Source organism: Mytilus californianus, unplaced genomic scaffold (assembly GCF_021869535.1).
Source record: "Mytilus californianus isolate M0D057914Y unplaced genomic scaffold, xbMytCali1.0.p SCAF_9, whole genome shotgun sequence".
NCBI classification, from domain to species: Eukaryota; Metazoa; Mollusca; class Bivalvia; order Mytilida; family Mytilidae; genus Mytilus; species Mytilus californianus.
The window spans coordinates 91,015,048-91,087,136 of NW_026262745.1; the positions used below are offsets into that span (position 1 = coordinate 91,015,048).

Sequence of the window (72,089 nt, forward strand, 5' to 3'; positions counted from 1 at the left end):
AATAGGATCATCACTATCAACTGGCGTAGCAAGATACAAAATTTCATCAGTAAGAATAGGATCATCACTATCAACTGGCGTAGCAAGATACAAAATTTCATCAGTAAGAATAGGATCTTCTTTATCATTATCCACTGGCTTAGCAAGATTATCTTTATTTTCATCAGTAAGAATATGATCTTCTTTATCATTATCCACTGGTTTAGCAAGATTATTTCTATTTTCATCAGTAAGAATAGGATCTTCTGTTTCATTATCAACTGGCTTAGCAAGATTATCTCTATTTTCATCAGTAAGAATAGGATCTTCTTTTTCATTATCAACTGGCTTAGCAAGATTATCTCCATTTTCATCAGTAAGAATAGGATCTTCTTTATCATTATCCACTGGCTTAGCAAGATTATCTCTATTTTCATCAGTAAGAATAGGATCAGCTTTTTCATTATCCACTGGCTTAGCAAGATTATCTCCATTTTCATCAGTAAGAATAGGATCTTCTTTATCATTATCCACTGGCTTAGCAAGATTATCTCTATTTTCATCAGTAAGAATAGGATCTTCTTTTTCATTATCCACTGGCTTAGCAAGATTATCTCCATTTTCATCAGTAAGAATAGGATCTTCTTTAGCATTATCAACTGGCTTAGCAAGATTATCTCTATTTTCATCAGTAAGAATAGGATCTTCTGTTTCATTATCAACTGGCTTAGCAAGATTATCTCTATTTTCATCAGTAAGAATAGGATCATCTATATCATTATCAACTGGCTTAGCAAGATTATCTCTATTTTCATCAGTAAGAATAGGATCTTCTATATCATTATCAACTGGCTTAGCAAGATTATCTCTATTTTCATCAGTAAGAATAGGATCATCTATATCATTATCAACTGGCTTAGCAAGATTATCTCTATTTTCATCAGTAAGAATAGGATCATCTATATCATTATCAACTGGCTTAGCAAGATTATCTCTATTTTCATCAGTAAGAATAGGATCATCTATATCATTATCAACTGGCTTAGCAAGATTATCTCTATTTTCATCAGTAAGAATAGGATCTTCTTTAGCATTATCAACTGGCTTAGCAAGATTATCTCTATTTTCATCAGTAAGAATAGGATCTTCTGTTTCATTATCAACTGGCTTAGCAAGATTATCTCTATTTTCATCAGTAAGAATAGGATCTTCTGTTTCATTATCAACTGGCTTAGCAAGATTATCTCTATTTTCATCAGTAAGAATAGGATCATCTATATCATTATCAACTGGCTTAGCAAGATTATCTCTATTTTCATCAGTAAGAATAGGATCTTCTGTTTCATTATCAACTGGCTTAGCAAGATTATTTCTATTTTCATCAGTAAGAATAGGATCTTCTGTTTCATTATCAACTGGCTCAGCAAGATTATCTCTATTTTCATCAGTAAGAATAGGATCTTCTTTAGCATTATCAACTGGCTTAGCAAGATTATCTCTATTTTCATCAGTAAGAATAGGATCTTCTGTTTCATTATCAACTGGCTTAGCAATATTATCTCTATTTGCATCAGTAAGAATAGGATCTTCTGTTTCATTATCAACTGGCTTAGCAAGATTATCTCTATTTTCATCAGTAAGAATAGGATCTTCTTTATCATTATCCACTGGCTTAGCAAGATTATCTCTATTTTCATCAGTAAGAATAGGATCTTCTTTTTCATTATCCACTGGCTTAGCAAGATAATCTCTATTTTCATCAGTAAGAATAGGATCTTCTATATCATTATCCACTGGCTTAGCAAGATTATCTCCATTTTCATCAGTTAGAAAATCTTTCTGTATTTTCTTTTTCTTGGCAATACTCTTCAAAATAAAAAGCAAGGGTTAAATTAATATATGTATGTCATCACCTATGATAAGCTAGATAAGACTTAAACTTAAGAAAAGGAATGAGTTTGCCAGGGGCAAAATAGTAGGTCCAATAGGAAATTGTGGCTTCTTTTTCCAAATTGATATATATATATATATATTAATTATATTTCAAGTAAATAGCCATTTCTGTTCAATGTTTCATATAAAACTGGCCATTGGTTTGTTTTGTCTAAGTTGTTATACACTAGTCATTTGGGGCCATTGAAACCTTACTTTTGTGTGTGAATTCATTGACCTATAATTGCTTACATCTACTTATTTATGTCTTGAATGGAAAGTTGTCTCATTGGCATTCATACCACATCTTATGTCTATATTGTACTTTTAAATACAGAATTGTAGGTTAAAAATTCAAAATGGTTTTGTAAAACATAGTATCTTTCCTACTTTCGTTGTTGTCTCTGTTTTAGTGTAATAGCAAAATGCACCTAAATTGCATATATATCATAATATCTGATAAATTTGTAAATCTTTTAAAAAAATAATTTCAGCTTATTGACAGGGGGTGGGGGTGACCCCAGGGTACTCCCCCTATATTGCATTTGATTTGTTTTATTGTCCCATACAAGAATATATATGGTTTAGGGGTGGAGATCTGGACCATTTTCAAATTATCAAACAGGAGGGGATGGGGGTGACCCCCAGGGACTCCCCCTATATTGCATTTGATTTGTTTTATTGTCCCATACAAGAATATATATGATTTCGGGGTGGGGATCTGGACCGTTTACAAGTTATCAAACAGGAGGGGGTGGGGGTGACACCCCGGGGGCTCCCCTATATTTCATTTGATTTGTTTTATTGTCCCATACAAGAATATATATGGTTTAGGGCTGGGAATCTCGACTGTTTCAAGTTATCATGCAGGAGGGGGTGGGGATGACCCCCCAGGACTCGCCCTATATTTCATTTGATTTGTTTTATTGACCCATACAAGAATATATATGGTTTAGGGGTGGGGATCTGGACCGTTTACAAATTATCAAACAGGAGGGGATGGGAGTGACCCCCGGGGACTCCGAAGAAGAAGAAGAAGAAGAAGAAGAAGAAGAAGAAGAAGAAGAAGAAGAAGAAGAAGAAATCGTTGTGTTTGCAAGCAAGACACATGTCGCCCAAAATGGAGTTTTGAAGACATATTGTTTTTCTTCTCATTGATATGCAGAGGACTATAATGGTTTTTTTACTTTTTGAAGACATATTGTTTTCTTCTCATTGATATACAGAGGACTATAATGATTTTTTCTGTTTATATGATCAAAAATCTAATAAAGTAAAAAAGTAAAAACTTCCTCCTATGGGCCTCCCAACTGTGGGCCTCTTGTTGGAAAATATCTGGCTCAATGCATCAATAGTTGAGTTACAAAATACAAACATTAAGCTACTATCATTTATGTATAAAACATTCATCTTTAATTTTTTGAAAATTTGAGAAAATTTTCCCTTTGGTGCCTTTTTACCCATTCAAGTGGGCCTCTGGTTGGAATAAATCAGGTTGGATACTTAACTGATCATGGCCCTCTTGTAAATTATAAAATAAAAAGCTTCTATTCCTATCATAGATAAAGCAGCATTGTAACAAATGTTTGAAAAATTTTGACCACACCCAACTTTGAGCCCCCTAATTATTCCAAGTTGAACCCACGGAACCTAAAAAGTGGACACTGCACCTCGGGGGTGGTTGACCCCTACCCATATGAAATATAAAGTTTCCATTCCTTACTGTATTCTCTAAACGTTGCGGAAAGTTTAAGGGTTAATAATAATAATAATAAGAAACGGGACAAAAACAATATGTCTCCAAAAAATAAAAAGCTTCTATTCCTATCATAGATAAAGCAGCATTGTAACAAATGTTTGAAAAATTTTGACCACACCCAACTTTGAGCCCCCTAATTATTCCAAGTTGAACCCACGGAACCTAAAAAGTGGACACTGCACCTCAGGGGTGGTTGACCCCTACCCATATGAAATATAAAGTTTCCATTCCTTACTGTATTCTTTAAACGTTGCGGAAAGTTTAAGGGTTAATAATAATAATAATAAGAAACGGGACAAAAACAATATGTCTCCAAAACTCCGTTTTGGACAACATAATAAGAACTGAGCAAAAACAATAAGTCTCCAAACTTTGTTTGGGAGACTTAATAAAAACATAGATTCAACATTTTGCTATGTTACAACTGATTCAGCACAGCATGCAATTTCTATATTAATTAAAATCTTATGTCAACCAATTAAGATTCTAACATACAGTAAATTTAGAATTTATTGCAATGTTTTTATTATTGCCAAAATGTGACATGGTTGTAATCACAATAATTCAAATGTGCATTTTGGATTATTCATATGAAAGAAGCGAAATTTTTCTCAGTATCACAAAAAAATGATTGCATTTTGGCCTAAAATGAAAAAAATCACTATAATAAATGCATGCAATAATTTCTGAATTTACAGTAGTCCTTCTTAACCTTCGACACTTTAGTTGTTTGTTGATTGACTCATAATGAATGTCCATGTACATACATTTTACTGTGAAAGTACATTAATTCAAGAGGTACCAATTTTAATGGTTTTCATGGGTGGCTCTATCATCAAATTAAAGGGTCCAGCAAAATAAAATAGCTGCTGTATAAAATTAAAGACATACAATGTACTATAACCTATACAAATGCCAAAGATGATTTTACGCATTTAATCTTCAAAAAACATTAACTGAACTGTATTTGTTTTTACAAATTCTACTTCTGGATACTATCTTATGATCATAAACAAGCTTCTTTCCAAATTCTGTAAAAATACAGGATGGTTTAAGAAGTTATTAAAATTTCAAAAACTTTGAACCACAGATCTAGAGTGAATGTAATTGAAAACGATGCCAACAGAATGGAGGATCACTATCTCCAGCTTTTGTAACAAAAGTTGCAGGCTCGACAAAAATATACAAATGATTTATATTGAGATTCATCCAATATCTTAACTACATATTCATTGCTTACACCAATGGAAGGCTCAGTTGTATCCTTACTTATTAATTTATAGTTATTTGAAGCCTCAATATAATTATTTTTCAAAATAAGCTTGTGTTTAGAAATATTTACAATCTGTCTTTTTCAGACTTGAATACTATCATAAACAAGCTTCTGTCCAAATTTGGTAAAAAAAAATATAGTTTAAGAAAGTTATTAAAATTTTAAAAACTTTAACCACAGAGTAAATGTAATGTTTCCTTGCAGAAAAACTAAGTCCATTTATAAGTAAAATACGGGAAAAAAACCTTTTTTTTTACTAAGTTTACTTCTGGATACTATCTTATAATCATAAACAAGCTTCGGTCCAAGTCTGGTACACATACCAAGATAGTTAAAGAAAGCTATTAACATTTGAAAAAACTTTAACAGAGTGAATGTAATGTTTCCTGGCAGAAAAACTAAGTTCATTTATAAGTAAAATATGGAAAAAATGGAATACTATCTAATAATCTGTCCAAGTTTGGTAGAAATCCAGGATACTTTAAGAAAGTTATTAAAATTTCAAAAATTTTAACCACAGAGTGAATATTTGTGGACCCTGCCCCCGCCGACGGAATGTAGGATCGCTACGACTTGTTTTTTCGACAAAAGTTGAAAGCTCGACAAAAAAGGACCAATGCAGAATCACTTGCCATGCATGAGTATTGATTCAAGAAAATTATTCTATAATGGTTTTATTCTCCCACTGATAGATTATTTAGGTGATAACTGTATTGTATTTTAAACTCCAACTGCATCCTTTGGGGGATTGAATGTCGCAAATTGAGTTTACAAGTTCCAAAAGCCATAACAGAGCTGTATAAAAAATCTTTTATATATTCAGGATCTATTTTATTTAATAACTTCTAACTATTCCTAATAAAAAAATCAACCTCAAGTACAAGCTCATTCAGAAAAGATTTAAAAAAAATACTTGTTGAAACATTAAGAAGCTGTGTAATTTTATATGACACACTAACTTATTTTAAAATATTGCTGAGATGATTTGAATGATGCCAATAATATATGAATTCATAATTTTACCTGTTTTGAAAATTGTATTTTTCACAGCAATTTCTCATTTGTTTTTCTTGTATGTATGTGTGTGTTTGTTTGATTATTTTGTAATTTGTTTGTTTGTTATATTTCATTGCATTTCATGAAGGCCTCAGGGACGATAAGTGTTATAGCTAACTGTGTAACCCCCTTTATATAAAAAAAATATTATTATTATTAGTAGTAGCTATATATCAGTAATTTTATAAGAATATTGTATTTAAACTTCAAATAATGATACAAATAGTTTGTAGACTTGCCGTTTCTTTTAAATACCAGACATTTCTTAGTCTGCTAAAATGTGTCTCTGAGTTTGCTACTGTAAACGCAAGGATAATTCTTTTATTCTATGGTAGTGACATTTAATAGCCACTTTTAAATCTAACTTTTTCGTAGCTTCAGTTTTTAAAATTATGATATTTGTCCTATAAAAATCAAAATAATTCATGAAAGCCATAAGTTTTGCTGGAGATTTACACATAACCAGGGCCATGATATTCAAATTTTATCCTGAGCATTCCATGAATTATTGCTTAAATAGTACTATTTTGTGAAAATACAGGGATGATCAACTATTGTTCCACAATAAACTTGGGAGGCTTGCAAACACTAGTTTTGGTCTTGAAGGTCAGATTATTCTTGATACTTTATGATATTAACATGATATAATTTATATGCAATGACACATCAAACAATTTCACAATTGCCACTAATAATTATATCCATTTGCCTTGTTTTAAATATTAATGTTACAATACTTTTTCCAGGTATATATTGACCCCTCTTTGAATCATTTCTTAACTATTAAAAAACTCACCAATTCTTTTCCTTAAATTCACAAACAGGGTTCTTGTTTCTTTTCATTTTGTCTACAAAATAAATATGACTTTTAAGTTTTAAGTGGTAGAAGGATGATGTCCAAGGTGATCTGTTCACATTTTCAATTTCATTATTGAATCCAAAATGGCAAAAACAATTCTACAGTTGACTATGACTTGACAACAGAGATTTAGGAAATAACTGTAATGTATTTTAAGTTTGACTTCCATAACATATACAAGTTGATTTAATATTTAATAAAACAAATCAATATATTCTGGTATATTTACTGTGGATTCATTATAATTAGTTTGATACTAATTTTCGTTGATTTCTTGGGTAATGGCAATCCCCAAATTCAAAGTCATATGAAACGAGTTGATGGAAAAAATTATGTTCCCTAAATTATTCATCCAATACATGCACACATACTAAACTAAGACCCTTGTAATATATTTTCACTTTTTATATGAGTCTGTAATGTGTAATTTACAAATAAAATATTGCGTTTGTTGATTTAATATGGAAACCATCTTTCCTAATTAATCTCCGTGACGAACTTGCGATGTATTCTGACACGTTTATATTGATAAACAATCGTCAAAAGCGTGCACTGAAAGCATGTGGTATATAAGTGTGACAATTGAGTTGTGTTGATTAATCCATTTTTAAATATTTTCTGTGCATTTTTGTTTGATAATAAACCTTATAAAACAGTTTTAAAACAAATCTATGTATAAATAGATTTCTTTCATCATCGATCAAAACATATTTCTTTCCAATGAGTTATTGTTTGTTTATTTTTTATTTAAATTCAATATTGTACTTGCGCAGAAACGGCTTCCATATTGTTTACGAGGAATATCATGCATAAGGAAAAGCATTCGGTAAATATCAGATTAATTACTCGCTGGAAGTAAATAATTCAGAAGCCGTACATTTCATGAAGTTTTACTATAAAACATAACAGTTTTCACTAAAACAAGTATATGGATACAAGTTTTATACTATAAACTAACTATTAAGTTTAAAAAACACGTTCAACTTTTTTTTTCAACAACTCGTTTCATATGACTTTCAAATGTCCAAAGGAGTATGAATTTTCAAGTCTTATATTGAAACTTTTGCAAAACATGGAAAATAAGTATCCATGAAAATTGGTACAAATGAAAATAAATGAATACACAGTACATCGTTTACAATTTTAGGATTTTGTCACTTTCAATACACATTTTCACTATTTGTTGGCCATTATTGGACATCATATTGGTGTTTTGCTTGAAAAATTGAACATTTTGTACGTTATGGTCGGGTTGTTATCTCGTTGACATATTCCCATTCCATTCTTATTTAATCATAAAATACCTGGTAGTAAGCTTACAGTTCACTCAATGTAGCATTTTTATTTGTATATATCAGTTATTTTCATCAGGCTTAATTTCTTTCTAGGTTTTCACATAATATTTTATCATTGAGGGTATTATGAGGTAAAAAACAAACCACATGTTCTTAACCCTTTCACAGCTGCCAATCCCCCCTGTAGTCGTGACGGCAAAGGGTACTTATAAAGTGAGAAACGGAATCGAATCGAAATGAAACGAAACAAAATATTACAGAACGCAACGAAATACAACGAAATGCAATGAAACGAAACAAAATATAGCGAAACGAAACGAAAAATGATGACACAAAATATAACGAAATGAAACGTAATAATACATGATTGTGTAAGGAAAAGGGTTCCAAGGACCGTTTGACCTTTCCCCCTTGCTAAAGAAAAAACACATTCAAAGCCAGGTCACAAAAAATACATACGATTTACAATGGGAACACTTTGGGATTTGTTTTCTATTCAAAGACACAGGCAAGTATCAGACCCATTTGTAAAATATGTAAAACAATATACAGGGATGGAAATTTACTATAATTGTGTAATCGTCTACATGGCAATTTGGGCTTTGCTCTTGGCTTAGACTAATAGTTAAGCATTTGGTAATAATCATTCTTCGAATAGAATATTTAAGATGAAAAGACATAATGCTCTTAATTGATGATAGTCTTGTTTTATTCAAGGCATTTTTTTGCGATAATTGATCTTAAATTTTGTAACGATTTTTTGGGGGTAAATTCCAGTGTTCATCTCTTAAGTTTGACATTTGAAATTGTTCGAAATGTACCCTACCACACTTCGTATTAGTGGTGGATCCAGATTTTTTCATAAAGGGGTGGGGGGTGCACTGACTGCATAAAAGGGGTCTGCTTCAGTGATTCTCTTTATAATCAACCAAATTTTTTCAACAAAAGGGGGAGGCCCGGCAACCCTAAATCTGCTTCTGTATTTAGTACCTCGAGTTTTTAAATTTTCCGACCTCTGTTGTAACTTTCAAAGTCAAATAAGCCCCAAAAATCGATATGCATTGCGTTTTATTTTTAAAAATGGCCAAATTATGGATGCTTTATTATAGACAGTCAATGTCGAGAATAAGTCCAGTCAATATTGCGGATGCATGAATTCAGATATTTTTCATGGACAAAGTCGTTATATAGAAGTAAGAGGGTAAATATACTTCAACAAGCGATATTCGATTTATTTCTTGACAATTTCTTAGTTGTTGCTATATCATCAGTGTCTTCTTTTTATAATTTATATTAAATAACTTGCAAAATGTATTGATTTCATTGATTGATTGATTGTTGGTTGTTTAACGTCCAGTGGCAAATATTTCATGCATATTCAGGACGAGAACAAATTAACAATAAATACAATAGGTAGGTTCTGTAATGTAGGTCATCGGGAAGAAGTTCGGGGAAATTTAGACTGCCACTGGGAAATGAGGGTAAATTGGATAGGGACAGCAATTTTGCCTTGCAACAGGTCACCTACGGACCCCTCAAAGAGTTGTTGCAAGGGTTCTTAACGTGCAGAGAGCGTGGCACTCTCTCTACACGAGGCATCGGATTTAACGTCCCCATTCTGACCGGACGTGGCTGCGTACTTGTACATCCCGCACAGCCAAACGGACGCCCCACTTTGGCAAGGGTTCTACTGCCGGTCGGAAGAAGACCTGTAGTGACCATATTTCTATTCCCCAGTCACCCTTGGGGATTATATAGATATAAGAAGATGTGGTATGTGTGTCAATGAGACAACTCTCAATGCAAGTCACAATTTATAAAAGTAAACCATTATAGGGCAAAAAACAGTCTTCAACACGGAGCCTTGGCTCACATGGAACAGCAAGCTATAAATGGCCCCAACAATCACTAGTATAAACCCATTCAAACGGGAAAACCAACGGTCTAATCTATATTAAAAACGAGAGACGAGAACCACATCAACAACCGACAACTTCATTGATTTCATTTCATTACGTTATATTTTGTTTCTTTATTTTTCATTTCGTTTCGTTATATTTCGTTGCGTTTCGTTGTATTTTGTTGCGTTCCCTTGTATTTTGTTGCGTTCCCTTGTATTTCGTTGCGTTTCATTTTATTCTGTTTGTTTCGTTTCGATTCTGTTTTTCACTTTATAAGTACCCGATGGCAAAAGCCATCCAAATATTATTTCAATTTTTTTTTTTAATTGTTTTCTTCATGAATTTACAGGTATCAACATATATTTATCTTGTGGCACAATAATCAAGCAAGTTTTAGCCAGGGGTTCAAGAACAAGTTCCACACTTAAATATTTTGAGGAAATATGTTTCTCTAAAATCAAGTTTTCTTTTATGTGATTTTGAAGTCCTTTTATATGAGGTTTTATATCTTGCATCTTAGATCTGTAAATGAAGTACTTTGTCAGTAAAATAACTTTATTTTTGATAAAATTCAATTAATAATTTCCATAGAGGCCAAAAATTACAGTATTCAAATTTGATGGAATTTTCGATATGAATCCAAGAATTTAGATTATTCCAAATGTAGGCTACAATATGACAACCCCAAGGTAAATGTTCTATAGTTTCTGGCTCTTCCTTGCAAAATGTACACATATTTCAATTAACATTCAATTATGGGCAATATGACCCTCAATACTTTTTCAGAACTGCCCCTGCTGAACTGTATTAATGAAGGGTTGTTAATATAATTGATTGATTGATTGATTGTTGTTTGCTTTACGCCGCATTAGCACAGAAAGGCTATATCGCGGCGAGAGCTAATTCGAATATTATAACAATTTAAGGTATATTTTTAAAATCAGACAAAAGGTCTTTCAATAAACTAAAATTCTAGACTAAAGCAAATTGATTATTTACAAATAAAAATCAACACTAAGATAACGTGATAAAAATTAAAATCGTTTTAAATATAACAACATTTTTATATTTTATAATATATTCCAATTTCTTTTAAGAATGAAACAATATTTGTAAATGGAATATTATTAAATAAATCATACATATTATTGACATTGAAATGCTTCTTCCGAATATCAGCAAAGTCAATACAATTGATTAAAACATGTTTAATAGTATACTTGCAGTTACAAGGTATACATTGTGGTTCTACTTCATTTTTTAAAAGATATTCGTGTGTTATTCTAGTATGACCAATACGACATCTAGAAATAACACACTGATCTTTTCTGCACATAAAATTATTGAAAGGTTTACATAAATTAGGTTTAATTTCATGTAATTTATTACCATCTTTTTTACTCCATTCATTTTTCAATATATTAAAAACATATTCTCTAATATTAGATTTAAAATCGGTATATGGTATATCACAGTTAGATAAAGGGTCACCCAGGGCATTCTTTGCCTCAAGGTCTACAGCTGTGTTTCCAAGGATTCCAACATGACTCGGCACCCATAGAAATAATATTTCTTTAAGAAGAATTTTTAAATTCCTCATTACATATAAAATTTTGAGAATTGTTGGGTTTTTAATTTTAGTATTTTGTATAGCTTGTAAGCATGAAAGTGAATCAGAACATATAATAAATTTGGATTTATCTGAAGAAGCAATAAATTTCAAAGCCAAAATTATTGCTTCTGCTTCAGCAGTAAAGATCGATGCTTCAGATGGCAAACGGAGAGTTGCAGCTCTGTCCCTGAAGACAGCAGCAGATGCAACTCTGTCACAATCTTTTGATCCATCAGTATAGACAGTTGAAAAATCTGAATAATTGGCTTTGATTTCAGCATAGTGTTGCTGAATTAAAAGAGGATTTGTTTTATTTTTATTGTGTTCACGGAGATCAAATATCATTTTTGGTTTGGGAAGTTCCCATGGAGGACATTTGCAAGTTTCAACTTGAGCAACAGATTTTAAATCAAAAGAAGCTAAATGTGATTTTAAACGTATACCTAACGGAGGAATTTTATTTTCATGTTTTGCAAAAATATCTTCATAAATTGGATTAAAAACACAGCTGTAGGCAGGATTATCTGAGTAGGCTTTTAGTTTGACAGCATATTGAAGTCCAAGCTTCAAACGTCTGTTAGAGAGTGAGTGCTCATCAGCTTCTACATACAGACTCTCAACTGGTGAGGTTTTAAATGCGCCAAGACAGAGACGCAAACCCTGATGATGCACAGCATCGAGAATCTGTATGTAGGACTTCCTTGCAGAGCCATACACTATAGAGCCATAATCTAGTTTAGATCTAACTAGAGATCTATATAAATTAAGTAAAATGTTGCGATCAGCACCCCAGTCGGTGCTGCCGACAACTTTTAAAATATCTAATGCTTTTAAACATTTCGATTTTAACATTTTGATATGGGGTAGAAAGGTTAACTTTTTATCGAAAATTAACCCAAGAAATTTGGTTTCATCAACCATTTTAATTGGGTTGCCGTACAAAGTGAGTTCTGGATCAAGATGCAATTGCCTTTTGTTACAAAAATGCATCCCGACCGTTTTTGAAGTGGAAAATTTAAACCCATTTTCCGAGGCCCATTTTTCAATTCTTCCAAGACATAACTGTAATTGTCTTTCTATGTTATTCATATTTTTGCCTCTATAACATATTAAAAAGTCATCAACATACAATGAACCTTCAATATTACTTTTTAAAACTTCAACAAGGCTGTTGATTTTAAGACTAAATAATGTAACAGATAAAATACTGCCCTGAGGGACACCCATCTCTTGATCATACAGATCAGACATGGTTGAATTTACTCTAACATTAAATTGTCTGTTAGATAGAAAATTCGAAATAAAATTTGGCATATTGCCTTTCAACCCCATATCAAAGAGATCTTTTAAAATACCATACTTCCATGCAGTATCATAGGCTTTTTCTAGATCGAAAAAGCCCGACACTACATGTTCATTTTTCGCAAAACCATTACGGACAAATGATTCGAATCGAACAAGATGGTCAAGAGTACTGCGACCTTGGCGGAATCCACACTGGATATTGGCTAAAAGCCCATTGGATTCCAGGAACCAAACAAGGCGATCATTGACCATCCGTTCTAGTGTTTTACAGACACAACTGGTAAGAGCAATTGGCCGATAATTAATAGGATCCGTGTGATCTTTACTTGGTTTTGGAATAGGCACGACGGTTGCAAGCTTCCAGATTGATGGTAAATCACCAGATTCCCAGATGTTATTCATAAGCTGCAAAAGAGCTTCCAGCGAGGAATCTGGCAAGTGTTTTAACAGTTGGTAGTGAATATTATCAGGCCCACAAGCTGTATCATGGGCTTTTGACAGAGATGTTTTAAGTTCTTCAAGAGAAAAGAGTTTATTATAATTTTCACCATTTTTTGATTTAAAGTTTAATTTAATTTTTTCTTTTTGTTTTTTAACTTTTTTAAAATCTTCCCTGTAGTTGTTAGAAGAAGAAGATTTCGCAAAAGTTTCACCAAGCTTGTTGGCAATATCCTTTTCAGATGTTAATAAATCATTGCCATTTTTTAAATGTTTAACTGTGGCTTTAGAATTTTTACCTTTTATCTTTTGTATCATGTTCCATACTTTTGTCATCGGAGTGCGAGATGTTATCTCCGAGACAAATTTCTTCCAAGACGTTCGTCGTGCTTGCCTGCAAGTCCGCCGTGCCTTAGCGCGAAAAACACGGAAATTACTCAAGTTTTCCGTCGTTGGTTGTTGATTGAACCGTCTTTCAGATTTTTTACGATCACCTATTGCTTGATCACAAGCATCATCAAACCATGGTTTGCTGGGATGTTTCGGATTTGCCGAGGTCTTAGGAATAGTTCTGTCAGCAATTGACGTTAAAACTGTATTAAAAGTTAAAATTGGATCTTGTACAGTCTCAAACATCTTTGACTGAAGTTCCGCTTGACAGAGATTCTCAAACAAGGACCAGTCCGCCTTGTCAAGTTTCCAACGTGGTACTCTCTGTTGGGCAGAAGTAAAAAGATGTTCAAGTACTATTGGAAAGTGATCACTTCCACATAGATCATCATGAACACGCCATGAATAATCCAGAAGAAGAGAGGGATCGCAAATAGTGATATCAATAGCAGAATAAGACCCGTTTCCAGGATGAAGATAAGTATTAGATCCATCATTAAAAATGCATAATCCTTCTTGAGAGACAAAGTCCTCAATGATCTTACCTTTAATATTATGAGACTTGCTTCCCCACAAGGGGTTGTGTGCATTGAAGTCGCCCATAAGTATAAATGGTGAGGGTAATTGATCAGTGAGGTTTTTGAGTTTATCTTTATCGATAATTGAATTGGGTGGAATATATATAGAACATAATGTAATTGTTTTATCTAATGATAAACGAATTGCAACTGCCTGCAGATCCGTGGTGAGTTGGACTGTGCTATGAATGACGTTGTCCTTCACAAAAATGGATGATCCGCCTGCAGCACGTTCATCTACCTTAGAAAATGTGCTATACATGTTGTATCCTTTTAAAGATACATTGTCACTTTCTTTTAAATGAGTTTCTTGAAGACAAAATGCAGTAGGTAAAAAAGACTGAACTAGAAGCGTTAACTCGAGAAGATTTATTTTAAGACCTCGGCAATTCCATTGGATGATATTAGTCATGTTTTGTTAATAGACGGGCGAATGCTATCGAGTTTGCCAGCATTCTTATTTCGCTCACCCTGAGATTGTAATCTTTCTGGTGGCGGAACACGTTCGATTTCCATTTCTGATTCGTCGTTAAGTGTTGAAAATCTGTTGTGTGAGGAGAGTCGTCGATCTCCAGGACCATGCGCAGCTGGTTTTACTCCGCCTCGACCCCTACCCCGCGACCTCGAATCAGAAGACTTCTGAGAGGATGTATTTGCTGGCTTCTTTGGGACATCCTTCTGTTCTGGAGAACGAAGAGGAGACGGGGCTTTAGAAGACTTTGTACTAGATGCAGAAGATAAACTAGTTTTATTAGATGCAGATGAAGGAGGACTATTGGAGATGGAAGAATCATCAATGTCACTGGGAAGATCCCAGACAGATTCACCGCCCCAACTGTCTGATTTAACTGTATCTTTTTTATTTGATTTCTTTTTTTCATTTTTTTTAGATGATGACATTGAGCTCTGTAAGGAAGATTGAGTTGACTGAGTACTGGTTTTAGAAGGTGTTGGTTTTCTTGGAATTAATATTTTATCGTTAGGTTCTGTTTCAACAGGCAGCATTGTAAATGTCTCAGCATCAATTGGCCAGGTCATGCGAGTTTGTGAATGCTCGTGACTGAATGAGCGGACAACTTTGCTGGCGTACGATGGTCTGTTCGAAACAAGGAGATCATTCGAAACAGAAGCTATCTGTTTAGCTTCTGGGTAACTGATGTTTCTTTCTGTTTTAATTTTGATAATATTTTTTTCTTTAAGGTAAACAGGGCAGTCCCTAGATGATGAAAAATGGGATTCACCACAGTTTACGCATTTAGAAGATTCAGAGCTACAGGTTGTTCCCTCGTGTCCTTCGTCAGAACACTTGAAGCATCTCTGCGTACCACGACATTGTTTGCTTCCATGACCAAACTTTTGACAAGTGAAGCATCGAATTGGGTTAGGGATAAACCTGTCAACTCTGATTCCGAAGCAACCTAAAGTAATAGATGGAGGAGGAGTTGGAGTTCTAAATGTCAAAAGATATGTATTTAATTTGATTATATTTCCATTCTTTTTTATTTGAAATCTAACAACATCAGTTACACCTTGGCTTAAAAGTTCCTCACAGATTTCTTCCACGGTAAGGTCACCAAGGTATTGACTTCTGTCTCGAATGATCCCCTTACAGCTGTTCAAACTGTTGTGAGGAGAGGCAGAAACAGGAAAGTTTGTAATTGTTGTCAGTGTAAGCAAATTTGTTGATTGACTTTTGTTGGAACATTCAACCAACAAATTGCCTGATCTCATTTTTGAAACTTTTTTTACAGTACCAGCAACGCTTTGAATTTGTTTGTGAATCACAAAGGGAGATATTTTGGAAATTGGTTTTTCATCTGTTCCTTTTATTACAATAAATCTGGGCCAACTGTCATCTTCCTGACAGGGCACTGAATCATCACATTTTCTTTTTTTATGTATTAAAGCTGATTTAGAGGGTTGGTTTTGTTGTGCCATAGGAAATGAGAAAGATTCACCATTCTTGTCATCCACCCACCTCGGAGTGCCTACAAGGGCGATGCTGTGTTTCCGTGGCGAGCCGGGGTCAAGTGCTAATGCTGAAAACGAGCTCCAAGTATAACATGTATATCGTAGCTGGTCCCCAAAATTAGCACCCAAGATCCACTGCGGAAAGCACCAGATGTTCCAAGAATGGTATACTCAAGCAGAGCGTATCCATCAAGCGAAATAGAAAGCGTACCACTTGATTGACCCATGAGCCATCGCCTTCTTCAGTTATCCGAAATATAAATAGCTTTATTTAAAACACATGTGTATATCATGAAAATTGTTACAAGAAAGCTTATTGTTGAGGATTAACTGAAGGGCTCGACATGACCAGCCGATTGATCGAACCGGGTCCATCCGACCTCCCGTTTAGATGATATTGGAGCCAAAGCAGCTTATTGAACTATAGTCTTGTCCGTCCGGGTATTTTCTGACCGTAAGGAGTCTGGCTACAGCCCTCATCCGCAAGGATCTCGTCAACCACCGACACGGGTAGCAACCCACGGCCAACGGGTTGGAGAGCCTATTTTATTCAAAACATCGGGCAACTCGTACGATGTTCGGATCACTTTAGTCTGGTCTCTACCCTTCGACCTGTCCAGCATGGGTAACCCTACCAGGAGACGAAGCTCCAACTGGCATAGCTCTTGGGGTCACTGAGACACGCAAGCCCCCCGACCACGGCAAGGATAGCGATCCACCGGGGGGGGATAACTTATTTTACTGGAAAAGTGCTGCACCTAGTTTTTAACAGCGGTTTTGTAAATAAAAAAACAATAAAACATGGAGAATTTTTTCGATTTATTGACTTTTTGGCACTTCGGGTTGTGAAATTTCTTTTACACGAACGCTATATAACTAGGCACAGCACTTTTTGGAAAATTTGAAGTGAGGCCTTTCTACCAATATCAGAATCAAGTGGGTTGGTATAGCTCTTGCTTTAATTAATTTAACATGTAGTAGCATTATCGCCTTGAAATGCGAGAGAAAAACGTTTGAATGACGCTGCAGAAGTTGGATCGGTTGACGGAAAAACTATGTGTATTTTTTGTTCTCGCCGTCAAGCGTTTCATATAAGTACGTCATGTTGGAGCGAATAAACACATATTCTGTTATTGCTTGCTTAATTTATTGTAATATTAAAGGTTCCAATTCATAATTTTTTTCTTTTCCATAGAATTTTAATTGTGATTAATTGATTGATTATTGTTTGCTTAACGCCGCATTTCCATAGCTTATGCGTCATGTGTGGACTGCGCTTTAAAGCAAACAGCGAAGCATGATCAACATGTAGGAGGGATATACAGGAAGTAAAATCAATATATTTCAATTAAAATACGTTGTGTTTTTAAATGATTTTTACAAAAAAAAGTTTAATACTGTCTTGCACACATTATGGTGTAATTGTTGGTGGTTGGTTTTATATGAGGTACATGAACAAACACGTTTCATGTATGATTTCGCTATTTGAGGAAGTGTGATTTGACATTTTGTGGCATGTTTGAATTCAATTGGATACCAGTATATTTGTATGTTTGTAATTAGATACTGAGTCAATATGTTAACAATTTAGTTGCTGTATTTGCATTTTGAGAACTGCGACTTAAGTCGAGACAAGTCTTAAAACTGATTAAACAGTTATGTCTTTACGTATGAAATTGATTGTTGCGAGAATTATGTAATTTTTTCACATAACACACGATCATCAAGTTATTTTCTGTCCTTAAATTGTGAAGTATACTTTCTGTAACTTGGTGACTTAAGTTGCTGTTATTTTCACAGATGGAATCTCTAGATAAGTAGGAATTACATGTGATACATACCAATTGGGTCCGTCTTTTCTTTCATGAAGATTATATTTGTCCTGTAATAACATGTGATGGCCGAATATTCTCCCCGTTCCCTAAGTACATGCGACATGGGAGGAAGTTTCATTTGCCTTGTCCGGCATGTATTCGCTCTGCTATTCCAGAATGGAAATACGGGATTACATAGGGTTCAACATATCAGCTTTTGAAAGCTTTGTTGCAAACATAGACATTCTAAAGGGGATTTTACAAAACAGGGACATACTTGAGAGAATTGTGAAATTATTTCTTCAGAAAAACTGTATCCCTAGGCCTGATCCTCATGATTGATTGATTGTTGGTTGCTTAACGTCCAGTGGCAAATATTTCATGCATATTCAGGACGAGAACAAGTTAACAATAAATACAATAGGTAGGTTCTGTAATAGGGGCTTCCGGGATTAAGGTCGGAGAAATTTAGACTGCCACGGGAAATAAGGGTATATTGGATAAGGACAGAAATTTAGCCTTGCAACAGGTCACCTACGGACCCCTCAAAGAGTTGTTGCAAGGGTTCTTAACGTGCAAAGAGCGTGGCACTCTCTTTACACGAGGCATCGGATTTAACGTCCCCATTCTGACCGGACGTGGCTGCAAATTTGTACATCCCGCACAGCCAAACGGACGCCCCACTTTAGCAAGGGTTTTACTGCCGGTCGGAGGAAGACCAATGGTGACCATACTTCTATTCCCCAGTCACCCTTTGGGGGGCCTGATCCTCAAACTTCAGCTCCAATAAAGAATCCTCCGACTGAAAAGATGCCTCAACAATGTTTAACACCGGAGCACTTTCCGATCTCAAAAGATATAATTGAACAAGAATCAAACTCACCAAGCATTACCTCACCACCACCATCTCCACTCTACTTAGCTACCCCATTGCCAGACCTGACCCCAACAAGACAGATATTATAAAATACAGATCTTGATAAGTCAAAGGATTAACCTGAAGGGATGGAAAAATGGGGAGTCTGCTGGATATATACCCTAAGATGAAAGAACTGTACCTTTTATGAAGCTGTATAAGGAGATTGTTACAAATAAACCTGGTACCAACACTGGATCACCCAATGTAGCAGTAGCAATACAAGACTGTCCAGTGGGGAGTACTTAACTCCAGGAGCTACTTGCCAGAATGAACTGTCCTCCTCCATTAAGAACCAGCATGTACAGAATGACCCACAATGTTGGAAAAGAACTGGTACAACTAAATAATAGAGATGTGACAGAAAACTGGAGATTTTAAAGGATAGATACTTGCAGAGAATGAAATCAATATCACAGTCGACGGAAGTTACAACAGTCAGACGATAAAAAATCACACTTTCGGGCATCACTGAGAGCTAAGTTCAGAGAATCCATGTTCTGTGGGCGAAAGAGATAAGGAAGGAAATAAAAAGCGTTCAGCCCAGATGTGAAGTGCAGGAGCTCAGTGATCATTGACCAGCTAATTGAGAAGCACAACAAAGTAACAGAAGATGTGTGAAAAGACTTACCCAAAGTCCTGGAGGCTACACCCAGATATTATGATGGTGACTGTTCCATGTGTAAACAGTACTCTGTGGTTTGTACCGGTGATGAGGATTATAACTGGTGGACTCGGTTTAAGTATCTAGAATGCTACAATATCACTGTCCTGCAAATGGACAAAAAAGACAAAGTATTACTACAAGAAATAAAGAAGATGAAGCTTAGTGAGCAAGCATTGAACAGCATGAAGTTATTTGACACCACACATAAGAATGACATTATCTTTAAATTTCAATTTGAGGCAAATTGTGCAAATCAGGGGGCCACAAAGTCGATTTTTATATAAAGTGGGTTCTGCCTCTTAGGACCGAGTATATAGTTATGTTTCCTTATCTGTCTATTATAACATAATGATAAATAAAAAAAAGTCCCACTTTACATAAAGTTTAACCTCAAAACATTGGAAAAATTCATCGGCTCATGTTCTCGTGGTAACACAAAACACAAAGACACCAGTATGGGTTAAGCCAGAGAGCTTCCGAAAAGAGGAAATTACACACTTACGTTTACCTAACCAAATCACTCTTTTTTGCTCAAACTATCCAGCAGACATTTTGACTTCATTTGTCTTTTAAATTGCTATTTTCTTCACATCGATTAACATTACACGAAAGATATTTGGCACACATATGAACCATGTCTTATTGCTTTAATAAGAGTAAAAATCTCGTGAAAGTTACACGTAATAAATTTTCTTACTTTAAAATGTGGTAAATTTCAGCTAAAAAAAAGTCTAACTAATCATGAAATACTTATACTTAAATTTTACAAATATTTTCAGCTTCGTGTTGAAGATGACCTGTATGGTGCAGTATTTTTGGGGTACCCTAAGAAAGCACAACATTTTGAAAAACGTGATCACGGGAGCTAACGACGACATTCTTGATTGAAATTTTGCATATAAATATAGCCGTGCGTTCTCCGTTAACTTAAACTCGTTAACTAAACGTCTTTTTCGATACTGGGCCCCCTTACTTTAAGGGATATTGGAAGAATAATCGTGTCATAATGCACTCTTCTGAATTACACGAATAAAGAACTGATGAATTGTTTACAGCTAGCAAGAAATTATGTCAAACATCAGATGGGTGAAACATCACTTGTTCGGTACGACATTCCATGCAGATCATCTTTTGTCTTAGATTATATATCCTGTGGTTTTTAGACAAGGTCCAACTGTGTGAAAACTTTCACATACTAGTATACAACTTGGCGAACTTTCCAATAAGTTAGTATTTAACTCTGGTAAATTGCCTTCAGAATTTGCTCGACAACCACGTTCCTTAGCAAAGTTGGAAAGATGGAAAGCAACATAGTATGGACAATTTCTATTGTACACAGGACCTATTGTGTTGCGAAAAATATTGTCAAAGGAGCGTTATATCCATATATCTCCAAACCGACAGTTTACATAGGACAAGAATCAGATACAATTTTGTTATCTCTATTTTAAAGCAAAATAAACAAATCAGTCCATTTCAATTTATTTTTTGTGGTAAAATTTCATAAAAGGAAAATTCCGCGAAATGTTATCATCTTTGCATGGCAACGAAACAAGGTGACGTCATTTGTGTGTTTCCGTAAACAAACAAAAATCAAATGTAAATACCGGGCGTTTTAATGCTTCTTGTTCGACTCAGAATGCAATGAAATTATATGAAAAGAACATATATATACGTGAAAAAAGCGATTTGAAAAAATAATGATTATTGAATTAAATAATATTACTAATATTATCATATGGGGATAAAACGGATCCCCCAAAACAGTAACGTGTGTATAGAGCTTTCACGGTTAACAAAATTACCGAATTTGTCCTATTAGAATCGAAATAATTCATGACAGCCGTAGATTTGTTTTCATTTAACCATGGGTTGGGCATTTATATTCGTATTTTACTCCTCGCTGACGATCAGGGTAAAATAATCGAATATAAATGCCCAACCCATGGTTAAATGAAAACAAATCTACGGCTGCCATGAATTATTTCTTAATTAATTACCAGGTAATATATATATATATATATATATATATATTGGTCATATGTATATGAAACTTGTGCATGATATAATGTCTGAAATCAATAGACGATCTTAATTAATTTAATGTTTTTTATGAGACGTTATTTTATGCTGGAATACATTTTTACATGTTTTATTATAAATCAAACTTGTGAGTTGGAGTGAATTTGTTGAACAACATTAATACATTAGAATCTGTACAAAAGATCGCAGCAAGATTATATCAAAAGCTAGATATCAAATTATTGATATAAACAGCACTAGCGAAATATAGTAGGGGTGTATGGTTTAGCAAGAGATTATAATAAATGAATAATAAATAAAATCATGCATGATTATGAATTTAAAAAAAAGAGCACTGAATAAATGTTATATTTTAACTGAAATGGAACTTCCGAAGATTTATTTTATTTCATGCCTTTTTAAATTGATTGTTGAGTTAAAGATGTTAATATTGTAAGCAACATATGACAAAATATTTAGTTCAGTCAGCAAAATACAGGACTTGGGAATAATGTGAAAAGCACAAATAAGTACCGGTACATGTGTTGGCTTGAGTTATTTATTTTGTATATAAATATCATTTAGACAAATTGATACGCATACATACATACATACATACATACATGTAATTCAATATAAACGTTTCCGGAACTACTCACGTAACATAAAATATTGGAAAGTTGTACATTTAGAAAATATTCCTATGTATAAATGCACTATATTCCTATGTATAAATGCACTATGTGCAACAGAAAATTTAAACACAGGTGTGAACTAGGCCGACATTTCAGAACGCACCACCTTTTAGAAAAAAGATATTGCGGTAGAACGCACTGCATCAGTAAATCCATTATATTATGTGCTAATAAACGATTTATAAACCCTAGGGGAAAATTACCTAGCAAACAGTTATAATGTTTAATATTGTAATAATTAATTATATTTTAACCTTTTCAGTATGTCTGAAATTTCGGTAGCTAAATTTGTAAAACCTTCTGAAGAAGAAATTCCAGATCATTGGCCTGATGAAGGGATGCCTTGTGAGGTAAAGGGGTGTGAAACTTTGTTATCAAGAGTATAGGGATGTACAGTAAACATTGGCTCCGTTTTCATACGAAGAAAACATCTATTATAAATTGTCGTTTGTGCCAAAGAAAATTAGGGTTCCTGCTTCAACATTTAAGGGATTTCCACAAACTTAACCTTAAAGCACGTACAGAAGAAGTTTTCAATACAACCCCACAGATAGTAAATAAAATGAACTATATTGACCGGAAAACATAGTAAAACGCATATTGAAACCAAAAGTCAATGTGCAAGCAAGAGAGGAAGAAGACAAGGAAAGGCTCATCTTAAAAGAAAGGATCAATAGCAAAGAGCTCTTTCCGAACCTCCAAGGAGCAATCGTCGTTCTACGTGACCATGAGGCTAACATATTCAAGATGTTTTACAGCTGAAAAAGAAACCCGGATGGTAGGAGACATTTTGGACGGTTATGATTTGGACTATTATTATTTGACATTATGTGATTTATTTGGACTTTATATTGAAATTTTCATTTATAAGGGAAGCTGTTAATTACATGCATTTCTCTGATTCTATGGAAATTTATCCCTTTCCGAACCCATTGTATAAAAAAATTTAATCAACGTGTGGTTGCCGGTGATCTCAAAAGATGATTGGCTGATTTCAAGGGTCATAACCTTTTTAGCTAACTGAATGAATCAAAATATGCTAACAGGTGTTAATGAATTGACAACTTCGTGGAATGCGAAGGGCACTCGAAGGGGGTTTTCGTTTAACAAAGAAAGAAAATTTATTATTTAATCATTAGAGAAACAGATTCTAACATAGTTACTCGTGGATTATCGGATGTATCCAATCAAGACAGTTAAATTATCAATTTTAAAGTCCGAGTGGATACATCCGATAATCCACTGGTATCAATGTAAGAATCTATATTTATATAATTTCATATATTTAAATATTAGCTTAATTGTTTAAAAAAATATATCAAGAATAATATATATGTTTCATATAAATTGATTCTTAGGGGAGATGAATGTAACAATTTCGCTATAAGATAAATGATAATTATCTCCCTTGCGCTTTGATTCAATTTTGTTATTTGTTTAATATTGTTTTAGTAAATTTAAGTTATAATTGATGATCTTTATAGATTATCACTATTTATAATTAACTATAAGTTATCTTGGAAAAATTGAGTATATTTAAATATTTTTGAAGAAGGAAAAGTTATATGTAACCTTTGTACCGTAAATAATTAATTTATTTATATCATCTAAGTTCAAGTAATAATTTGTCTTCAGACTAGTAGCTAAAGTAAGGCTCACAAATATATTATCAGTTATTACTGATACTGGGTTTGCCTAGGTTATAGACTAAATATGTAGAAAAGTAACTTCTATAATTTTGAAAGTCCTTTTCCTATTTACTACCACAACGTGTTCTTTTACAGTCTTTAACATTTAAATTAAATAATTATCTAATACAGTTCTAAATATAAACCAAAAGTAATAAATAATAAGTCAATACAAAAACAGGTTATAAACTTTGGGTCCACTCCAATACTCAATTTATCTTAAAATGTAATAGGTATACTAAAAAAACTATTTATGCCAAAAGATGCAATCAAAACATAAACCAATATGGTAAACTGAGCTTAATAATGATTTCAGAGGCAATAAACTATATGGGAACAAGTTTAGAACTTAAAGACTTTTAAAAGCAGTTTTTGCTTAGAAAAATTGCCTTTTGCAGGGAAATTTAAAAAAAAATAAATAAAAATAATAAAAATTTATTATTTAATCATTAGAGAAACAGATTCTAACATAGTTACTCGTGGATTATCGGATGTATCCAATCAAGACATATTTGTTAATATAAAAGTATGACCTCAAAGCCCTTCTTTGAGTCAAAAATCAGAGCTGTACAAAGCAGAAAATTCACATGGGGGTGGGAGTTTTTTGATGGTTTAGGCAAAAAACACGAACTATTACCCTTATGCATGCATAGGTAGTTAAGGACAACAAGGAGGTATTATATGGCCCCCAGAAAATCTAGTCTGTAAAAATAAGGTTACTGTTTAGTCAGAAATGTGCAAAAACAGACATTTTGGCAGACCTTAGTTTGCTATTAATAATTCCACAGCAAGACAATCATGTAAAATTTACTTCCAATCAGCATGGATGGGAAGCAATATAATTACAAGATAAAAGATGAATGGACAAAACGTGTTCAACTCTCAAGGTTGTATCAAAATTTTAAAAATAGGCTGAAAAAGACATTTATAAGCTGGGATGGGTTCAATACAACCAGAAAAATAATTTTCCAGTAATCTCTTGGGGTCGAATGATTTTTTTCTAAATTAATACTAATTTATTGTCTGTAAACCAAATGTCTACAGACAATGTGTACAACAATGCAAAAGCATTTTACAAACACATTTTTTCTTTGTGGTGATATAAGAAAAGATGATATCAACTTGTTACCTGTGTATAATTTCTTCACTGCATCACAATCTATATGAAAGTTTTTCAATGTTTCATCCAGCCTTTTCCTTTTCAGAACATCTGAAATAATAAGTTAAATATCTACAGGTCCAGGAAAACCTTCATAAAAAAATTCTTTCAGCAACAGTTATCATATTTTGATATATTTTCTACAGTCCAAGCAAATGTGTAAGGTCCAAGTCAAACAAGACACAATTATGCTTGATAATAATATTGTGACTCAATATATTGCACTTTTAAAGTAATGTCTTCTGACTTAAAGATTAATCTATTAGACAAAAGGAAGCATCCCAATGAACCCTGAATACAGGGCATATCCTTAAAATCTCAATCGAAATTGAACGCACATATACTGATGTATCTGTCAGAATACAAAATACCATTGACCTACCATTATGAGTTCAGCTGAATTGCCGAACAATTTTGCAATTTTCACTATCTCTTTATTTATAATATATTATTAAAGATAATAACCCATGTTTGTTGATGGATTAAATCCCCCCTTACAATTTAAAGTATGCTAGTGACCTAATAGGATATATATGATGGATCAAATCCATGCTTACAATCTAAAGTATGCTTTTATGGATCAAATCCCTGCTTACAATCTAAAGAATGCTAGTGACTTAATACGATATATATGATGGATCAAATCCCTACTTACAATCTAAAGTATGCTAGTGACTTAATAGGATATATATGATGGATCAAATCCCTGCTTTCAATCTAAAGTATGCTAGAGACTTAATAGGATATATATGATGGATCAAATCCCTGCTTACAATCTAAAGTATGCTAGTGACCTAATAGGATATATATGATGGATCAAATCCCTGCTTACAATCTAAAGTATGCTAGTGACCTAATACGATATATATGATGGATCAAATCCCTGCTTACAATTTAAAGTATGCTAGTGACCTAATAGGATATATATGATGGATCAAATCCCTGCTTACAATCTAAAGTATGCTAGTGACCTAATAGGATATATATGATGGATCAAATCCCTGCTTACAATCTAAAGTATGCTAGTGACCTAATAGGATATATATGATGGATCAAATCCCTGCTTACAATCTAAAATCAAACATGAATTTATATGCTGATGATTCAACATTACATTATCATAATAAAAATATTGAAAATATTAATAGCATTTTGCAAGATGATTTAAAATCTATACAATACTGGTGTGAAAATAATAGTATGAAAATTAATGCACAAAAAAACAAAGTGCATGAAACTATGTTCAAAACAAAAGCTTACTCAACTATCAGAATTGTGTATTACTATTAATGAAACCTATATTGAAAATGTGCATTCTTTTATATTACTTGGAATTGACATTGCTGAAAATTTAAGCTGGGAGAAGCATGTTGTATATGTAAAATTATTTCATCAAAAATATCACTTTTATATAAACTTAAAGAATATTTACCTATACATATTTAATACTTGAGTACTGGTTCGTTTCACCAAGCAATAATCAAGTACTCGCTCGGGAAATATAGATCTATAACATTTTACATTTACATGGTCGGCCATCCTCTAATTAGTTTTAAGGGACCAGTAATTCAAAGTTCTTTTAAATAACAATATGTTGTTATTAATTAATCACAGATGATTCAAGGATTGCAAATATATATAAGTTTTGCCAAAATTGTAAAGCTTAGAAAGCTGTTTTGATTTGTAGCCTACCACTTGAAAGGGTTTGTCTCGGGAGTGATTTTTTTTAGAAAGATAAGAATTAAGTTTGTCAATTTGGATTTCTTATTTCTCTGGAGACTCGTTATATCTAAGAAAATCAATTGTTTGAAAATAGTCGGGGATAATATACTCTAGGACATTGATAAGTCAAGTATCATTTTGGTATTCGATACTCAGTGCTACCGAGCAATAATCGAGTACTCAGTGCTACCGTGCAATAATCGAGTACTCATGTACTCGTTGACAAAGCCAAAACAAAATTCTTTACAGTTTTTGAGATATAAGCAAAAAAAAACATCATTTGACCCCTATGTTAAATTTTTAGCCATAATGGTCATGTTTGTTGATAAACAAATCTTCAAATATAATTTATAAACTATATACCCGTAGGAACATTCAGTTAACATTTTGGAGTATTTGACCTAATAGAATCAGAGGAGAAGATCTTTGGTGGACGACAACAGATGCCAAGTGATGGCATAAGCTCACATTTCCTTTAGGAAAAGTGTGCTAGAAATATATATGGAAAGAACAAACATGACGATGGAGCAAACATCCATTAGTTTTTCTTTTGACTGGATTTAGAAATCAAATTTAAATAAGAAATAACAACAAATTCAAATAAAAATGAACAAGTATTAACATGCATGCAGAAACTAAATAATGCAAGTACCAATGCCTTCTTTTCTATATTTTTCATACGTTTCATCATCAAATGGTACTGAGGACATACATTTTAATCTAAAAATATGCAAACAAGACAAAAAATTGAAAAAAAAATAAAAAATTACGAACAGTTTCATTACCAGCAAGTTTTGCTTGGATTTACAATAAGACAAAGATATGGCCTACCATTGTTCTAATTAACATAAAAATGGTAGAATAATAATAATAAAGTTTCGCCAGCTCAAGAAACCAAAAATTTTGCCTTTCTCTAAAAAGAAAAATGTGCTCCACCAGAAGCAGCTTCATAGGACAGCAAAAGTCAAACCCTGAACAGTTGATGCAAGTATGGTCTATTGACACAATATTCAAGCTTTACACAGCCCTGAATTTGAATAGTGATTGAAAATTTACACATTATAGATTTCTGACATAGAATAAATGTGGTCATGGAACTTCAAAATTTGAAATGGGACATTTTTTTTTTTTACTTAATGGTCCAATATCCAAAATCCAATTCCATTCCATGGTTTTATTCAACATATAAAAAATACCCATGAATTCAATTTCTGATGCAATCAAACAAAGTTTAATTTTAAACCCTAAAATTAGACTGACTTATTGGGCCAAAAATAAAAAATCTGAATGAGGGCACAGTTAGATTCAGCATATCTTAGAACGACAAGAAATAAGTTTTTGATGAAAACAAACAAAATCTAAATTTGGATCCTTTGGACCTCAAAGTAGACCTTTTTAGAAAGACTTTAAATTACTCCTCATTGAAATTGGTTAGAAGATTTGTATTAATTTTCAATTAAAGATTTCTTGCTGTTCAGTGCAATACTTAATTTGCTGTTGCTCAATACTTAGTAAATCTGTTTTCAGACACTATACTGTTTGGTGTGTATCTTCTGCCATATCAGTATTTGTTGTTTCTTTATATAGATTAGAAATAACTTATGTTAAAACCAGTTTAGCTAGTATTAAAAAAAGTCTTTGTTTTGGGGCTAATTTGGCCACTAATATCTGAACGGTTAAAGCCATAACCCTCAAAATTGATCCCAACCTTCTGTGTGTGGTATGAAATAGTCATGTCTTCATTTAATTCAATTTAAGCATATTTTATTACTGTAAATTCAGAAATTATTGCAATTTTTTTTTAATAAATATAATTGTAAAAAATGCGACAGGGTTATAATCGAAATAATTTAAACTCACATTTTAATTTTTTTTTATATGAATTAAACAATTTTTTTTCAAAATCGCAAAAATTAAAATGTCATTTTAGTCTAAAATGACAAAATCGCAAAAATGAATGCACACAATAATTTCTGAATTTACAGTACATGTCTGAACAGGATTGGAAAGCAATATATATCCTATGTATATCCTCTCTTCATCAAGCTAATATTTGTTATTGCACAACTATAATCCCTATTGGAATGAGCATTTCTCTATAAATGTTAAAAGAAAAAATCTCCTTCAGGTTTTTTGAAGAAAAACTAGCATGAAAAAAAATTACTTCAGGTTCACATAGGCATTGTTTCTGATGGATTCAGAGCTTAATATAGTTACAAATTAATGAAGACTGATGTATAGACTTACTCAGCATTGTCACAAAGTATTACGACTTGACCATTTCCTTTGGCCTTTGAAGGCCACATAATTGGCGTGGCCTTCAGCTTTGCCCAAACATACATCTGCAAAAGAACAAAATTAAGGAGTAATTTGTTGTAGGTTATATATATAGATTAAATATATTAAGGAAATATCAATGTTGTACAGTTATATGATTGATAGCAATATTTGTTTTGTTTCTATCAAATATAATCTCTACATAACCTGCTATAAGCTGTTAGAACTAATACCTCCCTTTTGCTCAAAATTTGGGTTCCATGTGTCCAGTTTGAGAATTACTTTTAATGAGTTTTGAGTATGTGTGGTTCTCCTGCATAACCCCCTCTACTACAAGCAGTAATTGTGTATAATAATATAATACTTTGAATTCCATGAGAATCATAAATGTTTTTTTTCTTCTCTTGTTCCATATAACCATGGAGTGTGAAAATAAACTTGTCTATTTTTCATTACAGTATATTTAAAAAAATGTTAATCAGGGTCAAGTAGTTTCATGTAAACTGACTTTCAGACAAATGCAAACTTTGCAGAGGATAGAAATGCAATTAAGTTGATTTCCATGAATCAATTTTAAAGAAGTACCATGATGAAATTAAAATTTCTAGTATGTACACGTTAACACGTCGCCTGTTAACATGAGATGACTTACAAGTTGTACACCCAATTCTCTTTTTCAATGTACTGCCAAATCTACCTTATTCCCTAAAACAGATTCACTAAAAAATTTAAATTTCCAGTATGTACTAACCTGAGAATCCTCAGCTTGATCACTTTTTCTTTTTCTTTTTGGCATATTGTAAATGAAAAAATCTGAAAGTATCAAAAAGTGAACATATTTCATTTTTACATCCATTTCTGTTGGACAAAATTTTAAAGACAAACAATTTCTAGAAAATTTCTAAAAATGGGACATAAAACCACATTATAATATATGTGTATTTTTATAAGACTAGAACACGCCTGCAACATCGCGGAGTTGTGAACTAAAGTACGCCTTATTATTGTCTGGATTTTTATTCACTTGCACTAATAGATGTAAATAGTATTCAATAACACAGTGGCGGATCCAGAACTTTTCATAAGGGGGGGGACCCGCTGACTGACATAAGGGGGGGGGGGGCCACTCCAGTCATGCTTCAGTGATTCCCTATATAATCAACTAAATTTTTCCCACGAAAGGGGGGCCCCAGGCCCCCCAGGCCCCCCCCCCCCTGGATCCGCTTATGTAACAGTTTTTGCATTTTTGTTTATTTTTAGGACAATCATATTTCATGAAGAAATGCATATACTCTTTTTGTTTTAGTATTCAAGTTCTTAATGTTTTGTTTTTAAATAAGTATGTATTAAAATTTGTAAGGGTTCGCTTCTGTTCAAGTTTGGTAAAAATTCATGATGGTTTAGGAATCTAATAAATGTTTTAAAAACTGCAGACTGTATGTAATGTTTACTGGAAGAAAAACTAAGTCCATAATCTATAAGTAATATTCATAAAAACAGAAAATAAATTTCCTTCTAGATACATATTACGGCTTCCAAAACGGTCATTTATTCCGGACATTTGAAAATTTACCGGACATTGTCTGTTTGGAAAAAGCGTCATCCAGACATATACTTAATGTTTCTGGACATTTTCAAGATACAGACATTTGAAAAAATAAAAAATCAAAAAAATCTGACCATTTTGACCTCATGGTCACCTTGTTTCTGTAATTCAACAGCCACACTTTTCCGATCATTAAAGTTAATAATATTAACATTTTTGAAACTTTAACCACAGAGTGAATGTAATGTTAATTGGCAGAAAAACTAAGTCCATATAAATAAACAGGATTTGTTTACAAAATTTACTCCTGGATACTATGTTATGATCATAAACAAGCTTTTGTCCAAGTTTGTAGAAATCCAGTATAGTTTAAAAATTGTTATTAAAATTTCATAAACTTTAACCACAGAGTGAATAATTGTGAACACTTCTGCTGCTGCAGACGACGCGAACAAAGGTATGTAGGATCGCCATGTCTCATTTTTACGACTTGCAGGCTTCACAATAATTAAGGTAGTATAAAGCGTATATGACACAGATTGATAACCAGATTTTGTTATTTTCACAAAAATTGGTGTTTTCTGTGGAAAGAGATTGTTTCAAAGACAAATTTAGGAAGTACAAAACACTACAATCATACGTCATATCACAAATATTTCCAACTTTGTATGGTTTCAGAGGAATTGCGGCTCAATGAAATCAGTCTCTTCCTTTAGTAGTATAGAAGTCCCATAAGGTTGGACTCCCTCACAAAGATAGACAATTTAAAGAAAGACTCCAATTATAACGAAAACAAAAACTCAGGAGGAATAATACAGAATTATAATAAGTATTATGGTTGAGGAGAATATTTGAAATTTTTCTAATGATGATGGCAAAGGCACAGTTGAGCTAAAAAGGACTTATTCTGAACTTAAAATCTTTCATAATCACTGTGATGAGCACAATTTTTCGTCAGTGTTTTAAAATTTGTCTTTTAAATATATTGGTTTTATATACATGAGTTACAAAATCCATGACAACAAATTAAATAGAATTTTATCAATGAAAATATGTACACTGATATATCCATTACCTACAAAAGTTCTAATTCATATCCAAATCCACCATTACAATAAAATCTTGTCATGTGGTAAGCATCCAGGGAAAAAAATGTAACAACATGAAAGAAATCTGTACAACAGTAAGTATACTCCAAGCAATGGTTGCTACAAAAAATAGCTACTCTAAAAAGGTCTGAGTCAGTTATGAAAACAATAAAAGCCACAGGTATTTCATGAAGGTTCAGTGCCATTTCAAATATCTGTATATTGATGAAGAAGAATAATGCACAACACCACCTAAATTAAAAATAATATTATGGAGGCATCCATTTTTGATTCTGAAAGTGAGACTGATCACATGCTAATTAGTCACTTAAAAATGGACTAAAAGTCACATAATATGGACAGCAAAGATGTGAAACCCAACAACAGCAAACACAATTTAAGTAAATAGATGGAAAGTCCCAGAGTGTTGGGTGCAAAGTCCACTTAGTTGGACAAAAGTAAAATACACACTTTTTTAAAAGTCCCTTAAAGCTGGACACAAACAAAGTTTAAAAATTTGGACTCAAAAGCAAACAAAAAAGTTAAATGTAATGATTAATATTAGAATATTGTGCTTAAGATTTTGGTATTTATGTATCTAAAGATGTTAATACGATTTTATATAATAAATGATTTTACTTTTATTATTGGCTTTTCATTCCAAGATGTATAATGCATGACATTTTTTCTAGTGATTTAATGTATAATTCTTGAAAATTGTAAAAGCTTTTAACACTGCTATAAATTTAGTAAAGACAGCAAAATCACTTTAATCAAAGATTGAATTGGAATTTTGAAAATAATGCTATACATGACCTATTGACAAAATGTTAAAATTACAAGTAAATATACCTGAAGTATTAAATCCGTCTGAATTGCATATATTCCACTATATCTAAGTTCAGTGAATTGCAGAAATCCACACAATCATCAAATTCTTCAAGAAAAAAAAAAGCTAAACTTGCAAAATTGTTTATGAATAATACCACAACATCTAATCCAAAGTCTTCACAATAAACACAAGCTTGGGAAAAATCAAAATTTGAATGAAACAAAATCAAACAACATGGCAGTTCTCCCATTATGAAATAAAATCTACAGTGGGCGGTTCCTTTCAAAGAAATCTCTGTCCCATTTTGTTAATAATTTCATCATTCTTCTCGTGAAGACTATATAAGAAATGGCAATCAACAAAAGGTGAAGAAGAATAATGCACACCACCACCAAAATTAACAATAATATTATGGAGGCATCCATTTTTGATTCTGAAAGTGAGACTGATCACATGCTAATTAGTCACTTAAAATGGACTAAAAGTCACATAACATGGACAGCAAAGATGTGAAACCCAACAACAGCAAACACAATTTAAGTAAATAGATGGAAAGTCCCAGAGTGTTGGGTGCAAAGTCCACTTAGTTGGACAAAAGTAAAAGACACACTTTTTTAAAAGTCCCTTAAAGCTGGACACAAACAAAGTTTAAAAATTGGACTCAAAAGCAAACAAAAAAGTTAAAAGTAATGATTAATATTAGAATATTGTGCTTAAGATTTTGGTATTTATGTTACTAAAGATGTTAATACGATTTTATCTAATAAATGATTTTACTTTTATATATTGGCTTTTCATTCCAAGATGTATAATGCGTGACATTTTTTCTAGTGATTTAATGTATAATTCCTGAAAATTGTAAAAGCTTTTAACACTGCTATAAATTTAGTAAAGACAGCAAAATCACTTTAATCAAAGATTGAATTGGAATTTTGAAAATAATGCTATACATGACCTATTGACAAAATGTTAAAATTACAAGTAAATATACCTGAAGTATTAAATCCGTCTGAATTGCATATATTCCACTATATCTAAGTTCAGTGAATTGCAGAAATCCACACAATCATCAAATTCTTCAAGAAAAAAAAAGCTAAACTTGCAAAATTGTTTATGAATAATACCACAACATCTAATCCAAAGTCTTCACAATCAACACAAGCTTGGGAAAAATCAAAATTTGAATGAAACAAAATCAAACAACATGGCAGTTCTCCCATTATGAAATAAAATCTACAGTGGGCGGTTCCTTTCAAAGAAATCTCTGTCCCATTTTGTTAATAATTTCATCATTCTTCTCGTGAAGACTATATAAGAAATGGCAATCAACAAAAGGTGAAGAAGAATAATGCACACCACCACCAAAATTAACAATAATATTATGGAGGCATCCATTTTTGATTCTGAAAGTGAGACTGATCACATGCTAATTAGTCACTTAAAAATGGACTAAAAGTCACATAACATGGACAGCAAAGATGTGAAACCCAACAACAGCAAACACAATTTAAGTAAATAGATGGAAAGTCCCAGAGTGTTGGGTGCAAAGTCCACTTAGTTGGACAAAAGTAAAAGACACACTTTTTTAAAAGTCCCTTAAAGCTGGACACAAACAAAGTTTAAAAATTGGACTCAAAAGCAAACAAAAAAGTTAAAAGTAATGATTAATATTAGAATATTGTGCTTAAGATTTTGGTATTTATGTTACTAAAGATGTTAATACGATTTTATCTAATAAATGATTTTACTTTTATATATTGGCTTTTCATTCCAAGATGTATAATGCGTGACATTTTTTCTAGTGATTTAATGTATAATTCCTGAAAATTGTAAAAGCTTTTAACACTGCTATAAATTTAGTAAAGACAGCAAAATCACTTTAATCAAAGATTGAATTGGAATTTTGAAAATAATGCTATACATGACCTATTGACAAAATGTTAAAATTACAAGTAAATATACCTGAAGTATTAAATCCGTCTGAATTGCATATATTCCACTATATCTAAGTTCAGTGAATTGCAGAAATCCACACAATCATCAAATTCTTCAAGAAAAAAAAAGCTAAACTTGCAAAATTGTTTATGAATAATACCACAACATCTAATCCAAAGTCTTCACAATAAACACAAGCTTGGGAAAAATCAAAATTTGAATGAAACAAAATCAAACAACATGGCAGTTCTCCCATTATGAAATAAAATCTACAGTGGGCGGTTCCTTTCAAAGAAATCTCTGTCCCATTTTGTTAATAATTTCATCATTCTTCTCGTGAAGACTATATAAGAAATGGCAATCAACAAAAGGTGAAGAAGAATAATGCACACCACCACCAAAATTAACAATAATATTATGGAGGCATCCATTTTTGATTCTGAAAGTGAGACTGATCACATGCTAATTAGTCACTTAAAAATGGACTAAAAGTCACATAACATGGACAGCAAAGATGTGAAACCCAACAACAGCAAACACAATTTAAGTAAATAGATGGAAAGTCCCAGAGTGTTGGGTGCAAAGTCCACTTAGTTGGACAAAAGTAAAAGACACACTTTTTTTAAAGTCCCTTAAAGCTGGACACAAACACACAAAGTTTAAAAATTGGACACTACATAAAACAAAAAAAAAATCTGATAATTAATAAAATGTCAAAAAAACAAAACACACACAATATATAATTGGGCTCAGAAGGAAGGCCAACAAAAACAAGATTCATCTGACAAAAAGTCAGAAACTCAGGCTGTTAAAAGTTATAACTTAAGCAGAATGGTTTTTTAGTCTTAATTATCAAAGATTTATTTTTGTTAATTATTGCTGCTTTATGCATTATCTGTGTTAAAATGGGTATTGAAGGACAATATAACTCATGAAAACAGACTTCTGATTATTTTTGCTATATATATTGACCATGTAGAACTTGACATAGACAATTATAGAAAATATTTTTTTAGCACAAATGCAATTTTAAGAATTGGTGAAGGCTCTATGTAGTCCATTGTATAGAAAAATATCACAAACAAAAACATTTATTACAACAGCTTTATTATCAATACATAATGTGTAAGGCAATTGACAAACTTTAAAGGTTCTCTGTATGACTGATCTGAATGGGTAATGATGCTGTTTCAGCATGGGGCCCTGGTTCGCTGGAATGTGCTAGGGTACCAGGCTAATCTTGTTTGATTGAATGATTTTGTTTACATACACAAAGAGAATGTTTTAAAACATTATAAAGATCATAGGTTATTTAAGTTCCGGTGAGTCTCTTTTTCACTTTTAAATCAATGCATGATGGCGTTTTTTTACTCAATATTAATGCCTGATGTGAAATATTTACAAATTTGGACTAAAATTGTTTCTTTCGCAAGACGATTTTTATTAAAACACAAAAAACGGTTTTAACACTGTTATTTGTCACTTTGAAAATAATAAATTTTGAATGATTATCCTTTGCAAACCAGACTTAGCATCGTAATAGAGTACTCAGACCCTCCTTTGGCCTGAGTAAAAAAGTTCTGATAATTAATACAAATATATGTAAAAATAGTCCCATAAGATTGGACAAAAAGACAAACAATCTTTTAGATTGACAAAGAACAAGCAATTTTGAAAGTTTATAAAAAGACCCTTGATTTTAGACATAAAGACACAAAATTTATTTGATATGATAAAAATTCATTAGGATTGACCCAAAATTTGTGGATCTTACTTTGCTGAACAGTTTTTCTGTTTACAGGTTATCTTTATCTATAATAGTATTGAAGATAATGACCAAAAACTGCAAAATTTCCTTAAAATTACAAATAAAGTGGCAGCAAACAAACAATGGAAACACATTATTCTAGATAACCTAGGGATCATTCATCTGAAGATTAGTTGGAATTTGTTCTGTAGTTTCAGGAGAAATCTTTGAAATAGTTTACGACAGACGACAACTACAGAACCAAGTGATATCAAAAGCTCACTTTTCCTTTTATGTTTGTGAAATTTTAGAAAGGCCAATATAAAGCTTGACACAAAGAAACACAATTTTTAGAAAGTATCATTGAGTTGGACACAAAGACACACAATTTAAAAATTGGACTAAGATGGCAAGCCAAAAAATAAAAAGTTCTGATAATAAATACCAATTATAAATGTAAAAGAAAGTCCCATAAGATTGGACTAAAAGACAAACAATTTTAAGGATTGACCAATGGCAGTCCCTTAATGTTGGACATTGACAGAAAATTTCTGTGAATTGATAGAAATTCATGAGGATGGATCCAAAAGCAAATATTGAAAAGGGTATACTTTTAACTTAATATAGGAAGTCCCATTTAAAATTGGAAACAAAGATGCTTAATTTCTTTAAATTATAAAGTTCTATAAGGTTAAACACAATTAATGACATTATATAGTAAATTTATTTTAGGAGCATAAAAAATGGTAAATAAAAAAGAGCTCTAATTTGTACACAAATACACAAAATGTTTGTGAAATTTTAGAAAGGCCAATATAAAGCTTGACACAAAGAAACACAATTTTTAGAAAGTATCATTGAGTTGGACACAAAGACACACAATCTAAAAATTGGACAGATGGCAAGCTTCGCCTCAGGCCAATACAGCAAGCCTTGGACCAATAACAAGGCCAATACAGAAATAACCATGTAATAATATCATAATCAGGCTCACTCTATTGGAAGTGTATGCTGGCAGATTCAGTCTTTTTAAAAATATAATATAGAAAAAGATTTTTCTTCTTTTTTTTCTTTTTACCTGCGTCACCAACGGTAAAAGCAGGTCTAGTAAGTGCTCAACTCTGTCTGTCATTCCGTCTTCCTGTCTTTCCGTCATTCCGTTTGTCGGAAAGACCTTGGTTGTTAACTTTCGTCAAAGATTTCTTGGCTTCTATGAAAGGGAATGATTTTATATTTGGTCCAGAGCTTGATCATGTTGAGTTGTAACATGTAAGCAATTTTTAGATCTGTGGTGCAGCCACTTCCTGTTTGCCAATAGTTTGAAATTTAGCTACTCAATGTACAAGGAAAATTTTTAGATTTGCTCTACAGCAAATCTATGCAGTGACGCAGGTCCAGACCAGTATTGGTCTTGAATGCTGGATACTATCCATGCATGTCTGTGTCCACACTTGTTTCCTTTATCCAGCATGAGAATATTTAAAAATGCTAATAATTTTATTATATGTCTAGGTGACTTGCCAACATATTTGTTTTAACATCTGGAATAAGCTCAAGAAAAGTTATTTGTCCAGAATCTGTTCAAAAGTTGTTTTCATCTTAAAAGTGAAAAAAGGTAACATGGATAATCAGGAACTAATTCACCAAATGTTTGAATTTTATCGCTGTGTGTTGCTAGGTTAACTCAAATTGTGAAAGTAGAATCTATGTTTTATGAAGGCCAGGCTTAAAATACAATAAGTTATCCTCTAATTTGCCTAGAGGCGGGGGGCATACAAATGTTTAAATAGAGTGTTTATCATTCCTAATAATTGCCACATTTTCATGATATTAATTATTGACATTGAATTCTCATATTATTGAGAAATTTTCAAATTATTTTTTCCACCTTGCATAACGTCGGGGTACCCAAATCGCCCAGTTCAGAGGGTGGTTTCAGACCATTGCACAGATACTGTTGCAACATCATTGTTGATTTTTATTTTTGAAGAAGTAGACTACACAAGTATTTTTCACACATACATTTGGCGTGTACGTATACACTTACTGATTTTCTGCCGGCAAAGGCTCAAAGTTGGCGTGAATCTGTGATTTTGGAGGGGAACCCAAATCGCCCAGGTAGTCAATAGACTAACCAAGTCTTCAGTGCACAAAATTCGTTCCCGTGTTTTAAAGCCATTAAACTTTTCTCTCATCCCCACAAGAAAATTTCCCATCAGCATTGACAGTAACAAAATAAGATGGGGTGGGCGATCTGGGTACACTGGGCGATTTGGGTACCCAGACGTTACACTTTTATATCTTTTTAAATGACATTCAACATAACATTTATATAAAATTTAAAAAACGCTTTAGAGTTTGCTCAGGGCATGTCTATCAAGTCTCATAAGGTTCAGGTCACAAAAATACACCATGTCTAGAAAGTCTCATAAAATGGGACAATAAGAAACAATTTCAAGGAAGTCTCATAAAGTTGGACAATAAGACACACAATTTCTAGAAAGTCTCATAAAATTGGACAAAAAGACACACAATTTCTAGAAAGTCACATAAAGTTGGACAAAAAGACACACAATTTCTAGAAAGTCTCATAAAATTGGACAAAAAGACACACAATTTCTAGAAAGTCACATAAAGTTGGAATCAAAGACACACAATTTCAAGAAAGTCTCATAAAATTGGACAATAAGAGACACAATTTCTAGAAAGTCTCATAAAATTGGACAAAAAGACACAATTTCTAGAAAGTCACATAAAGTTGGACTCAAAGACACACAATTTCAAGAAAGTCTCATAAAATTGGACAACAAGACACAAAATTTCTAGAAAGTCTCATAAAGTTAGACAGAAAGACGAACAATTTCAAGAAAGTCTCATAAAGTAGGACTCAAAGACACACAATTTTTTTAGAAAGTCTCATAATGTTGGTCAAAAAGACACACAATTTCTAGAAAGTCACATAAAGTTGGACAGAAAGACACACAATTTTTTTAGAAAGTCTCATAAAGTTGGTGAAAAAGACACACAATTTCTAGAAAGTCACATAAAGTTGGACAGAAAGACATATTATTTTTAGAAAGTCCCATAAAGTTGGAATGAAAGTCCCATAACAATGGAGGCACAAAGACATGCAATCTATGTGAATACATGAAAAATTCAATAAAAAATATATGCACATGTACACTTTACTTATAAAAAATATGAAAGATGGTTTCTTTTCCAGTATTATTTTAAGACTCAATTATAAACAAAGGCATTCAAATTGTATCCTAGTATTAACAAAACACAAAAAATCTCCAGTATCAAGGATTTTTCTATAAAAATATGATTTTCCTAGCTGTACCACTTTGCATGTCATTACAATTTCTAAATTATAGTACTGTTATATGTTCTATATTTTGTTACCTTTAAATAAAAACTCTGAACAAAATGTGATTTAAAGTACCAATGTTTATCCAAATCCTAAAATTGGAACAAACCGGCAATAATCCAGAGTCATGTTATATTCCTCCAAATTGAAAAATAATAAAATATGAATTGTATCTGTGAAGCTGTGAAAGTAACATATCCTTTCAAAAATACAGAATTCTGCTATTTTATAAAGATCTGAATCAAACATCAAAACTAAAAAAGCAGCAGGGATGGCTGCCATTATAAAATTTCAATACATAAAAGACCCACAATGTAAAGTGCACCATGAAAAATTCCTAAAAAGGCTCACAAAGAAACAGATGTGTTTCATTCACTTCAGAATAAATTAATTATGATAATAATAAAATTTAAAAAAACTTACCACTCTTAAATCAGTGTACAAATCCTATCCTTGGTACCATGTGCTTTTTTAATGTGACATCATGCCATGTGCTCTTTTAATATGACATCATCCTTCACCCAAAGTTTCCTTTGTAACTTTCAAGTCTTTTCATTGGACGATGACAATCTTTTTTTTTCTTGAATAGTTTTGTAACTAACAAGTCATTTCATTGGACGATGAAAATTATTTTTCCTTGAATGGTCTTGTCCATCCAATGGAAATGCCCATGTCCAACATGATGGACTAATACTTTCTGCAACTTTTGCATAAGCATAAAATACATCATTTTATATTCAAATTTGGTGTTTTCTCAACATTTTTGTGGGACTAGTCCCACAATCAAAAAAAGTCCCACAAAGTCATTTTGTACCAACATTTAGCCACACAATGTCAAATTCACAAAGACGCTTCGTCAGAAGTATTTTTATATGGGAGACAACTCTGGTTTTTACCGCGGCAATTCATGAGCAAATAATATGTCTCAATTTACAGTTTATCCATTATTTGTGAACAATGGTAGGTGTAAGAACATTATTATCCAAAGCTTCGTGTATTAGTTCTCATGGTTGTTAGATAACAAAAAGCTCTCGGAAGCTAGTAAACTGATGTTCTCTATTTAGCCCATTGCATGCCCAGTGTTGCACTTGTTTCTCTTATTTAGTAAGATTCCCTGTTTGTTTTTTTATAGTTTTCCCGTTCAAAGTAAAGGCGTTTATTGTGTTATATGCTAGATGTATAAAGTACCCCTTGTTCTTATTTTTAGTATGTGAGCTAGTCCCAAGATTTAACTTACACAGTTATATCCCCCTTTATATGCAAATTTGTTTACAACTGTTTGCTTCTCTGTAAATAATAGCCTACATCTATGTTATAATGTAAATACATGTTTTTAAATGGTTAAAGTTACTGAGAATAAGTTGAAATTATTATTAGAGAGATATTTGGTTGTTAAAAAAGTACAAATGAAAAGTTTATAAGTTGTTTAATTGTTCACTGCAAATCCCATGCATATCTGGCTGCACAATTCAGAAACCATACAAACGCTCAAGAGTTCACACCGTTCAAGGTGAAATAGCCAGAAACTTCAAAGTTCATATCTATAGTTTTAATAATCCATGATTTGTTATTGTATCTGTTTTATTGACTGCATTGTTATACTTTATATTTTATTATGTAGTATTGTTATTATCACTTTTCAAATTGAACGCAGTGAATAAAGACTATTCTCAGAAAACAGATTTGACAATTTCAGGCCTGTCAAGACTCACGTCATCAAGATACTTATATCTTGTCACAGCTGGAAATCGCAAAGTCAAAACCAACCCTTTCATCTGTCTATCACGCTTGCCCGTTGCTCTACCACACAAAACAAACCAACACCCAAAACCTAAGTTTGACACTTGGACCTCAAATTTATTCATTCAATTGTTACAGCTTTTTTTATTTTTTTCTGGCAGGACCAGAACACCCCATCAACAATATTCATCAATGATCTATGAGTTTCAAATGACTTCAGAGTAAAATTAACCACTGCATAGCAATTTAAATTTCTAATAAACGTATACCAGTTTTAAAAATGTTAAGGCCCGGGATTTCTCAATCTTCATGAAATATTTATATAACTTTTACTTCAAGTTAAATGGCTGTGCCCTTTTTATGGAGTCCTTGTTACACGTCCAGTGGCAAATATTTCATGCATGTTCAGGGCATATTATATATAAATACAATAGGTAGATACTGTAATAGAGGCCATTCAGACTGAAGGTCGGTGAACATGCGGGTATATTGGATGGCGGGTGGAAATTTCAATTTTACATAACGAGCGAGGGCTATACTTCCGGTCGAGGAAGACTAATGTTGACCATATTTCTATACGCTTGTGAAATACTTTATTACGTCAATCTCTACTGCATTTAAAGAGCAGAATTGTCATTATTTCAAAACATTATACAATAATATTTTGAACTTAGTAAAGTAACATAATAATTGCCTACGCATGACAGTATGAAAGATATAAAATAAGATTAAAATATTAATTGAATAAAGAAGAAATACAATCATTAAATGGGGAAGTGACAAAATATAGAATTACACATTGCAACTTTAGACCAACTCAGTCAGGATAACTGTTCATATTAAAGTACTGTTTTCATTTAAAGATTGACGGTTTGAAATCAGTTGCCGAAGGATCTCGCTGCAACAACTAATTTTGTTCATACTGTATGTGCAACTCTTGACACTAGCAACGACAAATTTATTTACCTGTGTGACTTACGCGTCACCGATGAACAATTATGCAACGACATTATTTCATGATGTTTACGTCGCTATATTTATGTTATTTAAACTATCCTAAGTGAGATCTCGCGAGAATCACGATGTGATTCAATCAGTCTTAGCTGAACAGCCGACGAGTACGGATACTTTTTGTACCAGCGGCTTTCTTCGAATTCGTTTGTGTTTGGACAAAGCCTGTTTAGGTAATTATTAAGGTCTTTCCTTTTTCAAAAGGGAAAGACCACACTGTATTTCTTCTGTTTATTATTATTATTATTATTATTATTATTATTATTATTATTCTTTTTCCGCCAAACTTTGACGAAGTTAGCAGCCTTAACCGTAAGACGTGTCGCTTTCATGTTCACACTTTGTATCGGTGTCATGAATACCTATCCGGAACTCACCCTGTGAGTCGAAAAATTTTGTCGGTTCGGAGTAATCCCTCCGAAACCTAAAAACCTTGTTATCATTCAAACACCGTAACCGTAATAGGTACAAAAAAAACGAAGGGTGAAATTTGTTCAGGACCAGACCCCGGTTCTTCGTTACATTTGGAATGAAAAGATTCAACGACTCATTGGTAGGGTTATGCCCCTATGAAAATTAACCGATGTCGGTTGGCTACTAAAACTCAGAAACCGTAAGTCGCAGCCACCTAGGATCTTCACCAATGATCATCAAATTATGTGACTTTGAAAATGCCTCAAGGTAAAATTTGTATGTTGACCTTGACCTTTGACCTTACACCTTGTTATGGGATGATCTCATAAACCATTATACTTACAGAAGTTTTGAATAGTGGAAAATGTTTGGGTCAATAAGGCGCAACTTTGTTACATTTTGACCGAAGAGATTTGACCTTTCTGTAAGGGGCATAACCCCTATTTTAGGTTTCTGAAAAGACAAAATCAGCTTTTACTATATAACCAAAGGTCCTAGACCCATGGGGTCTTCAGCAATGACATTTTAGACTAATGACCTTGACAAAGGTCAAGGTCACGTCCCAGATAGCGAATTATGTGTTTTTGACCTTATTTAAAGGATTTGTAGTGTGTTTTAAAGGTTTTTAAGGTTGACCTTGACCTTTGACCTTACAACTTTTTACTGGATATCTCAAAAACGGTTAATCTTACAGAAATAGTAAATAGTGAAAAATGTTTGGGTCATAAAGCCGCAACTTTTTTACATTTTGACCGAAGAGATTTGACCTTTCTGTAAGGGGCATAACCCCTGTTTTAGGTTTCTGAAAAGACTAAATCAGCTTTTACTATATAACCAAAGGTCCTAGACCCATGGGGTCTTCAGCAGTGACATTGGTGAATAATGACCTTGACAAAGGTCACAAGGTCAAGGTCATATCCCAGATAGCGAATTATGTGTTTCTGACCTTATTTAAAGGATTTTTCGTGTTTTAAAGGTTTTTAAGGTTGACCTTGACCTTTGACCTTTCAACTTTTTAGTCGATATCTCAAAAACGGTTATTCTTACAGAAATAGTAAACAGTGAAAAATGTTTAGGTGAATGAGGCACAACTTTTTTATATTTTGACCGAAGAGATTTGACATATTTTTAAGGGGCATAACCCCCATTAACGGTTTCTGAAAAGGTAAAATTAGTTTTAACTCTTGAACCAAATATCCTAGACCCATGGGGTCTTTTACAATGACATTGTGGACCAATGACCTTCACAAAGGTCACAAGGTCAAAAGTCAAGGTCATCTCCTAAAAAATGAAATTGTTGATTTTTATTATATTTTAACAGTTTTTTGTGCGTTTTAGAACTTTTCAATACATTCTACGTCTATTGGAACATGTATTTTACATTACAAAAGGAAAGACCTCTCAATTGTTCAAGAACAATTGACATTTTAATTTATTTTATTTTATTTGGTTGTGAAATAGATAGTTTTAAAGCTATAATTGCAGTTTTTAGTCGGATAGCTTGGCGTGTCATTTTGGACACGAAGCTTTGTAAATTTTGATCAGTGTTTCTTTGAACACGTGTTGTGTTTTAACGTTTTTAATTTGATTTGATTTTATTTCGTTGTGCAATATATAGTTTTAAAACTATAATTGCAGGTTTTGGTCGGAAAGCTTGACGAGTCATTATGGGCACGAAGCTTTGTAATTTTTGTTCAGTGTTTCCTTGAACACGTGTTGTTTTTTAACGTTTTTAATTTGATTTGATTTTATTTGGTTGTGCAATAGATAGTTTTAAGGCTATTATTGCAGGTTTTGGGATAGCTTGGTGTGTCATTTTGGCTCGAAGCCTTGTTATTTTTATAAGTTTTGTTGGTTTAATCTCGGCGTGCTTTGTACACGTGTTTTTTAACTTTCTAAAAAATAAAATTTTGGTATTATTTCTTTGATTTATGCAATGCATTGGATAATTTAAAGACTATATTGCAGGCTTTGGATAGCTTAGCAGATTTTGTTAAATCGTGAGTTTCGGCGTGTTTTTGAAGATCTTTGAACACGCGGTATTAATTTTTTACTTATTTTTTGGTTTTGTTGGATTTTCAGGGTGTGTTTTGTAAAGCTCTTTTATGCGTTTTGTGAGAGTGTATGGGTCTTGAGTAGCTGTTTTAATTTTTATTCGTTTTTGCAGAGAATTAGAAATCAAATGGTAGTCCCAGGTCGTTAACCGGTGGCGACCATTTTCTCGTACGTTCCATGAGAGCGGGCATTTTATAGCCGTTTAATTTTATTTTCGTTTACGTGTTCTACAGTGTCACGTTACATGTGCTTTGAAATTGAAGGCTTTATTTTTCTTTGGGATACTATTTTGCTTTGTGAGCTTTCAGGTAAATATTTTGGAGCACAAGATCGCATTTTTATTTATGTTTCAAAAATACTTTTATTTTCTTATTTGTAATGTGTACAGATTTTCTTGAGTACTTTTCTCCACGGAACGTGGTCAATTTATCGACCGCTTTTCTCTTTGTACCTTTAAACTTTGTAGTAATTTGTAAACATAGCATATCTAGGTTAAATTTTATGCACTTGCGATTTTTTAAATGGTCGGCTCACCGGGCGACTCTTGGTCTTTTTGTTTACAGTTAGATCTATACTGTTTATGTTTGGTTAAAATATTTCTACATGTCAGTATGAACATTTTATTTGAAATTTGTAAGATCTATGTTTCTCCTTTTACACCAGAAATAATCTTTCCGATGTGTCTGAGATTTTTTACGGTAACTGAAAAGTTGATAGTATAAATTAATGACAAATAACAAGATAATACTGTCTTGTCTCTTTTCTTTGAAAAAGTTTGATTCTTTAAACACAAAGTTAAAAAAAAAACAAAAATATTAGAAAAACAAAAAATACCAGCCTTTCCAAATCTTTTTGTCAGTCCTTAACACAGAACTGAATTGAAGTTTTTATTGTTCTTGTATATTGACTATATTCATATTGAAAAGAAATAATAAACGTTAGGAATTTATATGTATCAGTTTAATTTTTTTCCGATGACACTTATAGAATTAGAATGTCCTATCTCCATAGTTTAAATTTTGGAGTTATGGATTAATTGTTGGTCATTCATTAACAGGACATTATCTTTTAGATTAACCAAGTTATGACACATTACATTGCATTTCAATCATCTTCCTGAATAGTAAATGTGAGAAAAATGAAACTTCTAAACTTTGTTCTTTGAAATAACCGAAATTTAATAAAACGGACATTTAACAGTGGTGCAGACCTCTCTGTCTGTTCATCTGAAATTTTCAAGGACTTTTCATCTGAAGGACTTTTTATTGCTTTGTTTACAATATAAAATACCCGTACATGTATATATTTTTATTTGAAATTATGTTCAATTGCGGCACACAGACACATTTGTTCACGGGAATTTCACTTTATTCGAGCTTATACGCGTAATTCATGAGAAATATTTCACGTTAAACTCACGTGAATTTAGCTTTCACGTGAAATTCAGTCGTTGAAAAATGAAATTAAGCAACACGCATGTAGATGGATATAATAGTCGTGTAGCGTCTACAATCCGTATTCAGGTGTAAATAATAATAATCCTCTGAAGGATTTAATACCGTCCTAAAACGCTTGTCTGAGTGGAAAGAAGTTCAAATTGATGCCTCAGCCTTTAATGTAACAGAAATTGTAAGAGGCAAGTGTGATGTAGGAAACTACGATCTACGACCAGTTTAGGGGTGGCTGCTATTGATAGAGTCGATGCAACTGTCATTGAAGAATCTTGCAGCCGAGATCAAATCGTCCATTTAGTAAAAAGAGAACTATTGGCTGAGATTGAAAGAATAACTGCTGACGAAGAGTGCAGAACCAAAGGAACCACAATGTCAGCGGTCAATGGCTATAGAGGCTGTCCGTAACGGAAAAGTATTCCATGTACCAACCCTTAAAACATTCGTTGTTGAAGGTAGTAGAGGGGACAAGTATACCGTGTCCTTGTTTCCAAAAGAAAAATGTGTCTGCCCGTCGACTGGAACGTGTTTTCACATCATGGCTGCTAAAATAAGTATTGGCATAGAATCAATAGGTCTGGTGAACAGAAAGATAAATCCGACACAGTTGAGAAGAAACTCCAAGAATAAAAAAGCCAACAAGAAGAGTAGTAGAAAGCTACCCAGAACCAATGACATCGAACAGGATGTAACAGCAGCACCTGATTCGACATTTGATTGATTGATTGATTTATTGTTGTTTGCTTCACGTCCAGTGGCAATTATTTCATGCATATTCAGGACGAGAACAAATTAACAATTAATACAATAGGTAGGTGCTGTAATAAGGGCGTCCGGGGTTAAGGTCGTCGAAATTTAGACTGCCACGTGAAATGAGGGAATATTGGATATGGACAGAAATTTAGCCTTGCAACAGGTCACCTACGGACCCCTCAAAGAGTTGTTGCAAGGGTTCTTAACGTGCAAAAAGCGTGGCACTCTCTTTACAAGAGGCATCGGATTTAACGTCCCCATTCTGACCGGACGTGGCTGCAAATTTGTACATCCCGCACAGCCAAACGGACGCCCCACTTTAGCAAGGGTTTTACTGCCGGTCGGAGGAAGACCAATAGTGACCATACTTCTATTCCCCAGTCACCCTTGGGGGGTGGGGATTCGACATTTGTGAATCAATCACAAACTTCCATAACAGAAACCCATGATTTGTCGCCAACTGTCCGTGAAAAATCAGTCTCGCCAAAATTTAGATCCAAACGAAAAAGAAACTGTTAAAAATTTGATTGACCATCTTTCCACTCTACACCTAAACGCAAAACACCACAAGAGGATATCGAAGATTGATTGATTGATTGTTGTTTGCTTTACGCCGCATTAGCACAAAAAGGCTATATCGCGGCGAGAGCTAATTCGAATATTATAACAATTTAAGGTATATTTTTAAAATCAGACAAAAGGTCTTTCAATAAACTAAAATTCTAGACTAAAGCAAATTGAAGAGATAATGCCCGAACGCTTCCATCAAAACCCTGCTTCATCTCCAAACTGATGATTTGAGTGATCTCATTTACGGACACAGCTTAAAATACGTTGTCATGAACAATGCCCAGAAGCTTATCAGTGACAAATGTGAAGGAATAAATGGTCTTGAACCAATAGTCCTGGCTCCATATGTGTTGGCATTACTACGCAGGAAAAAAGTTCCAACCAGCCTACTTCAGCTCAAATACACCACACAGGAAAAGGTATTTGGTTCCTGTCATATAAGTCAGTTGACAGTCAATTAATTTACCTTATTGACAGCATGCGAAATACATGAGAGGCCTCATCGCCATCCTTGCAAACTCAACTTGCAGCAGTGTACGATCACACGGATAATCTGCTCAATATCAACATGCCATTTATTTAGCAGTAAAGAAACAGCGTTGACTGTGGGGTTAGGTGCATTGCATTTTTGGTGGAGTTATTGTCAAAATAGACACCAAGGTGACCTATCTGCTAACTTCGATCTTAGCAAAATTCGTCCTCACTTGTAGCGCTGATTTGGGAAAGGCGATATTACATCTGTTCCACAAATTCCACACAAACTTCGGGCTGATGTTAGATGCCAAGATATAAATCTGAAACTGCACTGCATTTGTAACATGCCATATGTATTCCATGACATGATAAAGTGCGACAGATGTACATTATGGTTCCACTAACGGTGTTTCAGTCTTGATCATACGATGGATAACAACTGGTTCTGTGTTGGTTGCAGCAATTAGACTTTCTATAGACATTGATCAGTGTTCAATGATTAAATAGTATAACATTTTATTTCAGAACATATTGTTTGCAATTTAGCGCAATTTCATTCACAGTTGACACGCTTTAAAATTGTTCTTCTGTATAAACTGGTTCACAGGACTGACGACCATCCCTTCCTTGAATTGAACGACTGTTAACATATGGATTATACTTCTGATCCTCTGCCAGCTGTGTCTGAACAGGTTCACTAACTGACCAACTGTTGTAATTTGTATTCCGTTTTACTGGACCTATAGTTCTGGTGATTTACTTTTGTCTCACTTCCTACATAGTCCTTATTGTGACTGTGATTGATTGATTGATTGTTGGTTGCTTAACGTCCAGTGGCAAATATTTCATGCATATTCAGGACGAGAACAAGTTCACAATAAATACAATAGGTAGGTTCTGTAATAGATAAAGGGATTAAGGTCGGAGAAATTTAGACTACCACGGGAAATGAGGGTATATTGGATAGGGACAGAAATTTAGCCTTGCAACAGGTCACCTACGGACCCCTCAAAGAGTTGTTGCAAGGGTTCTTAACGTGCAAAGAGCGTGGCACTCTCTTTACACGAGGCATCGGATTTAACGTCCCCATTCTGACCGGACGTGGCTGCAAATTTGTACATCCCGCACAGCCAAACGGACGCCCCACTTTGACGAGGGTTTTACCGCCGGTCGGAGGAAGACCAATGGTGACCATACTTCTATTCCCCAGTCACCCTTGGGGGTGATTTACTTTTGTCTCACTTCCTACATAGTCCTTATTGTGACTGTGATAATTCTGTTTTGTCCCTATTGTGATTATTCACATATCTTCGTGATCAACGCAGAAAGAGGATGTTTCTAATATTACTTGCTTGAACCCGTATACCATGATCTCGTGACAGGCGGAAGCAGTCTTGAAAAGGATGAGGAAGCACATGTTCGTGATGAGAGAAATTGTCGTGTGAACAAAAATGTATATTATCTACATTGTACAGATGATTGTAAAGTTGATTACTGAAGTTTTTGATTTTCTCATTGAGCTCTGAATATTTGGTAGGAATAACTAATGAGATAATTACTGTATCATCTTTCTTTAGTACTTCATCTACTATTAAGACAAACTTTCGAACAACAGCATCTGCACTCTCTTTCTTGACATTGTTTATACCTACATGCAGTAATAGAGTACGATTGATTGATTGTTGGTTGCTTTACGCCGCATTAGCACAACAAGGCTATATCGCGGCGAGAGCTAATTCGAATATTTTTTACAATTTAAAGCATATTCTTAAAATCAGACAAAAGGTCCTTCAATAAACTAAAATTCTAGATTAAAGCAAATTGATTATGTACAAATAAAAATGAACATTAAGATAACGTGATAAAATTTAAAAACGTTTTAAATATAATAACATTTTTATATTTTAGAATATATTCCAACTTCTTTTAAGAATGAAACAATATTTGTAAATGAAACATTATGAAATAAATCATACATATTATTGACATTGAAATGCTTCTTACGAATATCAGCAAAGTCAATACAATTGATTAAAACATGTTTAATAGTATACTTGCAGTTACAAGGTATACATTGTGGTTCTACTTCATTTTTTAAAAGATATTCGTGTGTTATTCTAGTATGACCAATACGACATCTAGATATAACACACTGATCTTTTCTGCACATAAAAATATTGAAAGGTTTACATAAATTAGGTTTAATTTCATGTAATTTATTACCATCTTTTTTACTCCACTCATTTTTCAATATATTAAAAACATATTCTCTTATATTAGATTTAAAATCGGTATATGGTATATCACAGTTAGATAAAGGGTCACCCAGGGCATTCTTTGCCTCAAGGTCTACAGCTGTGTTTCCAAGGATTCCAACATGACTCGGCACCCATAGAAATAATATTTCTTTAAGAAGAATTTTTAAATTCCTAATTACATATAAAATTTTGAGAATTATTTGGTTTTTAATTTTAGTATTTTGTATAGCTTGTAAGCATGAAAGTGAATCAGAACATATAATAAATTTGGATTTATCTGAAGAAGCAATAAATTTCAAAACCAAAATTATTGCTTCTGCTTCAGCAGTAAAGATCGATGCATCAGATGGCAAACGGAGAGTTGCAGCTCTGTCCCTGAAGACAGCAGCAGATGCAACTCTGTCACCATCTTTTGATCCATCAGTATAGACAGTTGAAAAATCTGAATAATTGGCTTTGATTTCAGCATAGTGTTGCTGAATTAAAAGAGGATTTGTTTTATTTTTATTGTGTTCACGGAGATCAAATATCATTTTTGGTTTGGGAAGTTCCCATGGAGGACATTTGCAAGTTTCAACTTGAGCAACAGATTTTAAATCAAAAGAAGCTAAATGTGGTTTTAAACGTATACCTAACGGAGGAATTTTATTTTCATGTTTTGCAAAAATATCTTCATAAATTGGATTGAAAACACAGCTGTAGGCAGGATTATCTGAGTAGGCTTTTAGTTTGACAGCATATTGAAGTCCGAGCTTTAAACGTCTGTTAGAGAGTAAGTGCTCATCAGCCTCTACATACAGACTCTCAACTGGTGAGGTTTTAAATGCGCCAAGACAGAGACGCAAACCCTGATGATGCACAGCATCGAGAATCTGTATGTAGGACTTCCTTGCAGAGCCATAATCTAGTTTAGATCTAACTAGAGATCTATATAAATTAAGTAAAATGTTGCGATCAGCACCCCAGTCGGTGCTGCCGACAACTTTTAAAATATCTAATGCTTTTAAACATTTCGATTTTAACATTTTGATATGGGTAGAAAGGTTAACTTTTTATCGAAAATTAACCCAAGAAATTTGGTTTCATCAACCATTTTAATTGGGTTGCCGTACAAAGTGAGTTCTGGATCAAGATGCAATTTCCTTTTGTTACAAAAATGCATCCCGACCGTTTTTGAAGTGGAAAATTTAAACCCATTTTCCGAGGCCCATTTTTCAATTCTTCCAAGACATAACTGTAGTTGTCTTTCTATGTTATTCATATTTTTGCCTCTATAACATATTAAAAAGTCATCAACATACAATGAACCTTCAATATTACTTTTTAAAACTTCAACAAGGCTGTTGATTTTAAGACTAAATAATGTAACAGATAAAATACTGCCCTGAGGGACACCCATCTCTTGATCATACAGATCAGACATGGTTGAATTTACTCTAACATTAAATTGTCTGTTAGATAGAAAATTCGAAATAAAATTTGGCATATTGCCTTTCAACCCCATATCAAAGAGATCTTTTAAAATACCATACTTCCATGCAGTATCATAGGCTTTTTCTAGATCGAAAAAGACCGACACTACATGTTCATTTTTTGCAAAACCATTACAGACAAATGATTCGAATCGAACAAGATGGTCAAGAGTACTGCGACCTTGGCGGAATCCACACTGGATATTGGCTAAAAGCCCATTGGATTCCAGAAACCAAACAAGGCGATCATTGACCATCCGTTCTAGTGTTTTACAGACACAACTGGTAAGAGCAATTGGCCGATTAATAATAGGATCCGTGTGATCTTTACTTGGTTTTGGAATAGGCACGACGGTTGTAAGCTTCCAGATTGATGGTAAATCACCAGATTCCCAGATGTTATTCATAAGCTGCAAAAGAGCTTCCAGCGAGGAATCTGGCAAGTGTTTTAACAGTTGGTAGTGAATATTATCAGGCCCACAAGCTGTATCATGGGCTTTTGACAGAGATGTTTTAAGTTCTTCAAGAGAAAAGAGTTTATCATAATTTTCACCATTTTTTGATTTGAAGTTTAATATAATTTTTTCTTTTTGTTTTTTAACTTTTTTAAAATCTTCCCTGTAGTTGTTAGAAGAAGAAGATTTCGCAAAAGTTTCACCAAGCTTGTTGGCAATATCCTTTTCAGATGTTAATAAATCATTGCCATTTTTTAAATGTTTAACTGTGGCTTTAGAATTTTTACCTTTTATCTTTTGTATCATGTTCCATACTTTTGTCATCGGAGTGCGAGATGTTATCTCCGAGACAAATTTCTTCCAAGACGTTCGTCGTGCTTGCCTGCAAGTCCGCCGTGCCTTAGCGCGAAAAACACGGAAATTACTCAAGTTTTCCGTCGTTGGTTGTTGATTGAACCGTCTTTCAGATTTTTTACGGTCACCTATTGCTTGATCACAAGCATCATCAAACCATGGTTTGCTGGGATGTTTCGGATTTGCCGAGGTCTTAGGAATAGTTCTGTCAGCAATTGACGTTAAAACTGTATTAAAAGTTAAAATTGGATCTTGTACAGTCTAAAACATCTTTGACTGAAGTTCCGCTTGACAGAGATTCTCAAACAAGGACCAGTCCGCCTTGTCAAGTTTCCAACGTGGTACTCTCTGTTGGGCAGAAGTAAAAAGATGTTCAAGTACTATTGGAAAGTGATCACTTCCACATAGATCATCATGAACACGCCATGAATAATCCAGAAGAACAGAGGGATCGCAAATAGTGATATCAATAGCAGAATAAGACCCGTTTCCAGGATGAAGATAAGTATTAGATCCATCATTAAAAATGCATAATCCTTCTTGAGAGACAAAGTCCTCAATGATCTTACCTTTGATATTATGAGACTTGCTTCCCCACAAAGGGTTGTGGGCATTGAAGTCGCCCATAAGTATAAATGGTGAGGGTAATTGATCAGTGAGGTTTTTGAGTTTAGCTTTATCTATAATTGAATTGGGTTGAATATATATAGAACATAATGTAATTGTTTTATCTAATGATAAACGAATTGCAACTGCCTGCAGATCCATGGTGAGTTGGACTGTGCTATGAATGACGTTGTCCTTCACAAAAATGGATGATCCGCCTGCAGCACGTTCATCTACCTTAGAAAATGTGCTATACATGTTGTATCCTTTTAAAGATACATTGTCACTTTCTTTTAAATGAGTTTCTTGAAGACAAAATGCAGAAGGTAAAAATGACTGAACTAGAAGCGTTAACTCGAGAAGATTTATTTTAAGACCTCGGCAATTCCATTGGATGATATTAGTCATGATTTGAAAATAGAAACGCGAATGCTGTCGAGTTTGCCAGCATTTTTATTTCGCTCACCCTGAGATTGTGATCTTTCGGGTGGCGGAACACTTTCGATTTCCATTTCAGTTTCGTCGATAAGTGTTGAAAATCTGTTGTGTGAGGAGAGTCGTCGATCTCCAGGACCACACGCGGCTGCTTTTACTCCGCCTCGACCCCTACCCCGCGACCTCGAATCAGAAGACTTCTGAGAGGATGTATTTACTGGCTTCTTTTGGACATCCTTCTTTTCTGGAGAACGAAGAGGAGACGGGGCTCTAGTAGACTTTGTACTGGGTGTAGAAGATAACTTTTTAGATGCAGATGAAGGAAGACTATTTGAGATGGAAGAATCATCTATGTCACTGGGAATATCCCAGACAGATTCACCGCCCCAACTGTCTGATTTAACTGCATCTTTTTTATCTGATTTGTTTTTTTTCATTTTTTTTAGATAATGACATTGAGCTCTGTAAGGAAGATTGAGTTGACTGAGTACTGGTTTTACAAGGCTTTGATTTTCTTGGAATAATTAATTTATCGGAAGTTTCTAATTGAACAGGCAACATTGTAAAAGTTTCAGCATCAATTGGCCACGTCAAGCGAGTTTGTGTATTCTCATGACTGAATGAGCGGCCAACTTTGCTGGCGTACGATGGTTTGCTCGAAACAGAAGCTATCTGTTTAGCTTCTAGGTAAACTGATGTTTCTTCCTGTTTTTATTATAATAATATTTTTTTCTTTCAGGTAAACAGGGCAGTCCCTAGTACCTAGATGATGAAAAATGGGATTCACCACAGTTTACGCATTTTGAAGATTCAGAGCTACAGGTTGTTCCCTCGTGTCCTTCGCCAGAACACTTGAAACATCTCTGCGTACCACGACATTGTTTGGTTCCATGACCAAACTTTTGACAGGTGAAGCATCGAATTGGGTTAGGGATGAATCTGTCAACTCTGATTCCGAAGCAACCTAAAGTAATAGATGAGGGAGGAGTTGGCGTTTTGAAGGTCAAAAGATATGTATTTAATTTGGTTATATTTCCATTCTTTTTTATTTGAAATCTAACAACATCAGATACACCTTGGTTTGTTAGTCCATCACTAATTTCTTCCACGGTAAGATCACCCAGATATTGACTTCTGTCTCGAATGATTCCTTTGCAACTGTTCAAACTATTGTGAGGAGAGACAGAAACAGAAAAGTCTGTAATTTTTGTCATGGTCAGCAAATTTGTTGATTGACTTTTGTTGGAACATTCAACCAACAAATTCCCTGATCTCATTTTTGAAACTTTTTTAACTGTACCAGCAATGCTTTGATTGATTGATTGTTGGTTGCTTAACGTCCAGTGGCAAATATTTCATGCATATTCAGGACGAGAACAAGTTCACAATAAACACAATAGGTAGGTTCTGTAATAGATTAAGGGATTTAGGTCGGAGAAATTTAAACTGCCACGGGAAATGAGGGTATATTGGATAGGGACAGAAATGTAGCCTTGCAACAGGTCACCTACGGACCCCTCAAAGAGTTGTTGCAAGGGTTCTTAACGTGCAAAGAGCGTGGCACTCTCTTTACACGAGGCATCGGATTTAACGTCCCCATTCTGACCGGACATGGCTGCAAATTTGTACATCCCGCACAGCCAAACGGACGCCCCACTTTAGCACGGGTTTTACTGCCGGTCGGAGGAAGACCAATGGTGACCATACTTCTATTCCCCAGTCACCCTTGGGGGGAGCAATGCTTTGAATTTGTTTATGAATTACAAAAGGAGATATTTTTGAAACTGGTTTTTCATCTTCCTTTCATTACAATAAATCTGGGCCAACTATCATCTTCCTGACAGGGCGCAGATTCATCACATTTTCTTTTTTTTGTTTTTTGTTGAAGCTAATTGAGAAGTTTGGTTTTTGTTTGCCATATGAAAGGAGAAAGATTCACTATCCTTGTCATCCACCCACCTCGGAGTGCCTACAAGGGCGATGCTGTGTATCCGTGGCGAGCCGGGGTGAAGCGCTAATGCTGAAAGCAAGCTGCAAGTATAATGCAGCCTGTCCCCAAAATTAGCACCCAAGATCCACTGCGGAAAGCACCAGATGTTCCAAGAATAGTATACTCAAGCAGAGCGTATCCATCAAGCGAAATAGAAAGCGTACCACTTGATTGACCCATGAGCCATCGCCTTCTTCAGTTATCCGAAATATAAATAGCTTAATTTAAATACATGTGTATATAATGAAAATTGTTACAAGAAAGCTTATTGTTGAGGATTAACTGAAGGACTCGACATGACCAGCCGATTGATCGAACCGGGTCCATCCGACCTCCCGTTTAGATGATATCAGAGCCAAAGCAGCTTATTGAACTATAGTCTCGTACGTCCGGGTATTTTCTGACCGTAAGGAGTCTGACTACAGCCCTCATCCGCAAGGATCTCGTCAACCACCGACACGGGTAGCAACCCACGGCCAACGGGTTGGAGAGCCTATTTTATTCAAAACATCGGGCAACTCGTACGATGTTCGGATCACTTTAGTCTGGTCTCTATCCTTCGACCTGTCCAGCATGGGTAACCCTACCAGGAGACGAAGCTCCAGCTGGCATAGCTTTTGGGGTCACTGAGACACGCAAGCCCCCCGACCACGGCAAGGATAGCGATCCACCGGGGGGTTAAAGTAGAAGAAGTCGGCAACGGAGGTGCACAGTTTGATATCATATGAACTGCACAGTTTGGTATCATAAGAATGACGAAGATTTGTTGAAAATGTCTACCTCCTTATTCAACAAATATGTTTGTCAACAAGAAACAACGGCATTTGTTTCTATGTGAATAGATATAAGATGTGGTATGAGTGCCAATGAGACAACTCTCCATCCAAGTCAAAATTTATTGAAGTAAACCATTATAGGTCAAAGTACGGTCTTCAACACGGCGCCTTGGCTTACATCGAACAGCAAGCTATAAAGGGCCCCAAAAATTACTAGTGTAAAACCATTCAAACGGGAAAACCAAAAAAGCATTACAATTAGTATCAACAGGTCAAATAAACAAGAAAGTACGATTTGAGAGTACTCGCAGTTACTGATAGCTAGTTAAAAGCCAAAAACAATTAATAATAAACAATCATACATCAGAGACTAAAATCAACTAAAACACATCCCAGGGATTTAGTATTTTAACGTCATGGACAGTCAAAGAAGACATGACTTGTGCAATGCCAAAAATAAATGTATCGACAGGCAGTAGGATAGTTAGGAGTTTAACCTCTTTATGTGTTTGGTTTTTTTTTATTTTGCCGTTTGATTGGGGACTTTCTTTTTTGAATTTTCCTCGAAGTTCGGTATTTTTGTGATTTTACTTTTTTTTTATAGATCAAAATGATCGTGGATGTGTCTTTATACATCCCGTTTGAAAAGAATAAAAATTTATTTATGTTTTAATTTGCTGATGACAAAATCGATATTAGTGCCAATGTAAACTATATTCAAAGATCTAATTACAACATTGGTAAGATAACCTTTACTAATAAGTTTGTTTAAAGGTTCGATGAGTTTACACGGATCACATAGTGATTTCCGCGCTTTAAGTACAATATTACCGTAAAATTTAGGATGTGAAATACCGTTTTTAATCAGTTTTCTACAGGTACAGCCAAATTTACTAATCAAATCTTTGTATCCATGAAAGAATTTAGTAAAAGTTTTACGTAATTTATGGTAACGAAATCTCTGACTTAATAATTTACCAGTGATGCATTGGTTACGTTCGTTAAAATCTATGACATCACTACACACACGGGCATAACGAACAAGTTGGGATATATAAACACCGTATGATGGAGCCAAAGGACATCGCCGTCTAAAAAAGGAAAATTAACAATAGGGAATGAAAAGTCGTCTCTTTTGTCGTAAATTTTCGTATGGAGTTTTCCTTTAGAGATTGAAATGTCCAAATCTAGAAAAGGACAACTACTGCTGTTTATGTTAGATTTAGTTGAAGTAAGTTCTATTGGGTAAATTTCGGTAGTATATTTAGAGAACTCGGATTATTTAACGAAAATATGTCATCTAGATAACGGAAGGTATTGTTGAATGTATCAACCAAATGTAACAATGACGTGTCTTTACTGAGTTTGGTCATAAACTGAGATTCATAGCAATACAGGAATAAATCTGCTATTAAAGGGGCGCAGTTAGTGCCCATAGGAATACCTACTACTTGTCGATACACTTTATCGCCGAAACGTACATATATGTTGTCCAGGAGAAAATTTAAAGCTTTAATCATATCTTTACATTTCCAGTAAGTGTATCTAGCATACTTTCCTTTTTCGTTACAGAAAAAGGCTTTAAACGAGTTACAGCAACTAAATTTGTAATGAGATTTTTCAAAGACCATTTAATTAAATATGAAAACTTTTTCTTGATAAGATGGTGTGGAAGTGTAGGAAAGAGAGTAGAAAAATCATAACTGTCAACAGAATTAAAAGGACCATCATAAGCATGTATTTTATCTAAAACCTCTAAAGAATTTTTAGCACTCCAAAAATAATTAATACCATTATTTTCATAAGCTTTATAACAAAAGTTAATAACAAGTTCACTGATAGTAGTAAGGTAGCATTGGTAGATTGGTAGTAGAACACTTACTAGATGCGGAGATGAAACGGAATTTAAATGTTTTTTTGTGCAATTTAGGTAACCAGTACATAGTAGGGGCTTTCAAATGTTCGGAAGAGGCTTTAAGCTGGGTAATGGCAGTGATATGCTTGTTTACAATTTGACTCTCTGTGGAGCGTACGGACCTGAATGTAGATCCAGTGTTGAAAATCAAGTTTTTGTGAAGCTAATTTAAGAGAATAATAGAGATATCATATTATCCATAAGTTTTTTTAGAATCCACATATGGTTAATACCTTTACGCGAGTAATCAGTTTCATAGTATTTCTGAAGTTCCTCTTCCACTGCGGACAGAATTGTTGTCAATCTAATGGACAATTCCATCGTCGAACATGCATATGAGCTGTCATTGTGCTGTTAATTGTACGGAATTAGGTGAAGCTAAGGTATCAAATACAAACAAGGTAAGAGGGGCCTCGGTGACCGAGTGGTCTAAGTAGTTACTACTGAAATCACTAGCCAGTCAACACTGAGGTTGTGAGTTCGAAGCCCGATAGTGCGGGTGCACTCGACTCTAATCTTAATTGACTAGGATTGTCAGTTTTCCCATTGAAGGTCGGTGGTTTTCTCCGGCTTCCTCTTCCAATAAAATTTGGCCGCCACGAAATAGCCTTAATGTGGTGCTTAAAAATGGCGTTAAAACACCAACAATCAAATCAAACAAGGTAAGCCTTTTGCTGTTCAATTGAAAGGTCTTTGAAGCCATGAAGGAACTATGATTCGCAAAAATCTCCTTCGTGTCCAATGATATGTTTTTGTATGTGGTATTTCCCGAGTGCTCATTAATTTTCAATTCTTTTACAATAAACTCATCCTAAATACCAGGATTGAAATTATATATTTGAGCCAGACGCGCGTTTCGTCCACAAAAGACTCATCCGTGACGCTCGAATAAGAAAATGTTAAAAAGGCAAAATTAAGTACGAAGTTGAGCAATGAGGACCAAAAATTCTTAAAACATTTGCCAAATACAGCTAAGGTAATCTATTCCTGAGGTGAAAAAACCTTAATATTTCACAAATTCAAAGTTTTGTAAACAGTTAAAATTAAAACCCATTTCAATTATAATTCATGTCAACACAATATTTGAATTAGCTCTGGCCTCGATATAGCCATTATGTCCTCATTTGGCGTAAAGCAAACACCAATCAATCAATCAATATAACGAATAGATAACTTTAATAAGGAAAGCATCCAAATGTTGAGGAAGATTGTTTCAAAACTTTGTGTAGGGTATAAGAAACTCCTGGTTGGGACTATGTAATTATGTATAATAGTCCTGACTTGGTACAGGTATTTTCTTGTGTAGAAAATGGTGGAATAAACCTCGTGTATAACTCAAAGGTACTCAAAGTCATTGATTAGTTCGAACTTGTATTTAAAAGACATGTAGAAAATACTCAATTTAACAGTGCATAGTAAACGGACGGTATTCGTATAAATTCAGGAATGTCAGTTTCCCTATCGAAGGTCGGTGGTTTTCTCCGGCTTTCTCCACCAATACAAACTGACCGCCACGAAACAGTCTAAAAAGGGTGCTTTAAAGTGGCGTTAAAACACCAAAAAAATCAAAATCATATGTAAAAAGAAATTTATGGTACGATGAAATCAACTACAAACTATGAAATAAAAGATATTTTCATATTACTTTACATTTTATCTTTCATAGACCAGAGAAAAAATTAGCAGCATTTGAGAGGAAACATAAAATTTCCAGTTTGCTTTCAATTGATTGATTGAAACAACAAGGGCAATCGCAAAAACAATTGGAAAATTCCCGTAAAATTATCGAACTGTTATAGATAAAACGATTTCAGACAGCTAATCCCTATATCTGAATGACAATATACTTGGACAAGGGATATTGATATCATCATAAATATTAGAAGATAAAAGACAACGAAATAATAGTTCTCATGGCAAACGTAGCAATCGAAATCAACGAATTAAACATTTCCAACAGATGTATACCAATACATGTTTGGCTGCTTAAAGACAAAGAGCGTTGTAAAAGCAGACTGATAAATTACCATTATCTTGCCACTGGGAGAATGTTCATGGACAGGGTATTATATTAGAGTTTCCGCTCAAAGTTCAACCAACTGTTACATTTAAAAAGGTGTTCCTGCCAGATATCAACAATGCAAATGTATCAGCAAAAAAGATTCCTGTAGAGAAGATAGTCAATCACTTCATCAAAAACCGCTTTCACCCTATTAATAATAAACATTTTATTGTATCCCCGAAACAACATGTTATGTTTCAAACTTTGGTTCTTTTGACTTTATTAACAATGTCTGACTTTTTGTCTCCTCTTTCACTTCAAATGTATTAAAATTCTGTTGGCTTCACATCTCAACAGACCTCATACCATGTAAATAAACAATCTGTAGATTCGACATCAGAAGCATTAACTTTACAACTTAGTTGTACATTTTTATTGAGATTGCTCAACTCTGCTGAAGATACAGGATTGTCTTTCATTGCAATAATAAACTCTCAATGGACATTTCTCAAAATTTTGCCCAGTGGAGTTGAGAGACATTTAAATTGCCTCTGTTCAAAAGTTTATAACGCCAACAAGGAAAGATATCGAAGCGGTTCAAGGCGATACCAATATGACAGCAAGTTGTACAACATTACCATTTTAAGAGTGAAGTAGAGAGTTGAAAATTTAAATCCCGAACTCCAAGCAAAATCAAAAAGGGAATGTACATTAATACTGACAATTAAAGCTATCCATCAACGAACCAAGAGAATATCAAATGCAACTTACAAGGTAGCTAGCCCTCTCTCATGCATGGCAGTCGTAAACGGAAAACAAATAGTATAGCTAGTTCATCGTCTGCAAAATTGACAACGTGAACTGTTTCGGGTCGCTTAGGTAAAATAATTTTGTCGGTGTTAGTATGCAAAGCTGAACATACAGAATGAATAAGACGATAAGACGGTAAACGGATAGAAAGTCATAGGACAAAAAGTCACAGGAAATAAAGTCACAAATTTGGAGTAGGTCCGGTAAGAGCCGATTTTGGCCCCAAATTTCAGGTTCATCTGATGAAAGATTTTGGACACATTTTAAACACTTAAGTGTCTACTGTAGTAGAATCAATTTATTTATGTGAAAGATTTGAACTGATTTAGAAATTAAAAACGCTCATATTCAAGCTTAAATGTTATAAATCTATCAATTATGCCATAATATGTCACTTTTCAGATGGTTTTTGTCAAAAATGAAAGTGGCCGCATCCGTGTTCATCCTCAACCTTTATATATGTTATGTATTATCATCAAATACAACTTACATCTAAATATTAAGAATGAACACAAATGCGGCCACGTCCATTTAAGACGGAAACCGTCTAAAAATTAACTCAAATGCTAAAATTATGAAGATTTCAGTAATTTAGCATGACTTAATGATGCTAGTACCCGATAAATATGCATTGTATTATCAAAAACAGCCCATTTGTATGTAACAGAAGTATTCTACTTTCCAATGAATAGCTAAAAGTTTACATTTTAACAATTTTGTAAAACTGCTATATTTTGGGGCCAAAAAGGGGTCTTACTGAACCTACTCCTTTGATAGAACAAAAAGTCACAAATAATGTCTTGACAATTATTTAAATAAATACGAGAAGATCTTGAAATATATTCATTTTTAAGTATATTAAATTGTTCATAAGCCTTGATAAATGAAAATTTATTTAATTTTAATCATTCAAATGATGTATTTCTTGGCACCACGAAGCCATTTAAGTACCAAGCCACATTGACACTTTGTTTTCATAATAATTATTTTATCATTATTGATATTTATTAAATAAATTTTAATTACAGAGTTGCTTTATATAACATAGTTCAAGAAAAAATAATTTTTTTTTAAAGTTAGTGTTTTTTCTTATTCAAAGAAATTTTTTTTCTTAAAACTCAATTGTGACCTTTTTGTCTGTGAGTTTTTTTGTTCTTTGACTTTCTGTCCTACATTCAAGAAGACAGGTACCACATGTTTATTCAATAAATGACTATGAATATGAACGTTACGCGAGTGCAAAACAGTTTAGAAAGCATACATATTAAGATAAGAAGATGTGGTTTGATTGCAAATGAGACATCTCTCCACCACGGACACAAGGTTGCGCGGACACAAGGTTGCGTTAAATTAATGATTAAACATATGGTTTAATCAGTAATTGTTTTTAATTGTACATCTAAATATTTAATATATTTGAACACGTTACATGATACATGTATGTATTTTTGTACTTTCAACGTATTTGCAAATTGAAATGGCTGATTTAAGTGTATCATTAATATGTTTGTAGGATATACATTTGGTATTAAATTTGCTTGTATTAATTTGGTAATTTGCTTGTATTTCATAGTTTTTAAATAGTGAGTTAAAGTTTTTATATGTGCATACTTGTAGTTACAACTTTCATTTTGTTATTTCAGGTAAATTACAAAACCATTCAAGAGATAGATTTTACCTCTTCCAAAACAAAGAAAAAGCAAATTGATCATTTTACTTCATCTTCTGAACCAGTAAAGGTAGCGCAAACTTCCAGATGTTCCTTAGCCTTGTAATGAAGATATGCCATCTTTGTTTGCTGCTTTATATTAAACCGGCAAGAAACCTGTCATTCTATCACTTGTCTCTGGATATGCAGCAAAATATAAACCGAAAGCTTTAAGTGCAAAGTATCCTCGAGTTTTGACAGATTTTTACGATGACAGTTATTCCTCAACATCACCTAATGAACTGTTTGCTCATTCAGAGGAAGTTTTCAACACTATTGAGGTAACTGACGAAGAAGCAGCAAATTGTGAAAATGACACCCGAGATCAGTCAAAATGTAAGCAGTGGTTTAGTTTTCGCAGTGGGCGAATAACAGCATCTCGCATGAAAGCCGTCTGTCAAACTCCCATAGACAACCCATTTTAGAGTCTTCTTAAGGACATTTGTTATCCAGCTAACAAAACGTTTTCATCCAAAGCAACAGAGTGGGGGTGTGGACATGAAAGCATGGCTCGTCACCAGTACTTAACTGAAATATCAAAAAAGTATGATGAACTTTAAAATTAAGGATGTAGGTTTCACAATAGACTCTAGGTACCCGTATATGGGAGCAAGTCCTGATGGAAAAGCCTCTTGTGACTGTTGTGGTAAAGTTTTAAAGGAAATAAAGTGCCCTTTCTGTAAGCGTGATTCCATGATTGACAATTCAGCTGACTGCATTACATCAGAAAATAACAATTTACAAGTGAATAGGAGTCATCAATACTATTACCAAGTTCAGTGTCAGTGCTTGTTTCAGGGAAAGAGTATTGTTATTTTTTTGTCTGGACAGAGAAGGACATGTTTGTCGAAAAAATATCTATTAACACTTCATTATGCGATTACATTATAAGCAAATAAGAGGCATTTTTCAAGAGGGCTGTGCTGCCAGAATTGATTCGCAAGTTGTATTCCAGACCGCCTAGAGAGCAACCAGTTCTTGATGTGCTTAGTGGAGAACCAGCAAATACAACAAATAAAGAAATTATTTGTATATGCAGGAAGGAGTTTAATGAAGACACAGATGATGGCATCGGTTGTGATGATGAAAACTGCCCATACAAGTGGCAGCATTTTAAATGTGCAGGTATAAGAAGAATTCCGAAAGGATTGAGTGATTGGTGTTTGCTTTACGCCGCATGAGCACAAAAAGGCTATAACGCGGCGAGAGCTTATTCAAATATTTTCACAATTTACAGTATAGTTTTTAAATCAGACAAAAGGTCCTTCATTAAACTAAAATTCAACTCTAAAGCAAATTGTTTATTTACAAATAAAATTTAAACAGTAAGATAACATGATAAAAATTAAAATTATAATCTGCAAAGCAATACGTATATTAGAGACAAGTGCTGCTCAACTACAGGTATTATTCCTAACCTGTGACGGCGCTTCAGCCAACCGTAAATTATTCAATCTCCATGGACAAGTCAACGACTTTGTGTACTTCACAGAGAATCCGTTTTCAGAAGATGGCAGGAAAATCTACTTTGTGTCAGATGTTCCCCGTTTGATAAAGACTACATCTTATGTTTCAGCAATTCCTTTTCTCACTTGAATACCCGTAAATTGTGGAATAATGGAAAATACATTTCCTGGATTCATTTATTGACCTTGTTTAAGCAACATTGTGAGATGTCACTTTACACTACATGTCCAAAACTGACACGAAGTCACCTTGACCTAACACCATTTCGACGCATGAAAGTGAATTTAGCTGAACAGTTAAGAATTAAAATCAAGGATTACGTTTACATATAGATATAGGAAGATGTGGTATGAGTGCAAATGAGACAACACTCCATCCAAGTCTTAATTTATAAAAGTAAACCATTATAGGTCAATGCACGGTCATCAACACGGAGCCTTGGCTCACACCGAACAGCAAGCTGGTCCCCAAAAAATTACTAGTTTAAAACCATTCAAAGGGAAAACCAACGGTCAAATCTATATCAAAAACGAGAAACACTTATGAAACACATAAACACAACAACTAAGCATCAGATTCCTGACTTATGACAGGTGCAAACATTTGCAAAGGGATTACATGTTTTAATGGTACCAAACCTTCTCCCTTATCTGAAACAATAGTGTAACCTCACAACATAGATTTATTGATTGATTGTTGGTTGCTTAACGTCCAGTGGCAAATATTTCATGCATATTCAGGACGAGAACAAGTTAACAATAAATACAATAGGTAGGTCCTGTAATAGAGGCCGTCCATGATGAAGGTCGGGGAAATTTGGACTGCCACGGGAAAATGAGGGTATATTGGATAAGGACAGAAATTTAGCCTTGCAACTGGCCACCTACGGACCCCTCAAAGAGTTGTTGCAAGGGTTCTTAACGTGCAATGAACGTGGCACTTTCTTTACACGAGGCATCGGATTTAACGTCCCCATTCTGACCGGACGTGACTGCGAACTTGTACATCCCGCACAGCCAAACGGACGCCCCACTTTAGCGAGGGTTTTACCGCCGGTCGGAGGAAGACCAATGGTGACCATATTTCTATTCCCCAGTCACCCTTGGGGGTTCACAACATAGAAAGACACACTATAAAATATCAATTGGAATGGGTAAACTCAATCAATAACGTAGTAATACGAATGAACCTACACTGAACAAATATAATTTATTTGTATAAATGTTTTAACTTCCAATGAGTTCAAGGTATGTGCTCATTGAAATAAAATAGAACATGAAGAAGTTGAACTCTTACACAAGCTTAAAGTATTTCTGTTGTTGGTGTTTTGTGTATATTGCAAATTCTTGTGAAAAATGAAATGTTATTGTAATTGCCTAAAGTTTTAACATTGATCTATATACATGTATATAACTGGGGAAAATACCCAAATGTTAGAGAAGAATACAAAAATTAATAATATAATATTAAAATAAGAAGATGTGGAATTATTACTAATTTAACAAATCTCCATCACATACCACATGATGTAGAATGTGAGCAACTGTTGACACTGGACAACCTTCAACAATCAGCAAAATCCATATGGAATAGCTATTTTTATTGAATATTATATGTTCTTGCTACATGTATGCATTTTTTTTAATAATCCATAACTTAGAGTTTATTGGTTCTTTTTCAGAAGGATTTAAATGCATCACTTAGAATTAAGGGAGAAAAACACAGAAACAAGACCAGAATAAATTCAAAGACAAAAGTCAGATCAGTTATCATTTTCATCAGTCCATGAATTGAAGTTCTATTAAATACCAATATATATTGAAACCATAATCATGACAATGTTCTGTGCCATATACAGAATGATCACACAATGCTGGATAAGAAACTTTTTTTTGGTGGAGGGATATCCTGGAAAAAAATTGGATTTATAGAAATAAATATCTCAAGCTTTAAAATAGAATTTAAATTTTTTCGTTGATTTCAAGTGTGAAATAATTGTGTCTAAACAAAAGTATTTAACTATTCACAAAAACATATATATTGATAATAAGATTATCTGTTTTGTTGTTTAAATGTTTAGTTTTGAACAGTTATAGAACAATATATTGCATTAACATATCCAAGGATTAAAAGATATTCAACGAAAAAGATTCATCAACAATATAAACAATACTAGGAAATAGATAGCTAAAACACAAAAAAAACACTGTACTTAATATTATTGATGTTTAAAGGAAATCAATCATCCCATGGGATAACGGTCAATCCCATGGGAGTTTGCCCTGTCCCATGGGATATTGAAAATCCCATGTTTTTCTAAATCAAATTGCAAAGTATATTTAATAATTACAGCAGAAAAGTAATGAATTTCTTAAATCCCATATAATTCTGCACATTTTGGTTATAAACATGACACGATAGCTCTAAGGAGAGGCGGCAGGGGATTTGCATATTTAGGAAATTTAATTCACAAGTAAAAAAAAAGACATTTGCTAAGTTGAAATTTAATTCTTTTTTCCTAGACCAGTAGACAATATTCCGGATTCCTCCTTATTTGCTCCGAGTGAGACTAAATTTAATTTTTGCGGTTACAGAACTTTTCAGAAAAAAATTGTACACTGAAGTGTTATAATTATGTTTTTATTTACTTGATGTATTGTTTCTAATAATTTTTTTTTCTCTTTTGCATCCTTCTTGTTTGGTTCCCTATGAATACTCAGGATCTAAATCCAATTAGAGTTGTTTTGACGTGTTTTCTTTCATTATCTATACATATTTTATTCAAAATATTGGGAATGCAAGTGCATTAAAAAAGTTACATTAAGCCTTCGTAATATTAAGTTCATACGGCTTTATAAAACACACTATTTCATCTGTGTTCTTTATTTTACTTATTAATTACTTCAACACTTCGACTTGTGTATATACTGAGTGTTCGATAACATGAAGTGGTTGAATATATCCCCCAAAAATGTGATCATATATTTTAAATGCTTCGTTTTTATATTTCAGTCTTACACGTGCAATATTTGTTTGTGACAAGGAATTTGTTTCAAGATCGGGCGGATCAAGGCACGTCCGATTTGTTCATACAAAGCATCAACTAGGGTGTGGAGAATGTACCAAAACATTTCGTTCTAAAGACTCTTTGATTGATTGATTGTTGGTTGCTTAACGTCCAGTGGCAAATATTTCATGCATATTCAGGACGAGAACAAATTAACAATAAATACAATAGGTAGATTCTGTAATAGGGGCGTCCGGGATTAAGGTCGGAGAAATTTAGACTGCCACGGGAAATGAGGGTATTTTGGATAGGGACAGAAATTTAGCCTTGCAACAGGTCACCTACGGACCCCTCAAAGAGTTGTTGCAAGGGTTCTTAACGTGCAAAGAGCGTGGCACTCTCTTTACACGAGGCATCGGATTTAACGTCCCCATTCTGACCGGACGTTGCTGCAAATTTGTACATCCCGCACAGCCAAACGGACGCCCCACTTTAGCAAGGGTTTTACTGCCGGTCGGAGGAAGACCAATGGTGACCATATTTCTATTCCCCAGTCACCCTTGGGGGCTAAAGACTCTTTGAGAAGGCACGAAGTACATCAGGTAAGTATTATTTGGTACAAAATCTTTAAGCATTATTAAACATGAGTCGATTTTATATTATTGTAATTTGTGTTTTACCAGTGAAATGTAATTACATCATATTATTTTCACATACAAATGCAGAATGTATGAATACAAAAGAGATTTCTGATTTTATTATCGACAATGTTAATGAGAGATATTGTTTTTGTTGCATCTGCAGCGCGCTTTCTGCGCCTACCTGCGTCAAATGGTTCTTCGGGTTCAATCATTTATCAAATTTCAATAATGAGTTAATCTTTATTCAGTTCTTCGACTATGGATTATACCAAATCAAACAGAAACAAAAATACGTGATATACTATGACGTTGCGCACGATGTTGGTACTACTTGAAACTGTGACACTCTCTCTACACGAGGCATCGGATTTAACGCACAGCCAAACGGACGCCCCACTTTGGCGAGGGTTTTACTGCCGGTCGGAAGAAGACCTGTAGTGACCATATTTCTATTCCCCAGTCACCCTTGGGGAGGTCGTATAGATATTTTTTAAGGAATATTCATTTACAGGAGTTGTCATTCTTTCCAGGCCATAATTGATAATTTTCCTTTCGGCAGCAGTTGGCATTAATGAATCCGATACATTAATTTCCAAATTTACACAGATTTATTTTTAATATAAATTAGATTTTGAATTCATGTTCTCCAATTTTTTGCATATTTATACATTTGTTCATTGCATTTTTTCCCGTTTCCGTTTCCTTTCTATATTTTATCATTTCCCGATGCTTTCTTTGTCGCAAACTATTTAGGAAGTTAAACATTCGGGATTCATGTTTTAAATTTTCTCATTTCCGTATTTTTGTGGCATATCCTTGGTTTGTTATAATTGCCAGCAATATGTTTTTCTCTATTTTATTTAATTAACAAAAATATATACATGTTACTTTTGACGATTTAAAACTTGCAGATAGACAGTGTTCCTTATATAAAATAAATATGCTATTAATTAAAAACTAAGATCCCGATATTTTTTATATCAATCTCATTTGGTCAACATTTGAATTTAAACTTAAACTATTCCTTTCTCATACATTGGTTGTATTGTAATTCATACATGTATTTTTATTTTCATTCGAATTAAACTGGAAATAAATAATTACGATATAAAATTAAAAACCTGAGCAAAACATCAATTACGTTTTGCGAACGTTGGGACAAAACGGCTAAACTTTTTAGAAACGATATAAAAACCTTGTTGCCTAACGAACAAATATTAAACACTATATTGTTTAAAAAGAAAACCCTTTACTGCCAAGTTTTATTTTCTATGATCTAACTATGCTTATTTGATAGACAGCTGGTTAAAACCTAAATTTTAAAGAAAGTACAGCATTTTTTTTCGTTGGGACAAGATGGCTATTCTTTTTGAAGTCATTGCAATAGAAACTATACGCATGGTTTCCGGCAAAAAAATATCATGAACCAGGAGAAAAGTAAAAAAACTTTCAAAATATAATAAATATTTTTCCTCTCAGCTTTTTCAATTTCACGGTATAAATGCGCAAACCCGAAATATACTTACCTTGCATATGCATGGACATTTTTCAGACCGGTTACAAAAATTACATTTTCCGGATTACGGTTTCAGTGATATTGATTTTGCTTTAACACGCAAATAACTATAACAAAAGTAATATTCTTGTGAAGTTTTGTGATGATCGGAGAAAAAATACCGTAGGAAAGAAACGGAACTCTGATCTTTTGCACACAAAATGAAACGTTGGACATTGCGTTTTTGCGTAAAAATGGATAATTAAGTGTTATAATTCCTCGTATTTTAAATTTCGGTTCCTTTTTTTCTTTAATTTCAAGTCTAATGTAATGAATTCAATCAATTCCATTGTTTTTTGTTATAGTTGGTCAGGCAGCAGACACAGCAGCGAGCAGGCACGTTTACCTGTGACACATGCCAGTGAGCGTACCGAAGGGAAGAGGACTCAAAAAGCCATCTCTCAAGAAATCACCAGGTAATATTATGTGCCTAACACCACTCGATGACAAACAGTTCAATATAGTAGCCAACAGAAACCCGTTACTTTAGGTCACACATAATATGGCACTATTTGTAAAGCATGTTCAACTTTTCAAAATCGTATGTAAAAGTACCGACGTGTTGTTGAACATTTGTTTTTGTAAGATTTTATCAGAAATATTAATTGATTACAAATACAAAAAATCTTCAGATAACAACTTATATTTCATTTGCATATTAATACAGGCTGGAACAAAAGGTTGGCTATTACGTCTTTTGATGAGATAAAAGAAGTCGAACGTGAATGAGACACTGAAGATCCTGTTCCATCCTTTAATGTTAACAAACTGAAGACAGCTAATGGAATTATCGGAGGGGATATATCTTCAGTAACAGAAATAAAAAAAAAAGATAACGGGACTGGGATTGAACAATCCTCTAGATGGAAGTGTTGTTTAACCAGCAGTTTAAACTGCAGAAAAAGACTTATTATACGGTTGGAAGTATTCTTGAATCTGATGCTCAAACGGAAGGCAATACCAATCCTATGGTCATGGGTGTAGTTGAACCAGCCAAATGACAAGAGAAACCATTAATACAGTTGGAGATGACAATATTAATCCAGATCATGAAAGTGGAGAAATTAACCTTAATTGGGACGAAGAAGCCTCCTTAGAAAGTAATGGACACGGAGATAGCTGAGAAGGGATATACAATCCAAAAAAAGTCTAATTGGTATGTACATTACTTTCTTACTGTTTAATTGTTAAAGTTAATTGTATATTATATTTTCATTCCTCAGCTAATATTTTACTGCCTTTTATTCTTTAAGGAATATTACAGATTATTCAATAATTTACTTAATCTAATAGAAAAATTACAGAGAGCTCATTTTGAATAAAAAAGCATATTCACCGGAGAAAAAGTATATTCACCGCGGGAAATTGTGTAAGCGGTTTATTTTTAGATTTCGGGAAATTCCCTATTTATATTATCCAATGAAAATTAATCTGCCATTTCTCACGAGACATTGTCGTCTGTTTACATCAACAACAAAAATGGCAAGTGTTGACACCAGCTCGTCTCAAAATGTACAGAAACCACGCTTTGCAAGTGTTAACGACGAAAAATGTCAACAAATTATAAGGGATAAAGACTCGATGAACACTCAAAAGGCAACTAAAAGATCAGTAAAGCTATTTACAAATTATCTCGAGGAGAAAGACATGCCTACTGACATAGAAAACTATCCTGTCAAAGAACTTGACAGTGTCCTATCAAAATTTTATGCAGAAGCAAGGAATAAAAATGGGGAGCTGTATAAAACGACAACATTAAAAAACACTAGATACGGGATTAATAGGTATTTAACTGAAAAAAGAGATATTGACATTCTCAAAGACCCGGACTTTATGAAATCAAATAAAATGTTCAAGGCGATGTCGGTTCAGCTAAGACGTGATGGCTTAGGAGGGATTGAACATTATCCACCAATTGATGAGGATCATATTAAGACAATATATAGTTCTCTAACACACATGGATCCAGTGTCTCTTCAACACAAGGTTTTAATGTTGTACTTTGGTCGACGAGGACGGGAAAATCTCAGAGATTTAAAAGTAAAGGACTTTGAATTTTCCAAACAAGGTGGTGGTGGTGACAAAAGAACATATATATATATATAAGAATACAACGGGATGAACTAACAAAAAATCACAAGGAAGATACAAATACTGCAGTTGGGAAAATGTATGAGGTGAAAGGTAGGTACTTCACTTAAATAATCAATGTAAAAATACTAAGAAAGTTACAAAAAAATACACCTAGGGATGACGATTGAATAAAACATTACGACCTAAGGAATAAAAGGAAGTACAGCAGTCCATAAAACAAAACAAAAATAAAAATTGATCAATTTGAACT

General features: G+C 33.7%; 1 long non-coding RNA gene across 6 annotated transcripts; it reads right to left on the reverse strand.

The window, feature by feature from the left end:
• Positions 1–6,795: 6,795 nt before the first annotated feature.
• LOC127716598 (uncharacterized) lies at positions 6,796–40,671 on the reverse strand. Of its 6 annotated transcripts, XR_007989033.1 has the most exons (8): positions 40,250–40,671; positions 34,737–34,821; positions 33,766–33,850; positions 32,795–32,879; positions 30,060–30,121; positions 29,279–29,373; positions 25,280–25,360; positions 6,796–6,847 (listed from the first exon to the last, which is right to left on the reverse strand). It is a non-coding gene; the product is annotated as an uncharacterized LOC127716598 (long non-coding RNA). The 6 variants fall into 6 exon arrangements; XR_007989035.1 differs by lacking the exon at positions 34,737–34,821; XR_007989036.1 differs by lacking the exon at positions 33,766–33,850.
• Between the last annotated feature and the right edge of the window lie 31,418 nt (positions 40,672–72,089).